This window comes from Urtica dioica, chromosome 7 (genome assembly GCF_054948205.1).
Source record: "Urtica dioica subsp. dioica isolate 48M chromosome 7, U.dioica_male_clone48M_v1_H2, whole genome shotgun sequence".
Lineage (NCBI taxonomy): Eukaryota > Viridiplantae > Streptophyta > Magnoliopsida > Rosales > Urticaceae > Urtica > Urtica dioica.
Window position 1 is genome coordinate 35,050,262 of NC_142762.1, and position 72,089 is coordinate 35,122,350.

General features: G+C 35.9%; 3 protein-coding genes across 3 annotated transcripts; 1 reads left to right on the top strand and 2 right to left on the bottom strand.

The window, feature by feature from the left end:
• Positions 1-3,894: 3,894 nt before the first annotated feature.
• On the top strand, positions 3,895-4,692 carry LOC149391061 (uncharacterized). Its single transcript, XM_089619922.1, has one exon. It carries the CDS (start codon positions 3,895-3,897, stop codon positions 4,690-4,692), a length of 798 nt encoding a protein of 265 aa, XP_089476048.1.
• Positions 4,693-31,207: 26,515 nt separating this feature from the next.
• LOC149391062 (phosphatidylinositol 4-phosphate 5-kinase 1-like) lies at positions 31,208-35,591 on the bottom strand. The gene is made up of 8 exons (XM_089618709.1): positions 34,051-35,591; positions 33,808-33,972; positions 33,520-33,685; positions 33,246-33,356; positions 32,966-33,159; positions 32,750-32,880; positions 32,569-32,662; positions 31,208-32,113 (listed from the first exon to the last, which is right to left on the bottom strand). Exons 1-8 carry the CDS (start codon positions 35,097-35,099, stop codon positions 31,804-31,806), a joined length of 2,220 nt encoding a protein of 739 aa, XP_089474835.1. The 5' UTR covers positions 35,100-35,591; the 3' UTR covers positions 31,208-31,803.
• Positions 35,592-62,542: 26,951 nt separating this feature from the next.
• Positions 62,543-69,128, bottom strand: LOC149391063 (Pleckstrin homology (PH) domain superfamily protein). Its single transcript, XM_089618866.1, has 11 exons — positions 68,150-69,128; positions 67,696-68,052; positions 66,423-66,525; positions 65,500-65,948; positions 65,153-65,308; positions 64,807-64,974; positions 64,550-64,690; positions 63,984-64,214; positions 63,741-63,854; positions 63,107-63,291; positions 62,543-62,873 (listed from the first exon to the last, which is right to left on the bottom strand). The coding sequence occupies exons 1-10, from the start codon at positions 68,726-68,728 to the stop codon at positions 63,118-63,120; spliced, it is 2,472 nt and encodes an 823-aa protein (XP_089474992.1). The 5' UTR covers positions 68,729-69,128; the 3' UTR covers positions 62,543-62,873; positions 63,107-63,117.
• Positions 69,129-72,089: the final 2,961 nt, after the last annotated feature.

Here is a 72,089-nt window from a genome sequence, read left to right on the forward strand (position 1 = left end):
ATACTCATATCCATAGCTGCAGCTCTCGACTATGAGATCTGGCAAATGGATGTCAAGACAGCCTTTCTGAATGGCAATCTTGACGAGCGCATTTACATGGCTCAACCAGACGGTTTCGTGGATAAAGGTCAAGAGACCAAGGTTTGTGAGTTGCTTAAATCCATTTATGGACTAAAGCAAGCATCTAGGTCATGGAATATTAGATTCGATGAAACTGTAAAGAGCTTCGGCTTTGAACAGTCAATAGATGAGCCTTGTGTTTACAAGTTAATACACGAAGGCAAAGTTGTGTTTCTGGTACTATATGTCGATGATATACTACTCATTGGTAATGACGTGGGTAAGTTATCTGAGGTTAAGGTCTGGCTAGCAAAGCAATTCGATATGAAGGATCTAGGAGAAGCCGCGTACATTCTGGGAATCCAAATCTTTCGAGATAGGAAAAACCGGACCCTGTCGCTCTCTCAAGCATCTTATATTGATAAGGTGATGGATCGCTTCTCGATGCAAGACTGCAAGAGGGGTCAAACACCCTTTAGGCATGGAGTTTCACTCTCTAAGGACCAGTCTCCCAAGACTGCACAAGAGATTGAAGACATGAGGAAGATTCCTTACGCCTCTGCCGTAGGAAGCCTCATGTATGCTATGCTTTGCACTAGACCTGATATATGTTTCGCCGTTGGCGTAGTTAGTCGTTTCCAATCCAACCCTGGACCCGAGCACTGGATTGCTGTTAAGCATGTTCTTAAGTATCTTCGAAGAACTAGGAGCTTGATGCTTACATACTCAGGTACTGACCTGACTATGACGGGATATACCGACTCCGATTTTCAAGCGGATAAGGATTCCAGGAAATCCACATCAGGATCTGTGTTCATCCTTAATGGTGGAGCTGTTGTGTGGAGAAGTATTAAGCAATCTTGCATTGCTGACTCCACAATGGAAGCAGAATATGTGGCTGCTTGTGAAGCATCCAAAGAGGCTGTATGGCTTAGAAAATTCCTTAAGTATTTGGAAGTTGTTCCAAAACGTCGACGAGCCCATGACCCTTTATTGCGATAATAGTGGGGCTGTCGCTAACTCAAAGGAACCTAGAAGCCATAAGCGCTCTAAGCATATTGAGAGGAAATACCATTTGATTCGAGAGATCGTGCAGCGCGGAGACGTGGAAGTGAAGAAGATCTCAACGGTGGACAACCTAGCAGATCCATTCACCAAGGCCCTAGCGAACAAGGTCTTCGACCAACATCGTGAGGGATTAGGCATGAAAGACTACACACATCTTCTTTGAGTCAAGTGGGAGTTTGTTGTCAATGGTGCCCACAATAATAGTTGTAATCTTTATTTTGAACATTTGATGTAATAAAGTCTCATGAAGACTCTTGCTTGTAATTGCCTATTCATTCATTAATAAAGTTGAAACGTTCATTCAATCTTCCTTGTCTGAAGCTTTATGATAAAACCATAGTCTTTTAGTCCATAAACAAACTAAACAACTTACGAAGAGACAAATGTAGATTTGCATGAACAAACTCTTCGTAGTTTGCTTAAAACGATATATTCGCAATCTTAGGGTCAAAGGACTATTGACCTCAGTATGATTGTTAGAAGAATCTATGATGTCTGGTTATGAGGCATTGAGAGTTGGGGACTCTATAGTTCTTGTAGGTATCTTCCGAAGGTACTGAATTGACCAGTGCACTTCTAGAGACAATATAAGAACAAACCATTTAACCTCTTATGTCTCGAAGTCACTATGTATGAATTGCGTCATGCTTACCTTAATCCTGAAATGAGACATGGCATTTCACACCTTAGTATTCTCATTTGAGAAAGTCAAGGTTCGGACTCACTATGTGATTCCGAACAAGGCCTATTGGTGAAGTATTAAGTTGTGAGTCTGTCATGAGTAACTTTGTGAAGTTCTCATAGATATGGAATTCATGTACAAGATTGCTGAAATGCAATGTATGTCACCTCATGCTTTGTTCCTTGGAGTGTGAATAAATGAACTGGCCAGTGTCCAAATTGAGTCCTGACTCTTTTGGATGAAACAATGTGACTTGTTAGCTCCTCGTCAATACATTGTTTCTAACTTATTCACAAGCGACAAAGGAGTTGAGGAAATAACAGCTAGAAGGGTAAAATGGTAATTTAGTAAATCCCGACTAACTGATGACATTCATGAAGGGTAAACATAGATAATATTCAGTGGATCCGCTCATCATAATTAGGTCGAATTCTTGAGTAGAAAATAAATTCATTTGAACCGAGAGATTTTCAGTGTCAGCTCTTTAGTGGAGTCAGTTGGCATTAAGCTAAACTTGGAAAAGGTTTGTGAACTTTTGAGTCCAAGTGTTTAGCTCAAGCTTTGTTCATTTGGGTCCATGAGGTCACTGTCACGAATCACATCGATAGGAATAGTTAAACTGGAAGCTAAGTCAAAACAAGAACGAAAATAGTTAAAAGGGTATTTTTGTCTTTTGAGACAAAGGATGAAATGAATGTCAATAAATTTTTGACAAGGTCATTTTATGACATGTTTCACTCGGCCATGACTTGATCATTGGGCCTTGTGAATTAATTTCATTTCATAAGAATTTTATTGAAAATTCTTAATGGGCTTTTCTTATGTTGTTATGAACAAATGAAGAAAAATCTAGAAGGCTTCTAGAAAGTCTTACACGCCCAAACCCAAGAGAAGAGAGACCAATTTTGTGCATTAATGTATCAAGATACATGCCAAAAGAAAAAGAGGAAATGAATTTCCTATGTTGGGTAAGAGGGAATTCGGCCAAGAGAGTACCAAGCAAGGAATGGAACAAAAAGGGAAACAAATCCAAGGGCTTCTAGAAGCCTATTTGGCCGAGTGACTCTAAGGGAAGGAGAGCAATATTTGCTCATGAATATGTGATATTTAATGAAAGAGAAAACTACCTTATTGAAGGTAAAACCTCCTCTATAAATAGAGGCCTCATTCCCTTCATTCCATTCATTCAACATAAGTTAGAGATTGAGAGACTCTCTCTCTAGACATTGTTGGCCGAACTCCTCTCTCTCTCTCTCTAGTTTATTTTCAATTTTTTTCTTGTCTTGGCACCTAGGTCCTCACTCGACCTAGTGTTTAGCTCTGCGATTTCGAGACTTGTTCTTAAGTCGTAGCGTTTAAAAGTGCCCACTCACTGATTCATTCTTTTCGAGTGATTTAGTGATAGAAACTTTCGTGGTTGCTCGAGGTGCCGAGGAAAGAAAGAGAGACGTGCTGCGAGGGGAGACGAGCGTTGCAAACTTTCCACAAGCTTCTTCAAAGTTCAAGCTCCAAGAAAGGTTAGTAAACTTCTAGCTCATATTGGTTTTTAATTACATGTACTTGCACTTGTCTAGGTTAGTAAAAACTGTTTTACTTGTAAAAGAAAATTTTTAAAATTCCGCCGCTTACCGAAGCGTTAATTATTTTCTCAAACCCTAGATCGATTCCAACATGGGCAGGATCCGCAGGTTAAGAAACCTCGGAAACACGCTAAGGATCGGTATGAGAGGATAGAAGATGACTTTGAGTCCGAAAAGGAGCATTCCAGCCAGGAAAAGATTCCTGATCGGTACCAGCCTTCGATGGACAAAAGTCGTTCAAATACTGTCAGAAATAACACAGGAGGCTCGGAAACTGAAGACAGTGTGAGCACCAACGAAACGAATTTCAAAAGGTTGGAGCGTCGAATTGAAGAAGTGGCTCTTGGCCAGAAGGAGTCTATCCCAAAGGTCGGAGAGGCTATCTCCCCCTTCACGGCAAGAGTGTTAGAACATCCGTTACCTGATCGCTTCAGGATGCCAAGCATTCCTGTTTACGATGGGAAGACCGACCCAGGAGACCATCTAGACACTTTATCGTCTTAGATGCTGTTGCAAGTAGTAGGACCAGAGGTTATGTGCAGGGCATTCTCTATCACCTTAACAGGCTCAGCCAAAAGGTGGTACAGGAAACTTAAGCCAAACTCTGTAGGATCCTGGAAGCAGTTATCCAGAAAGTTCATGGAACAGTTTGTCGGCTCCAGCTCGGGAAAAACTCCCAAAGAAAAGCTGTTAGCGGTAAGACAGGCCCATAATGAGTCATTAAAAGACTTTATTAATCGCTACTCAAAGCAAGCTCTGCAGGTTGATGATCTGAATGAAGACTTTAAGCTCTTCGGGATTTCCTCCGGCGTCCGAATTGAATCAGAGTTCTGGTGGTCACTTCATAAAACTAGTCCAAAAGACTACAACGATTTCCTGAAGAGAGCTCAGAAATATATCAACGCGGAGGAGGCGAGATTGGCAGCAAGAAAAGTGAAGCCGCCAAAAAGTTACCGAGACGAGCACAGGGAACGGCAGTCTGAGGATAACCGCCCACCCAAGAAAGGCCGGTCTGGAGCAGGACCCCTGAAACCCTTTTCCAGTAAGTTCGACAAATATCTTAAACTCAATGCCCCAATAGAGGAGATATTTAGTCTTACTCAAGATAAAGAAGATTTCCCTAAACCAAGACCAATTAAGAAAGATATCTCAAAAAGAGATAAAACAAAATACTGTGCCTTCCATGCGGATATTGGTTACCGCACTACTGACTGTTTCAACCGCAAAGAAGCCATAGAAGCTTTGATCCGAAGAGGAGCGTTGAAGAAGTTCAAGGCCGAGCAAGGAGATCAAGAGGATTAAAAAGGTGAGGCATATGCAGAAATCTCACTTATAGTCGGAGGACCTCATGTGGGGGAAATTCAAGAAGTGCTCAAAAAAACTATGTAATAGAGGCCTACGCGGGACCCCGACAAATCTTGTTTACAGCCGAACAAAGGCCAAACAAGATAGCCAAACCTAACACAGAGCCAATCACCTTCATGGCAGAAGATGCTCGGTGGGTAATGTTTCCTCACAACGATCCGCTAGTCATATCAGCTCTTATTGGAAACAGGAATGTACACCGAATACTGGTGGATACCGGGAGTGCTGTTGATGTGCTCTACGAAGACACATTCAATAAAATGGGTCTTAAGCAAGACTCATTAGCTCCTTCTCCTGAAAATCTCTATGGTTTCACAGGGGACTCAATCCAGCCCAATGGGATAATCTCAATCCCGATAACTGTGGGAGAAAACCCAAGAAGTAAAACCACAAACACCCCATGGGTAGTGGTTCCAGGAAAATCCTCTTTCAACGCAATCATTGGCCGGCCAACTTTGCAGTACCTCGGAGCCATCACTTCAGTGGCATATTTGAAGATGAAGTTCCCTACCGAGCACGGAGTAGGTGAAGCAGTAGGAACTCAGGCTCTCGCGAGAAGCTGTTATGCAAATTATCTCAAAGAAAGTCAGGACAAAGATGTTCGCAAAGTCATGGTGATCGACTCGGATTTCGACCCACGCCTTCCGGGCCGAGAAGAAATTGGCCTAGGAGATGAGGTTGATGAGGTCACCCCGGATCCGAAGCAACCTGAGAAGAAGCTCAAGATTGGAAAATATCTTGAATCAGGTACCAAAAATAATTTAATTTCTCTTTTGCCTAATAGCTTAGACATATTCGCCTGGTCGCAGTCCGACATGACAGGGATAGATCCTCAGGTAGCATGTCATAGGTTGAATATAGACCCTAAGGAAAAACCTATTAAGCAAAATAGAAGAGCTTTAAACTCCGAAAGGTATATAGCCTTAAAGGAAGAAGTAGACAAACTAATCTCTAACAGGTCGATAAAAGAAACTAAATATCCGAAATGGGTAGCAAATCCCGTCCTGGTCAAGAAACCTAACGGAAAATGGAGAACTTGTGTAGATTTTACAGATCTAAACAAAGCTTGCCCAAAGGATAGTTTCCCAATGCCGAGAATAGATCAATTAGTAGACGCCACGGCAGGTAACGAGCTTTTAAGCTTCATGGATGCCTATTCTGGATATAATCAAATCTCCATGTACGGTCCCGACCAGGATCACACAGCATTTATAACCGACCGAGGGCTATACTGTTACACAGTAATGCCTTTCGGATTAAAAAATGCGGGGGCAACATACCAGAGATTAGTAAATCGCATGTTCGCTGAATTACTCGGAGTCACAATGGAAGCATACATTGATGACTTACTAGTTAAAAGCCGAAAGATAAGTGAACATACAGATAATCTTAAAAGATCATTCGAAATTTTGAGACAATATCACATGAAACTTAACCCTCTAAAATGTAGTTTTGGTGTTTCTGCAGGAAAATTCTTAGGTTTCATCGTTCACGAACGAGACATAGAGGTAAATCCAGAGAAGATCACCGCTTTATTGAACATGACACCGCCGCGAAACATAAAAGAAGTACAGAAGCTGACAGGGTGCATAACTGCACTAAGCCGTTTTATTTCAACATCTACCGATCGGAGCATTCACTTCTTTAATGCCCTCAGAGGCTCCAAAGAATTTGAGTAGACTGAGCAATGTAACGAGAGCTTCGAGTCCCTGAAGGAGCACTTAGCATGGCCTCCGACTTTAAGAAAAGTGCAAGAAGGAGAGCCTCTGGAAATTTACTTAGCAGTATCGGAGCACGCAGTCAGCTCAGCATTAATAAAAAATGAGGGAAAAAACCAAGTCCCGGTTTATTACTCTTCGCGACGTCTCAACGAGGCGAAATGGAGATACCCGGAACTAGAGAAGCTAGCCTTCGCCTCATCACCGCGTCTCGGAAGCTGAAGCACTATTTCCTCGCACATCCGATCACAGTCCTAACCAATTTTCCACTCCGCCAAGTGCTGCAGAAACCCGATGTGTCCAGAAGATTAATGAAATGGTCGATCGAGCTGACACAATACGATATACATTTCAGCCCCCGACCAGCAATTAAAGGACAAGCAGTAGCTGATTTCATCACGAAATTCACATACAGACCGGTAGATTTCCCAATTTGGGAAATGCACGTAGATGGAGCAGCGAACGAAAAGGGATCCGGAGTCGGGATCGCACTGACCAGTCCAGAAGGAGATAAGGTAAAATTTGCTCTAAAATTCGATTTCAACGCATCAAATAATGAAGCCGAGTACGAAGCCATGATACATGGACTTCAGATAGCAAAAGATTTAGAAATCAAAAAACTCAAAGTATACTCGGATTCTCAGTTAATTGTTAATTTCAGGCAAAAGGCGAAAAAATGTCGCTATATGCCGAGAAGGCCAGAAGCTTGGAAAATGAGTTCGAGCTCTGCGAAATCACTCAAATCTCCAGGGCTATGAATGAAAAGGCTGATGCTTTAGCAAAATTGGCCACCCAATGATCCGACTCGGAGTCAATCCCGGTGACCAAAGTTGGGCAGTCTAGCATCGAACAGACCCCTTTTGTGCTTCAGATCAACCATCGAGAGTCGTGGCAAACTCCGATTAAGGAGTACTTGAAGCATGGAGCTTTGCCCAGGGATAAGAATGAGGCCAGAAGTTTGAAATTCAGAGCTGCTCGGTATTTCTTAGAAGGTCAAAATCTCTACAAAAGAGGATTTTCCCAGGCCCTCCTCAAATGTCTGGACGAAGATGAAGCCGAGTACGCTCTCAAAGAAATCCATGAGGGGATATGCAGAAGCCACATCGGATGTGAGGCACTAGCACAGAAGATTATCCGGCAAGGACTCTACTGGCCAACATTGAAAGCCGATGCTCGATGCATGACACAAATATGCGTCAAGTGCCAAAAATTCTCTAACATCCCAAGGCTCCCTCCTAATCCTCTCATCACCCTCTCGTGCCCGATTCCATTCGCAGAATGGGGAATAGACCTAGTCGAAGCATTGCCAACAGGCCGGGGTGGATGCAGGTACGCAATAGTAGCTATCGACTATTTTTCAAAATGGGTTGAAGCTGAACCCTTAAAAAAAATAACTGCTCATGCTATTGAAAAATTTGTATGGAAAAACATCATTACTCGATTTGGGATTCCAGTCAAAATTGTATCCGACCACGGAACTCAGTTTGACTGTGACTCATTCAAAAATTTTTGTAAAAAATATGGCATTAACAAAGTTTTTTCTACTCCAATCCGACCTCAATCCAACGGATTGGTGGAAGCCGTCAACAAGACCATAAAACATGGTCTAAAGACAAATCTGGACGAGCAGAAATCAGAATGGGTAGATATGCTCCAAGAGGTTCTTTGGTCATACAGAACCACCGAGCACTCCGCAACTGGCGAAACGCCTTTCTCTCTCACATACGGTTCCGACGCGAGTATTCCGACCGATATTATGATACCAACAGTGAGAAGAGAAAACTACTCCACGGAGGTAAATAATGAAATCTTAAAAATTAACCTAGACTTACTTGAAGAAAAAAGAGAAAAAGCTAGATTAAGAAATCTTGCTAACCAACAGAAAGTTACTCGGAATTTCAACAGGAAAGTCCAACCAAGATCGTTCAAGATCGGCGACAAAGTCCTCAGAAGGGTTTTTCTTCACACCAAAATCCAACAAGACGGAGCCTTTGGCGTAAATTGGGAAGGACCCTACATCATCCGACAAGATTTCGGAAACGGGGCATACCGATTACAATGATTGAGTGGTGAAATGGAGAAAAATCCTTGGAATGCCGAGCATCTTCGCCTTTTCTTTGCCTAAACACTTCCGTTTTTAATTCACAAAGCGGCTTGGTCGCATGCATTGTACTTTCAAATTTAAAAAGCGGCTTGGTCGCATGCATTGCACTTTCAAATTTAAAAAAGCGGATTGGTCGCATACACTTTTGATTTTCAACAGTACGTATCCCTTTTTTATTCATGTTGTTTTACTCGGTACCCAGAAATAAGTCTTTTAAACTAATTCAACAAAATAAACTTCAAGGCAGGAAGGCTACGCACACAAAAATTCCATCAATTTTAGATATCTTTAAATTTTTCAAAATTTTCTTTTAGAACAGAAAACTTAAGTTTATTAACTACATTGTTATGTTCAGTACTTAGCTCTTGTTACTTAGTCTTTATCTTGCTGAATTCGCGAACATAATAAAAACATAAATAAAATGAGCTCCGACCACGAAGAAATTATCTCAAAACCCAAGAGGGTAAAAATTACATAATAAAAGGATCTGACCACGGATCAATTGTTCAAGACCCAAACGGGTTAGCCAAAAAAAAAAGAAAAGAAGAAAAATAAAACTCCTAGTCCTAGTCGCCTCCTCCCTCCAGGTCGTCGCTAGCTCTTGGCTCGGGCTCTTCTTCCACCGACTCCGAATCCTCATCAAGATCCGTAGTATCCAAAGTAGGATTCTTCGGGCCGAGGATCCGAACAGCTTCGTTTATCCCAGCGGTATAAAGGTCATCGCGCATGTTGCGATAGTCCTCAGAAGCTTTGTACTCTTCCACCGCCGCTAAGCGAGCAGCCTCGAGATCTGCTTGGAATTTCTGCGCAAACTCTGACCGAACCTTCGCCACTTCGTCCCTAGCCGCGTTCCTCTCCTTAAGAAAGCGATCGTTCCGTTGCCTCAAAGATGTGAGCTCGGAACCTAGTAATCTGACGAGGCCGACCACACCAACAAAGCTCTGCGGTGATCAAAAGGGTCAGCTCCAAAAAATAATACAAGGAAAGGAAAGAGATACCGACTAGATAAATATAAAAACATACCGAAACCACGGAGTCGGTGACTTGGTTAAGCCTCTCTAAAGGCTCAGACTCCATGACCGCCTGGACCTTCTCGGGAGGGAGATGCTCGTGAAGGAAGGAGACGATCGGAGTCAGGTAGTCGGAGGCGGAAGAAGGCTCAATCAGGCTTTTCCCCGAAGAAGAGCTCGGACGTTCCAAGACTTTCGAAGAAGATGGAGTCACCCGCTTACTCGCAGCTGAAGTCTTAGAGGCCTTAGTACGTTTCGGGTTCGGAGGGACTTGGTCGGGAGCGGCTCTTTTCTTCGCCATCTGTGCAATCTCTGTTAAGAGAACCAGAAAAGGTTAGAACATATTTGATTTGATAAGAAATAAATAAAATGCTTACTTGAATATGGATAATAATAATACTGGTCGAGTAAGTCCGGGTCCGACAACACAAAAGTCGACCGATCAGCCTCCGAAATATCAAAGATCTCGGAATGAAGTGGTCGCTCGTCCTCGGAATGTTGCGGAAGAGAACCTGGAACCAAACATAGAAAATATAAGGAAACCAGATAAGAAATCTGATCATACTTATCAAACAAGAAATTTGAACCAGAGTCACACCCAGTTCCGAGAACGAGGCGCTTATTGGGTATCTCTCGTAGAAACGTTCCCCTCAATCCAAAAGAAGTAATCCTTCCAATTTTTTCTGGCTGGAAGGAAGACGAGTGACGACTCTAGATTGATCATCATGGGCCCGAGCATAGTAATAACCGTGCTGCCCCGGAGCCGACTTAAGTGAGTAATACTGAGAAAAATCCTCTAGAGTGACGGGGCGATTATAAACTTTTGCACACAATACAGCCATCCCGACAAAAATCTTATACACATTGGGGACGAGCTGAGTATGAGAACATCCCAGGTCGGAGACAAATTGAGATATAAGGGGTGCATTGGCAATCCTCCGATCACGTTCAAGATAGCCTTATTAAATGCTATCTTCCCAGCAGGAGGCTGATCGGCCCTATCATCCTCTGAAGGATCCGAGATGATGATCCCCTCTGCGATCTCAAATTCCTCCCTCAAATCTTTTATATATTTCTCGGTAACCCGAGAAGTCCAAATTTTGGCCGAGAACTGGCCTTCCTTCCGTTCAAAAACCAGGGCTTCATCTTCATCCTCCGGAAGATCTACCCCCAAAGTCCTCCTGCTCGGACCTGGAGCACCTTGAGGATCTTCCTCTTCTCGGACCGGCGAAAGATAGGGGATCATCGTGTCACGAGACTTCGACTCGCTTCCCTTCGAAGAAGCAGACGAGGACGATATCTCCAGAACCATGGTCTCCCTACACGACAGGGAAGACGAGTCAAAAATCCTTTCTTCGTTATCAACCTCATCGGACTCGAGACCGGGGTATACGCATGATTCATCATAAGCAAGAACGGGATGGTCCCATCCGATCTCCGGGACATGATACCAAACGCGACTCCTGAGGAAAGGAAATTTAGACCCATCCGACAGGATAACATAGTCGGGGTCAGGCTCCGATCGCCGAACGACACGAGGGTCGTAACTCAGGTCAGGACGTGCAAGTCCTCCCATGTCCCTAAGGAAGTTGAGAAACTATGATCCCCAAAGTCCGGAGGGTCCGAATACGAGAAATAATATGAAGTACAGACCACAGAGCAACAACCATAGACAGAGAAAATATCTGATTAAAATCAAAGAAATCTTACCCAAATGGCTGATGGTTGGAAAATTCGGATAACAGACGAGGAAGCTGGAGCACAGTCCGAATAGGCAGATCAAGCCGAGAACGTGCCAAGAGTAAAATTTAGGAGAAATGTGAAATGAATCCAAAAACTCGGGAAAGCCTTATATAAAGACAGTGCGAACGGCTCAGATTAAGCGTGCCCAAGAAGCCACTCAGATCTGACCGTCGAAGCAAAGCGACGCAACGATTCAGTACGACCTGAGTCAAACGGCGTCGTATGACACCTCGAACAAAAGAATAGTGTAGGGCTCTACTCGGAACACACCAAGACAAGCAGAAAAGGAAAGATGAACACGGTCATTTATTCCACCGAAATACTTCCTTACCATTTTTGCTAAAAATACTAAGAAACTGAAAGGCTGTTGTTACGGGATAATTTGGTCAAGAACCGAGTATAGTAGTCGGAATCCCAAGCAGTAGATAAATCCAGCACCGAGCTCAGGTAAAATAGACCCAAGAGCTAACCATTGAAAAAGAACAATCCGTTCATAAGGTAAGAACGAAACCCACCGATCAGAACTTCGGAGAGAAGAGAAGATCGTGGGTCAAAGACTAGTCAAACCGAAAGAAAACATGTTTCAACTTCCAAGAACGTACACGTCAGCGTAGTAACCGCCCACCTCTGTAAAAAGAAGATGGCAGTTACCAAAAAACTACTGAGAACGTGGGACTGATCACCCCACGTTTACAAGAATAACCGTCTAAACCCACGACCACATGGTGAAGAGAGTTACCCCAGATGGGTATAAATATGAGATTCAAAGACAAAGAGAGGCACGAAAAATTTTACGCCCTTTTCTTTTGTGTTCTTCTACTTAGAACCCCTTGTAAACATTGCTTTCTTGTATTAGATTCGTCAATATTAAGAGAAAGTCTTGCCTAAATCATATCAGTACTCGGAGTCCTCGTACTCGGAGCCTGTGTATTTTCGTGAGATATTGTTGTACTAATTTTACAGATCAACAATTAGTATATTGTATTGTTGAATTTGAGCTTAGACTATTTACCCAATTAAACTCATAGTTTTAAAAGAGAGACCTAATTTAACCTACATACCTAAACCGCCAAAAAAAAAAAAAAACTTTCTGTAAATTCTCTCTTCAGATAAATATGTATTGGTGGTGTTTGAGTCTACGTGGGGTTATAAGAGTCATAAGCGTCTTTTTCGGCACCAAACAAATAAATGTTAAATAATTATATCAAAACTATTACCTCATAAAGGAAGTTTAGTAAGGAGTCGTCGATAATTCGGATCACGTGTGAACCATTCGATTGTGTCTCTAGTTGAGTACATTACATTAACAAAAACGGTAGCTCATTACATCGAAGAAAAAAAAAAAAAAAGAAAAAAAAAAAAAAAAAGAAAAAAAAAAAAAGAAGAAGATAAATAACAATAATGTAGATACTCAATATACTTAAATAGAAACTTAAATAATAACGTGAAATAATTATTTAAATTTGTTTAATTTGGAGTGATTATAGTAAATATAAACAATATTATGCAACGAGGAAAAATAGATATACCAATATGGACAAGTAAATTAAAAATAAATTGGAAAGATAAGAGTATACTTATCTCACTTCAAGTGGTCATGCATACAAGGTTTATCTATAGAAAATCGTATGTATAAAAAGTTTACCGAGAATTATTTATGGTAGTTATATTACAGAAAATATTGTGTTGAAATAATAAGAAAACTAATAATAACAATATGAAAATAAAAAACAAGAATATTAAAATAAAACCGGTATAGACCTCAACCGGTAAGAATAAGCACATAATGAAACAAAATAGAAGCGTCGAGGTCCATTGGACGGTTTCTTGAAACTTTTTATCGCTCTCCCACGAGTACCGGATTACTTGAGCGAAAGTCTCCCAAGATACAACGACGAAATAAGACGAGCTATGCACCACAAGACTCGACTTCAGCGAGCTAGAACCAAAGGGCCAGAAAATATCATCGGATTACAAAAGAAAATAAAAAATTTCGGAGGGAGAGAAGAGAGCTTAGAAACTTTGTTCGTTTCGGTGTCAGTCTGTTATGAATAAGAGCATAAGGCCTCTTTTTATGGGCAGCACCATAAACAATACCGTTCAGAAATAATCACGGCCATAAAGGCACGATTACAACGTCATTAGTGCACCCATAATGCTCACAAACCGTTTTAAAATGCTCAGCCTTAATGGCTTGGTTTATTGATTTGGAATACGTTCACACTAATGCATGAACATTACTGCTCGTTCAAGCAATTAAAATTGTAGCCTCTAACACAGTTTAATAAAAGAATTATATTTCATTTTAATAAAATAAAATTTGAAGGAAAAATTTAAGAATTAGGTCCAAGCCCAACGCAACCCAGCTCGGCACGACACGACCAGAGGGCGGCACACACACATGTCTAAGTTCTTAGCCCTCAGGTCACCCGTGAGAATCCAAACTTTTAGCTATATACGTTCACACATTTGTCCATTAACATTTCATGTGTAACTCTTATAAGAGTACTCTCTCAACTACAATATTTTCATATTTTATTCACAATTATTGGTATTCTCCAACCAATTTTGAGCAACAATTTCTCATTCAACTTAGCTCTGATTTTGGTAAATAAAGATTTGATCTTATACCCGACGTCGCAACGAAGATTACAAATACGCTGGAATTATCTAATTTCGCTGAGTGGACCCCATTCAAATTTTAATCACTAATCATTTTATCAATTGTAAATAAATACTCTTTATTACGATATTTTCAACCATTTATCAAACCCCTAATTAATAACATATGAACTTGCTCACACAACAAATAAAAAGGAGAGTAACTTACTAGTTATAGTTTCGTTACGTGTTTGATCATTCCATACCATTAAAACAAAATTCCGGAGAATATATAACCATGACAACTTCATAATGTACTACCACAAGAAAACGACAATTACATGGCTATGACACTACAAGATGATATGAATTCAGTTTCTTGTTTGTATTATTGATATAGGTCTAGCTAGTTCACCCGACCAATTTTGTTAGCACGCTACTTTTACCTTACACATAAATCAACTTCAAAACATGAAGCAAATTAAAGAGGAAAAAAAATTTAAATATAAATAAATTGGAGCACAATAATAAAAGATTTAAAAAAAAAAAAAAAAAAAAAAAAAAAAAAAAAACTTAAAAGACTTTAAAACAAATATTGATTTGTCGAGAAAAAAAAAAACTATTCTTCACTTGAACCATGTTGGGAGATCTCCTGATTAAGAAATATATGCATTAAAAAAAATTCTCTCTTGCACTAGTTATTTAAAAATAAAATAAAAACCTTTTTCATTGCTTACTAAAATTATAGTGTCTTTAATTGGTATTATAACAGTTTCTGGTTGCCCTTTGATGTGGTGTTTGATTTCTAAATGGGACCCTTTCTAAATTCTCCTCATGGATCTAGCTCAAAATTTATATAACAGGAGTTAATTCACTCTGAAGACATTGTTGGTGTAATAATGATTTTTATTCAACTTGATGTCCAAGAAGTAGATTATTGTCTCTCAAATGTATTCATTACTTGAGAGAAAAGCGCACACACACACTTTTTTGCTAAAATAATAGAAGACAACATAAGTATACAAATATAGGTCATGAATATAGATTGCGTAAGGTTTGAGTTACCGTTTATCGCTACCACGTCGGAATTCATATTTTACGAATATATATATTTTCGCAGGGGTTTATCGTGGATATCCCGAGAGAAAAAGGGTAACCCATCCCGCATGAGTATACAAAATTATATATACATAATATTCTATTTTAGTTATATTATTTCATATATAAAAAAAAAAGGATAAATAGTTATATAATATACAAAATAGCAATTAATTATGGAAAATTATACAGAATTGGACAGATAAAATAAAGCTCTGACTATATAGAAAAGAAAAAAGAATAATGAATTAAAATAAGGGCAGTGTAGCAAAATAGCCAAAATGAAACTATGAAATTTGTTTTTAGTCTACGTTTCCCAACTTTTAAGGAAATAGCCAACAGGTTTATGTAACAATAATTAAGGTCTGATTTACCCTTATTTATTAACAAATTCGTCATTTTCTCTCTCCTATTTTTTTCCTACACTTTTTTTACGTAAAAACTTCAAAAAAACCATATCTATCTCATATGAACTCGAAATTGAGTGATTCCAAATCCTACGGATTCGTGACACCGAGATCTTCAAAAATAAATCCATTGTGTTTGATGAAAAATAATGTTTAATACCATAGATGTAGAAAAATCACGTTACTACCTTAAATATGGAAATAACTGAATTTTTTCGAAATTATCGACATTTTCATCAAATACAATGGGTCTATTTTGAAGATCTCGATGCCACGAATTTGTAGGATCTGAAATCACTCAATTTCGAGTTCGTATGAGAAATATACGAATTTTTTATACAAAAAAAATTATTTGAAAAGAAAATAGGAAAGAGAAAGTGACGAATTTGTTAATAAATAAGGGCAAATCATGTCTTAATTATTGCCACATAAGACATCTGATTATATCTTTAAAAATTGTCAAACATAAGCTAGATCCAAAGTCACATGGTTAAAGTGGTTTAGTTACAAATCTCTTAAAATATTTAAATGTTGGTTATATAGAAAAAGAAAAACGTTAATAAAAGAAAGAAAAAAAAAAGCAAAAAAGAAGACGTTGGTTATTATTGTTAATAAATTAACATATACTATTTTTTTTCAGAAAAAAACAATATTCTGCTAATTTATTAGTGTAACTCTCATGTGGACGTGGATCTCTATCTCTCTCTCTCCACTTCGTGTATCGCTCGGTGATATTCTGTGAAATTTGCACTATTTCACTTCGAGATTTTAAATCTGAGTTTTCGAACCTCTTTTAAAAAATTAAGCCGAGATTCGCTTAAATATCTCGATTTTGTGTGAGTCTCAGACTATTTTAAATCGGATCTTGGTTCACGGGAACCGAACCACTTCCCGAACAGGTAATCTCAGTTTTCACGGAAGTTCTCCAATTTCGTTCAGATCGTTACCGAGAGTCACCGATTCGCGACTTCCCATGTGGGAACTGATCGGTAATTCCCGTGACTCAAACCCTCAGGGCTTATACAAAGCAACACCAAACATTAACAAAATAATGAATTATACGTAACATTAACAAAAGGGACAGAAAAAATGAATTATACGTTGCAGCTTTCCCACGCACACATTATATATACATAGATATATATTGTATGTATACATATATTCGTACGCTTGTAATTATGGCCTGAAATGTATGAATTGCATCTCTTTGAGCCATGCAAACTTTGACACTGTTATCATTGCTGTGTATTTATTAATCAATGTTGCTTCCTTGGAACAACCTGTTATTACTATTTTGGACTGATCAGAACCTCATAATGTCAACCTCCTATTTGAGTATACTTACAGTAGCAACAGAGTCGATATTTTAGATACTTTTTCACACATGCATCCAAAGATATTGAAAACACAATTATTTATATATATATATATTTTTTTTTGAAGAAACAACACAATTATTTATATTAGAATATGGAAATAAATACCTGTATGTTTCTTTCTGTATATACTAATAATAATTCGTAAAATATCAACATACCTTATAACATGTTTAATTAAAGAATAAAAGATATATTTACCCCCTGAATTACGGCGGTAACGATAATACACTCCTCGTACTATAAAATTGACGGATTTGGTCATCAATATCAGTTTTTGTAGCGTTTTGGTCCTTCTATGTATTTTGAATCTAAAATGTCCGTTAAATATGCATGTATTTATCATGTGATGCGTAAAGTAAAGGAATTTTCGTATATGCCCTTAACATAAAATCTAATGATATAAAATATGAACGAAAAAAAAAATGAATTAGAAAAAGAATCTGAACTTTCTCTCCTCTGAATCTCATAAGCTTCTCTCTCTCTTTCTCTATACTCGCCCATCACTTCAACGTGAACCACCAGAAGCTCGCCGGACCCATTCTCCTCCAGATCTGCAGTTGGATCCCCTTCAAATCCTCAGTCCCTCTCTTTAAATCCTTGAAGCAAAACTCTTTCGACAGACCAGGAAGTCTCTTCAGAGCCCCGACCACGTTGGACTCCTCGTCCCAATCCCTCTTGCTCTTCCCGGCGTAGATACACCAAAACCTCGCTGCCACCACCGTCGCGACCAGAGCCAGAACCAAAACCGCCGACAAACTCCGACAGCCACGACGGTCCTGGACCTGTGCTCACCGTCGGACAAGGACTCAATCTGAAGCTCCCACTCGAGAATGCAGTTGTACTAGATCGCGGTGTCTCCGGTTGAACCTAAGAATCCTAATATGATCTCGGTTGAGATTCGCCGCGATAACTTGGGTCGCTGGGCTTGGCGTCGATCCGGTTCGCGATGTAGACCTCGATGACCTTGAGCTAACCGTTGTACCCAATCCAGACCCGGTAGTCCGTACCGTTTTGCGGCACAAATTCTGGCAATTGCAACACAATTCTTATTTCCTATTTATACTTGAGGAGTACCAACTGCTTTAAGAAATTGGCTAATCTTATCTATTATACTGCGACTCACTTTTTTAAATCGGAAGGAAAGTCAAGATCCCCAAAAAAAAACTTAGAGACAGAGTTAAAGATTTGAGAAAAGTGGACATAAGTTTTAAAAATTAAAATAGATGGTCTGAGGGTTTTCTCGCCCTGTCTCCACCTAGACCAATTGAAAGCCTCATCGGCGTAAGCGACTCACATCCACTCACGACAACGAGTTGGAGGCTTTATTAATTCGTTGTATTATTCATGCCGATGAGCCCAACATTAGAGAGAGAGAGAGAGAGAGAGAGAGAGAGAGAGAGAGAGAGAGACGGGATGTATTAATTCTTTATTTTAATTTATTTATTTAATATTATTTTATTAATCTTAATCAGATAAAAAATGGAATTACCTATAATACCCTTATTTTGAGTGACACATGAGATCCACATACTTATTTAACTGATGATTTAACAAAATTTTAGACGGAAGGAAAACATTGAAATTAATAAAAAGATTAAGGGGAAAATATCGGCTTTTTAAAGTATAGGGGATGCACTCTTATAGACGCCATAGTTCAGGGGGCAAATATATTTTTTATTCTTAATTAAAATGCGAGATTCTTCCACTCAATTTTCAGAAATATCATATATCTCCACTAAGTTTATTAATATAAATGATACATATCTCCCTTAAAAATATATTATATATCAAATACTACATTTTCGTTTATTTAAAAAAAATTAAACTTTCCAAAAACGCCCTTTATGAAATAACTCTTTATTTTTTATTTTATATATAAAAAAATTAAATCAAATTTTTTTTTATAAAAAGTTAAGGATTTTTGTTTAAAGAGAAGTTTTGATTTTTTTTAAATAGTAAATAAATATTTATGTTGTTGGAAATTTTGGAGAGTTCAAATTTTAATTTTTTAAAAAAAATAAACGAAAAACTGGTATTTGCAGTATACATATTTTTATGTGAGATATTTTTCATTTATATTAAATGAAAGAAAATGTCTGGTATTTCTGATAACTAAGAGAATAAATTGCGCATTTAGGAGTCACGTTTTATTTTCCCGTCAACACACGTAAAAAAAAAACAAAACAAAACAAAAACAAACAAACAAACATGGCTTTACATATAAACTTATATTGGACGACTCTAGAAGACCTAAATTTTGGTTAGCCGCTACTTTTGAAACATAGTTATGCATATATAATAAATTTTCAACTCCTAAGCACAATAATGTAGCTAGATACAAACAAGAGTTAGTCTATTTAACCTTTCTCATGCATGTTGTCGATGAATAACCAGAACTAAAAGACGAGCGTGAGAAAACTCGATCGTGTGCTACTAAAAGTCAAATGATTACAGAAAAAAAATCTTAATCGAATTTTGTTAGAATCAATAACAAAATTTACGACAAATCGAGAAATTAAATTCGATCGTATTTCTAAAAATTTCAAACTAAAAATATATTATTTTGTAGTTCGATTCACGAAGGAATGCACACGTAATCCAGTGACTGAGTTGTCTTGAATAAATATAGCTACATAGCATCTTGAAAAACATACAATTTTTTCTAAACAAACAAAATCTTATAGCGATGGAATCAATAATGTTCACATTGGTGGAGACATTCATCTAAGTACTAATTATATACTCGCGACAAGGTATTACTAACACAATAGCTCATTTTATTCCAAAAAAAAAAAAAATTGTGAAAACTAACTATTGATTTAATTTGTAGATTTCAATGGATTGAACCGGCTTCATTTGTGGATAATGAGTAAAATTAACACAATACATTTTAAATGATAGTATTGTGTTAATATATGGATCGATGGATTTAAATAAGTTCATTTTTTTTAATATCACAAAAAGATTAATTTTATAATTTAAATGGATTACATGACCATAAATTAAGTCAATCTGTGGAAATAAAAGATGATTAAAATAAATCCATTTTCATAAAAATGTACATAAAATTTGTTTTTTTAAGGTTCTCCGACACTTATAGACATTCTATTGTCTTCTTTAAAAGCCGTTGGGAGGCCCTGAAAACCATTCAAAAATACACAGAAAAAATGCAAAATATAATTTTGAAAGTGTTTAAAAGTTCGTATTTTTTTTAGTTAGAAAACTTATTTTAAATATGACTATTGGAAATCAAATTGAGACAAAATTAAAGAGATGGTCTAATTGGTAATTTTACACTAGCTCTAAAGTGGGTCGTGTGTTCAATCCCCACTAGTATCAAATATGCCTTAAAAAAATGTGATGAAAAGTGAGAGAGAGAGAGAGAGAGATTAAATGTTATGGGTATTTTTTCGAAATGAAAAAATATGTATAATTTTATCATTTTAACAATACATATAACTTTATTAATTTCAAGTGCTAATGTGTATATATTCAGGAATCCTAGTCCAGACTTATAACAAGTATTTATAAAGGTTCAAGTACTCGAGTCTTGATTTTTAAGAGAGATAAATTAATTTTGAGATTCCGTAAGAAACATTTGTACCAAGACCAACAAATATCCACATTGACAGTTTCTAAACGTTAATAAAATTAAACCCCACAAAATGAGAAGTATAGTTAATGCGATAAATACAGATATGGCGATAAAAGAAAGCGGTGTAGTAAGTGAATAAACATGGGGTGTGGTGGTGATGAGTGTGTCTGAATACGACACAGCAGATCAATTCGTAATCTAGTCTCGTAGTCGTACCATTTCATGTTTTCAACTTCTATTTTACAATCAATAATTACCTAATTTCTTTTTCCCTCGAATAATTTTGGTACCTTTCTGTTTTTCTATGTCCCAAACATATGCCCAAAATGATGGACCAAACCTCTCTCTCTCTCTCTCTCTCTCGTATTCGTATATTGAAACAGTTTCGTACAATATAGGCTTGTCACGCCTCTAATAATTCTCGTATACATATCTACCCACTCTAGTCCCTCTTTGATAAGAGAGAACTTAATTCCTGCCCTACATTCTTCTGCATTACACAGCTTGGATGTATTCTTAGTTTTATTTCTTTCTTATTTTATTTTGGAATTGAAAACAAGAAAGAAAACTAATATGGGATTTATTTTTTAGTAATATAACGAATAAGTAGTTTGCTGATAAAAGTGGAATATTTAGGCACAATCACCCGAAAATGAGGTGTACGTAACGACTCTTGTAACGAATATTAGACATCGCATTATGGGAGATTAATAAATGTCTTGGCTGTTAGCCCAAAAAACTTGGGTAGAAAAGTCAAACATAGTATTCGACTTGTTTTTCTTTGTTGGAGAGAGTTTTGTATTTATTTATGTTGGTCCATACTCCATACTCCATAGTAGCGTGGTAGACTGGTAGTGGTAGGTACTAGAAAATCAAATATTTTTTTTATACACGACTATAATCTGTTCACACATATTTAAATAATTTTACAGAATTTATAACTATTAGCCCAATTGAAATACTTTTTTTGTTCAATTAGGCAATATTTAGTTGATATTTAGCTATTGATCATAAACTTTTATAAACATGGAAATGCAATAATACATTTTATTAATCCAACAATTACCAAAAATAAAACATAATTACAAAAATTTCTAAAAATTGTCCTCATAATGTATCATCAATTTGAACTTCTAAGATTTTCGTTATTCTCAAAATTAAAAATTCTAAAAAAAACCTCAATTTAAAAATTCTTTGGATCCAAAGTTTTAAAAACTTAAAAAATAAATTTATAGTCGTTAATTATATCTAAATATCATACACACACAAAAAAAATAGTTTATATTGACATGTACATAACCAGATACTTGATGTGTCCAAAGAAAACGAAGATTTTGTCATGACGATTCTGCAATCGCGAAAATTGTAAAAATTATCATGTGAATTCGAAAATGAACAAAAACAATAAGGGTTCTAAATAACTGGAGTTCATAAGCGAGATATAATTATCAAATTGAAAAAATAAAAATAAAACTCAATGTGAAACTTCTCATAATGTTGGGTCAAATAAATGTCTTAAATCAAATAACAAAAAAATATATATTAAATTTTGAGCTGTTATTGATGACTCAGTTTTATGGTAGAAAAGATAAAATTAAAGAACAGCTTTATACGTATATAAGTCACTTAAACTATAACAATTGTTTAATAGTCGAGGTTTAAGATTTTCATAGTCACATAAAAATAAAATGATGAAAAAATAACAAATTAAAATTGCCAAAAATGTTAATTATGACTTTTTCAGTAAAAAAAAAAAACTAACATTTGGTAATATACAATTAGCCTAGTGGGATGTGGCATATTATGTGTAATTTCTATTTTCTACTAATATGGTTCACTTTTAACTTCTGTTTGGCACAAAGTACAACAAAAATATATTAACAAACGTTCCTAAATGCAACAATAATGCAGCTTTTTTTCTCTCGTTGATACATGTTTAAAGCTGCCATCTTTAAAAAAAAAAAAAATATATATATATATATATATATATATATATTTCGCTATCTTTGTTGAATAAATAAATTAAACAAGTGCAAACTTCAATGTTAGATTATTTGCAGAAGAATAATTTAAAAAATTATGTATACTGACAATATTATTCGTATTTCCTCTTGGCTTTCAATGACAATACTAATTAAAGCTCATCAAATCGCTCTCCAATTACCACATCCACATAGTTCATATAGTTAGTTATACAAATAGTTGTGCGAGTTCCTATATTGTTAAAAGTTTGGACTTTGGATAGGTAAATAAAAAATTATTAAACCCATCAACTAATCGGTATTAGTAATCTTTGATTTTTTTTTAATATTTGGCTTTGACAAAATGCCATTGCCACCAAGTTTGTTGCTTTTCATGGGGATACGCAAATGATGATTTTCTTTACCAATATATATTCACTGAATAAATACAACAGTTCATCTTTGCCGAATATAATTGTAGAGTAGTTATTTTCCTTCGTTTTTTTTATTCCCTCTCGCAAATTGTAGTAGTACCATAGTCAAGTCAACCAAGAGTTTATTTAAATTAAATTCCAGTCATAAAGTGCCAATAGTAAACGAGGAACAGCTGACTTTAGCACCAAGCTGTGTTATTTTGTGAATTTTTATTTTATTTAGGGAAGGAAAAAAATTATCGGTTTAATAAATAAAATATATTCCTTTTAAAAAAAATTAATATTTAAATTTCAAAGAGAGACTACATTTTTTTAGACCCAACAATTAGTCAAATATCAAAATTGGTCTTATCATCTAAACTTTATATGAAACTAAACATTTGACTCATTTTCGAAAAAAAAATACCACAAATTACTGCACCATCACAAATAATCTCAAAGAATCAAAAGTCATTGAAATTAATGGCAAAAACGACTATTTTCATAGGCGATGTTGACCAAAACCATTAAAACGATTTAAACCATTTAAATCTTTGATGACTCATAGCAGACCATAGCAAACTGCCGCAAATAATCACATAAACTTCTTTTATGGTCGTTGTTGCCAAAGAAGGTGCAGTTGTTCTTCAATTTTTGCGATGGTTTGAAATTATTCGCAATGTTTTGTGATTATTTCACATGGTTTTGTGATGAAAATTAGTATTTTCTCAAATTAGAGTAGAAAATGGAAAGGAAAAAAAACATATTTTCCGGAGATCGTCAAAGATCATAAAAAATCATCAAAAATCGTTAGAATATCGTTGTTGGTCCTCGGAAAAAAATATTTTGAGTGATATTTTTGTCCAAAAATAAAAAATTATAATTTATATATTTTTCAAATAACAAGCTCAATTATGATATTTTGCTAGTTTTTATATCTACAAAATGAAATTTCTCATTTCAAAACTAACAATATTCAGTACAGAGCATTTTGGGCTTCAATAACATCAAAATGAAACGAATTTTTTTCAGTAAATTACTAGTTTTTTTTCCTCTTTTTTTTCAATAGAAAAGGTTCAGTATCAATTGAAATATTTAATTTTGCATGTATTTAGAAATGAAACTGATTTTTCAAAACTTTATTAACTTAAAATACTCGGTTACCTAATTTTGGTTTGATTAATAAAAATTTGTAGAGAGACTCTCGTCTTAAGTAGCCGGTTTATTTATTTTCTCGTGAACTACACTCTAAGCTCCCCATGTATCCGAAATCTCACCACTTCCACATAATCTTCTCCCGAAAATCCTTCAGCCATAAACAATACACACCAAGAATCTTATGCCAGCGCGGTATATGTAAATATTAAAATTTCCTCTAGAGTACAATGACCAACACAATTGAACAAATTGTTAAAATCTGTGTGAATGATAAATTTTGATTTCTACAAGTATTTAAAAAAAAATTAAATAGAAAGTCTTTTATCGAATAACGTGATACTGATAAATAAAAAAAATCTAATCAGTAATTTTCCAATAAAACTCAAACTAAAGTCTTAGACATAAAAATTATATGCAGAAGATAATATGTTCTTGAGGATTCCATAAGCATGCTTGAACATGTAGAATAACTTCTTGAATAAATTAGAAGGCTAATATGTAAAATAATAATTCAAGAGGGCTAATTTGTTTAATTTTTAAGGTAAGAAAAATTAAAATAGCAAAAATATATGAACCGGTGTTATCTGATGAACAAACCGAGACACAATATAACTAAGGGTTCATTAGGTAAATATTCATATTTACAGTTTGATATTGTTAAATAGCCAACGTTTCGTAAATCTTAGCTAAATAGTCACTTTCATATATTTACAGATGTAAATGTTAGGTAAATAGTTATCTTCATTCATTAGACCACGTTATCTTTATAACTATTTATCTAAGACCACGTCAATTTCAAACGTTTTAGTTTGCTATTTGTCTAATTTTTTGTGTAGCTAATTACTAATATTTTTTTTTATCAAATTAATTATTTTAAAGATAAATGAAATGTAATTCTACTTCGTCTAACTGACTACGCTTTCAAATAGCTCAAGGCTATTACACTGGTGCAATCATTAAATATATGGAAAAATAATATTTTTGGCCCCTCAACTTTGTTATCAGTAACAAGTTGGTCCCTGAACAAAAAAATCTGCAGTTTTACACCTTCGTCATTGTAATTGTATCATATTTGGTCCTTATGCTACTTATATCGCCAAAATAAACGAGATTCGGTCGTGTGTTTATCATGTGTTGAAAAACAATGTTATATTGGTTATAACAGGAGAGATTAATTCGAAAGAGACTAATCTCGAGAGAGATTAATTACTTACGGATGATGGCGACAACGACTTCATGAAAACCAAACTGCCTCAGAAACACTGCCTAATGGATTCGAATGTTGCAAATTCATGTTATTACCAATATATTTTTTTTTATTTTTTCCAACACATGATTGACACACGATCGAATTTCGTTTATTTTCGCGATATAAGTAACATACTGACCAAATATGATATAATTACAGTGACGAATGGTAAAACTACAGATTTTTTTGTTCACTGACCAGCTTGTTATTGGTGACAAAGTTGAGGGGCCAAAAATATCATTTTTGGTGTTCTATAATTGTGAGTACATTACCGTTATCTAATGAAAGCATTGTGTTATCATAAAAAAAAAAAAAAAAAAAAAAAAACATTTAAGAATAAAAATATCTATTTAACTTCTTAAGTTTATTGAAGTTCAGTTCAACTACATTTCGAATTGATGCTATTATCTGTAAATATTTTTTAATTATTGACTTAATTGAAGTGGTATTGAAAAAATTAATTTGAATCATGAACAAAACTTCAAACAGTTACAAACATATCGATTAAACTTAGATGAATTAAAAAATGTACTATTAATTCAATATTATTAATTAATTAGATTATAATAATGCTTAAACATTTGGTGTAATCTTAACACCAAATGAATTACATTAAATTTGGTGTAACACTATTCATTCGGTGTCAAGATTACACAAAATATATAGTTTTAGAGTTTTAGTGGTTTAACCATTGGAGAACTCTAACTCTATTTATAGAGTTTTAGAGTTCTCCATTGGTGATGCTTTAAGTACCGTTGGAGAACCATCTTCCTGATAATGCTAAATGTTAACTACTAATTTACATATTTAATGACCAATGTGAACGTAGATTTGTTGCAACTAGTCAATCACCTACCTTATTTTAACGATCTAGTCAAAGTTTCATTTTATTAGAGAAATAACTTATCAGGTCGAAATTAAATAAATTAATTATTCAATTAATTAAATTAACTGAATTCAGCCTAGTGAACCTAGTGAACTATTTTCTTAATAAAATGAAATTTTGGTTATTTTTAAAAGGATAGAGACTATTGAGCTACTGGCCTAATCGCAACCAATATGAATTCGTCCATTAATCTACCTGCATGGACAAATGTAATAATAAAGGGAAAATGATACATATATACTATGTTTTTAGTGAAATGTTATGTTTAACCTTGGGTTTCAAAAATGGCGTCATTGTACCATCTGTTTAAATAAAATGGTAAAATGATACCCTGGAATAGATAACAGCACCACGAATATTCCTTTGATTGATTTTTCAGATGTTGACCCTGGTGTAAGAAACTGAATCAAACCCAAAACAGTACCCTTACTCTAAATTTCAAATTTTGAAATAAAAAATCGTTCTAAATCGAAACAAACTATTAAAATTCATATCTCCCAAGAGACGGCTTTCTTTTGTGTTCACATTGCAACTTTTTGAGTCTTGAATTTCACGCTCGAATCGATAATTTTGATGACTATCGACTGTCGACTTTTATCACTTTCCTCTGTATGTATTCTCCATAGATTGTTGTTTGTTTACATAAATAGTATAGTCAACATCAATAAAAAAAAAGTCAGTATAAGAAAGATTTGTGGCATTGTTATTTATTATAAGGTATAAATTCTTCATTTTAATTAAACACGAGGTACAAACTCGATATTTATAAAAATCGAAAGTTTTTTTTTTTTTTGAGGAAACGTGGTCAGAGCCACGGAATATCATAAAAGCCCTCACGTATGGCGGAGGAATACCGTGGTTACAAAGATAGGAGTGAAACAGAAACCGACGGTAAAGAAACAAAAATAAACTCAAACAAGCAGGGCCCTAGGGGACCGCGCGGGACCTCAACTCGCGATCATCGGCCTTAATGGCCTCTTCCGAACAAGGCGGGACTAAACCCAGCCAGGTCGAAGACGAGTGATGGTTAACCGCGTAGCGAGCTAGATTATGCGCAGCGACATTACAAAGACGAGAAATATGCATAATGCGAAAAACCTCAAGCTCCCTCACCTCTCTGGAAATGCGGTGCAGGATCGTCCCAAGCTCTGTCGCAGGCATCATGCCCTCATCGATCATCCTCACCACCCCCAAGCAGTCAGACTGGATCTCAGCTTTCCTGCCACCGACGCTGCGAACAAGCTCTATGCCCTGGAGGACAGCATACGCTTCCGCAAGCTGGGGGGAGAATCCCCTAGCCAGGAAAAGCGTCTGCGAGGCGATCACCTCTCCGGCGTGGTTTCGGACAACACAACCGACACCGAAGCCTCCACGGTCGCGAGCGAGTGCCGCGTCGACGTTAATCGAGAGGGTCCCGTCACTAGGGGGGTCCATCTGGGGGTCTTAGTCACCCTCGTGATCGTCGGAGACTCCCCAACCGAAGCCGCTCTGTACTCCTCGAGAAAGCTCACCGTCCACTGGACTAGCTGAGGCTGGCTCCAAGCTGCTCTTCCGGCCAAGACATTGTTCCTGTGGTTCCAAAGTTCCCAAATAATGGTAATGAAAAGCTCATGGAAACGAACCTCAAGGGTCTCTGTCGCTCTGAGGATAACGTCGAAGGCATCGCCGTCTCTGAAAGGCGGAAGAATGTGGTCGAAGCCCGCCTCTTTCCAGACTCTCCTGCTCCACCTGCAACCCCAAAAGGAGTGGAAAACCGTCTCTCTCGCCTCCTGACAGACAGGGCAGCTGTCGTCAGAGGTGATCTTCTTCTTGGCTAAGACTGCTCTGGCCGGGATCTGGCCTAAACAGGCTCGCCAACAGAAGAGTTTCACCTTAGGAGGAACTCTCAGCTGCCAGAACTTCGTCCACCACCTCTCCATAACCGTCGGGTCTGAAGAGCTGGCGGTCGGAGTTCTGGCTCTCTCCATCGCGACACGGAAGCCACTCTTGACGGAGTACTCTCCGTTCTCAGTGAAATGCCAGCGGCGCACGTCAGGGGTGCCCTCGCCTCCACACGGAATGCTCAGGATCGCCGCAGCGTCCTCCTCCCCGAACATCGCTGTGATAAGATCCACATCCCAGCTACCGTCCAGTCTCATAAGCTCAGCTACCCGCATGTCGGGGGGAATCCAATGGGGGTCAATCCAGGTGGCCGGTCTGTCCCTAGGAACCCAACTGTCACCCATGACCAAAGCAGACTCCCCGTCCCCAATACGCCATCTCGAACCGGACTGGATGATCTCGCGACCCCAAAGAAGGCTGCGCCAAATGGAAGAGCTACACGAACCAGGGAGAGCCGTCATAATATCACCGTCGGGGAAGTAGCTCTGTCTATAGACTCGTCCTACCAGACTATCCGGTCTCCTGAGAAGCCTCCAGACACTCTTAGCCAGGAGGGCCTGGTTGGACTTCCCCAGATCTCTGAAGCCCATCCCGCCCTCTGACTTGTGACGCGTGAGATCCTCCCACTTACACCAGTGGATCTTCTTCGTCGCCGTTCCACCCCCCACCAGAATCTGGCGATCGCCGAGTGGATGTCTCTAATCAAACGCAGCGGGATCTTGTGGCACGAGGCCACGTAACTGGGGATCGCCTGAATGACAGATTTAATGAGGACCTCTCTGCCAGCCTGCGAGAGGGAGAGGCCATTCCAGCTCTTAATCTTATCCCAGACACGGTCTCTTACAAACCCAAAAAGATCCGACTTCCTCCGACCAGTGAACGCGGGAAGACCCAGATAACGCTTATGGCAGTCCGTCTTCTTAACTCCTAGGATCTGGGCCAGGACCTCGCCTTCCTCTTCGCTAACCTCCGAGCCAAAACAGGCATCGGACTTATGAAAGTTCACCATCTGGCCCGAGGCCTCAGAGTAAGTCCGTAAAACGTCTGTGACCCTTTTACACTCGTCAGGAGTCGCTCGGCAAAAAACCAGGCTATCATCTGCGAAGAGAAGGTGAGACACATGAAGATCTCTGAACCGGACTCCAGAAATCGCTCCCGAATCCTCGCTCGCTCGAAAGATCGAAAGTAAAATTCGATGTTTTATTAAAATACAAGATATATGTATATATATGTATCATTTTCTAAAAAAAAACAATTAAACAAAAGTATTTATTCGGAATCTTCTTCATATTGATCCAATGAACAAGAAGATGTACCGTGGACGAAAGTGAGTCAATTCAAAATTACAATTTATGACGGTAAATTAAAAGTTGAAGCTATTGATTAGCCACATTTATAGATATAAAATATAGTACAAAAAGATATGCATTAGCATGATTTTTGGGCGTGGGAGATTTTATACCTCTCTATATAAGATGGGTCAGACAACTGATGTGAGATTTGAGCCAAAAAAAAACAAAGGAAAAAAAAAGAAAACTGATGTGAGATATTTATCTTTCTTCTCTATCTCTTTCTAATTGTGACGACCATTTCTTTTTACCATGTGGATTTGCACGATCTACAACGTACAAATATTATCTTCAATATCTAAGTTTACTCATAATAATCTATAGACTGCCAAGCAAATAGTTGTTTCAATTGGCTAGTCTGTAGGCTGCCAATAAAAGTTCTATTAATATCTGATGGGAAAATATAAACAATATTAAAAATCATAATTGTTTCTCACACAATTCCTATCCTATAGTTCATTATACTGTTATAGCATTAGCATGTACCCACAAATGTGTAGGATGCTAAACCAGAGTAATCGAAAAAGATACTGATTTACGTTTTAAGATATTTTAAAAATAATATAACAGGGCTAACCTCGATTAAACAAACTTACCGGCAAGTAGAGACTTACTAATTTTTTTAAAATAAAACAATAAATATTCATTGCACGTTTTTAATATTTTTATGAGAGAAATCAAATTAATATTACATAATTATAATATAAGATTCCCATGGTATAACTTTCTAGAATGACTACTATAAGTCTAAGGTGCGAAAATATGCACATGCAAATGCGAACTGAAATTGACCCTAATATTTGAGTTGTCAATTAGAAAATGCGACGAATTGCATTGTGTGGACACGTGGATCACATAAGTGGCACTCACGTTTAATTATTTATATTCCGAAATATAAGTTAGATGTCACAGAAGAGCCTTATTTACGTGCGGAATTATCCGAGCACAACCATGCAAAAAAAGAGATTTGAAAAATGAAGTTGAGAATCAACCAATATTGAAGAGGACGAGAATAATATTGAGCATGGACCAATAAATAAAAATGAGCACAGTGAGTCACGATGGATGAGCACACACAGACCCGTGCTTTAAGTCTCTCTGTACAGAGACTACACAATAAACTCCGATAAAAAAGAGCAAAAGGTCAAAAAAATATATATAAATCAAAAGATAATAAAAAATAAAGGAAGAGCAATTCGTTGTGTAATACGGTTCGAGTTCGACCCTTGCCTTACACTTCTGAGTCTGACCCAAAACATCGATTTCTTCGGTTTAAAAAAAAATGAAAATAAAAGCACGAGACCCTAGAAACTAAATGAATGCATAACCTTTTATAACTTAAAATACCAATTTGCCCTCCCAAATCCCTAGGAATAACAGCTTGATTCTTTGCTTTTGTGTGGATTGGAGGACCAGATAGAGAGATCTTGAGTCAATGGTCAATTAATTGTTGTTCCCTGAGAGTTGCTTTTTTGGTGGGCATTTCTTTTCTTTATTAGTCTCATCTGCTTCCTTGAATTTTTTCTTCTTGCTTTAAAAATAAACATAATTTATTAATGGAGAGAGAGAGAGAGAGAGAGAGGAAAAGGAAAAAATTGAATTGGAGAGAAGTACACTGAGAGAGAATAGAGAGAACAAAGCCAGCAAAAACAAAGAAACGCCAGCCCATGTTTCTCACTAGCTTTCTCTACTTTTCATGTATTTTTCGCTCTTCTTAACTCTCTCACAATGCCTCTCTTTCACTGCAAAAAGCAACGCCAATTAACCCAATTTTTTATTTTATACCGAAGATTTTTTAATTATTTAAAAAAGACAGCGCGATTCCATGGGCCTCAATGTTTCTCGGGTAGAGTGTGCAATTCAAAACAAGTTTCTCCTTGATTCAACCAAAACAAAGAAATAAATAAGTAAAATAAAAAGAGTAAATAATCATCCAACAATTTTTTTTTGTTTTTCTTTCACTGACTTTTGCTATAAGGCTGTACACTTATTATTCATAGCTTTTTTTTTCCTCATCCTCCTCTCTTCACCCTCTCAGCGGAAACACAAAGCTTCAGTTTCCCTGTACCTTACTCCTATCTTCTTCACAACTTCCTTGACCACCACAAAAATATTCACCCCAAATAAACAAAATAAAATAAAAACTAAAAAAAAAATCAGAATCCAACTTTTCCGTGCCCTCCAGTTGTTGAATGTACAAGTAAAAACCCCACTCCGCTTCCAATACCAAAGCAGCCATGGCTGTATCTTCAAAACTCAGCCCTAGCAAAGAAAGCAGAGAACCCTCCAAAAAACACCAATCCTCCGATGAATTCTTCTCCGCTGCCACTTGCGACGTGGCACACCTTGTCACAGATCGTCTCATTATTTCTTTCCGTTAATTATTTCCACATCAAGAGCTTCTGTTTACGCCATTTCCATCAGGGTCCGAAAAGGGGATTCTTACCCGGGTCGAAGAACGAATGTCACGTATATGAACTATCTCGTAGCGCTGGGCTACCTATCCTCTACGAATATCCGGCCAATGAAATCGCGGAAGCGCCTTGAGTAGAGCTTGGGATCAACGGCTGAGATCGAAGTAGGGTCGGCTTGGAAAGACTTGTAGGCGTGCTCTAACTTCTTTGTGATGTCGTAGTCCTGTAAGATGTCGATGATCCCGAAATAAAGAACCACTTCGTAAACTTCGCCGTTCCGCGAAGGTGTTGAGTGGCTGATTCCACCCGAGGTGTATCGGTCAAAGTCACTCTTCCTTGCCATTCGCTCCGCTCGGGCTGGCATGTTGGCTCCTAAGCAGATCAGTGGTTTCCTGATACAAGAGAATAATATTGGTTTTAATTAAACATGTTCAAGATTTAATACAGTGAAATGTGTTTTTGACTCGAGGGCATGCAATTAATGGGTGGGGTTTTAATAGTGCCAAATGAGAAACACAATTTAACTTTGTTTCGTTGCCGTTGGAGTTGCTAATGAAGGTCTTTCTGCAATCGACAGCTATTCCTATTTATCAGTTGGGAGAATTAAATTATTTTTAGGGCCACATATTAGAGACCATGCACGTGGGTTGAAACAGCTTTTGGCAAACACCAAGTCACCAACCAAGCTGACTTTCAATTATTTGAAGAGCAATCAAAGATTTAGAGGCTGAAATTATAGGCCAACAAAGTTTATAGGTAGTTTAGCGGCGAATATGTATCCTTATTTACTCGTTGACAGTTGTTTATAAGCAATGAAGAAGATAGAATTTATGAAGCTAGAACTTACTGGCCAGATAAAACTCGATCCATGTCTTGCAATTCTGCCTCGAGAAATCGACAGCCTCGCATGTACTTCTCGTTTTGGTACGAGTCATTTTGGCCTGAAAGGAGTTTCCGAAATCCGATTCAATATTCTAATTCATTTAATAATTGCACATGCTGGAATAACTTATTCATAGAGTACTTACCAGTTCGCAAAACAAACGGCGACAATCCAATCTTGTCGTATCTGTTATCATCACGGAAGTGAAGTCCAACGAGCAGACTGTAATCCATGATCCTCTCGGCTTCCAGAAATTCACAATCCCTTTCAATTTGCCTGAAGTGTAAAAAATAAAACACATTTAGTACCCCAAAACAAAACAAAAAATCGAGAGAAACGCAGTACACGTGAACCAACTCACTTCATCAACTCTTGATACCAATTTTGCTGGACCCGAAAAACAAAATTGAGGTCAAGATCCTTGAGGGTTGTCGTTTCGTCTATCTCCACCTCCGACTTGTCAGTCGTCCGTCCATGGGAAGAACCTTTCAGATCAAATCGTCTATGGATCCGATACTCGGAACAGAACAGATTGCCCATCACAATAAACCGTGTCTGAAAATGAATAATATAAAACACATTACTAACAATTTTTTTTCAATGATACTATGAATTTTGGTTTTGGGCAGCCAAAGGCATACCTTCTGGCCACCAACAGGCTTCACACAGTGCACGCCGAAGAACTTTGTCACGAGTGAGTTTTCATACTTAGACACATGTTTGTAGTAGCTTGGGAGCATTCTAATTAGCACCTGAAAAAAAGGATTTTCATGCTTTGAGAAAGCTGTTGAAACAAGAAAACTGAGCAAGGAAACAGAAAATCCACAGCCGCTACTTTTGCCACATAAGTGGTGTACGAGTCACCAAGACTTTGAAAATGAGTGAGATGAAAGTCAAAAGAATTAGGCAACAAACCTTGACTTCTGATTTCTTCACCGTCTTGATCATAAATCGATCATCCTGGGTAAGGTAAAAGAAACTTCCACTCTTTCCCGGAGAAGAAAGCTCTCGGAGGGCATCGTTTCCGCAGATGGCCATCATGTAATCTGCTGGATCCACTCGGAACAGCTCTCTCAGATGCCTGAAATACTCACGGAAAAAACACTCAGTAACTTGAGAGAATGTTTGGCAATGAAGCAAGAGAATAATACATTTAATCACAGTCGACCAGGCGAGATGACAAAATCTGTCACGAATAGCTACCTGAAGACCATGGGACAGTAATCTTTCCAGCGGAAATCGATCGACAAATGCGGCGGAGTCTTGCTCGAGCCCTCCGGCGGAAACCTCGTCCAGAACTTCTTCCTCGGCTCGAAATCACTCGTCATCAGGTCTCTCGTAATCTGGGCATGTTTCCCGACCGTATACCTGCCAAAACACCAAAACCCATTCATCAGACTAAATACTCAAAACACATACAATTAAAAAAAAATCATTATGAATTACCTAATCCCAAGCTGAAGATTAAGCATGAGGTCGTAATTCTTGTGGCCCTTGGAGATAGTCAAGCCCGGCTTCTTCGCCTCGCCGCCGCTGAGGCAGAGAGGGTTCCTCCTGAACTTGGCGAAATCGCAATCAAACCCGGCTGAGCCGCCTCGGTAGATCATCGACGCCTCGACATTATCCAGAATATCACACGTGATATCCCCAGCCTCGCCGTCGCTCTCCCAGATGCAAATCCTCGGAAACATCCCGGGGGCTCCAACTCCGGTGACATTCCCGGCGTCAACCGAGGAGCGCTTCCGCATCGTGATTGTGAGATTGTCGCAATCGGATTTCTTACCGGCACCCGGGTAGAAAGTGCCGTTTCCGACGTAGACGCTTCCGTCGGGCCACGAGAACACGCCGTTCTCCTTCGGGACGCCGTTCTCCCAATTTCCGTCGTAACGGTTGCCGTTGGACCAGATCAGGACGCCTCGGCCGCTGATGACGCCGTTCTTCCATTCGCCGACGTACTCGTTGCCGTTCTTCCAGACGTAGCGGCCATGGCCGTCCTGGAAGTTCTTCCGCCACGATCCCTCGTAGAAGTCGCCGTTCGCGTAGCGCTTCTGGCCGTGGCCGTGCTTCCGGTCGGAGCTCCACGAGCCGCGGTAGGTGTCTCCGTCGGAGCCGATGAAGGTTCCGAAACCCTCCATTCTTCCGGATTTGAACTCACCCTCGTAGGTCGCTCCGCTTGGCCAGGAAAACCTTCCCTTGCCGGAGGCTTTTCCCCGGCGCCACTCTCCCTCGTACATGCAACCGTCGGTCCAGAGGTACTTCCCCGATCCGCTCGGCACTGTGCCGGAGAAGCTTCCGATGTACAGATCGCCGTTCGGGAGCGATTTCTCCACTCCGCCGGAGATCTGATCCTCCGTCGCCGGAGTCGTCGCCGGCGTGACTCTCCTGGTGCTCCCGGACTGCGACCGGCTCCTCGGCGGCGCGACCGGAGGAAGAAGGCTCACCACGTCGCTCGTCGAATCGCAGAGCAGTGATTCGCGCATTTCCGATTCATACATAAAACCTCCCAAACCCTAACCCTAGTCCTCTCTTCACTTCGCTCTCTGTTTATCTCTCTCTCTCTCTCTCTAAGCCTCAACGCCGTCGCAGCATTCACTCGCCGGGACAAAGCGGCGACGTTTCAGGCATTACCACCACCACCACCACCACAATCACAAACACTTTATCTTCTTCTTCTTCTTCTTCGTCTTGGTTTAGTCTGTGGCTTTGGGTTTTGTCTCTCTCTCGTCTCTCTTTCTCTTTTTTCTTTTTTGTTTGTAAGTTTCTTCTTCTGTCTTTTGAGTGCTTTGTGTTTTGAGGGAAATGAGTGGGAAATGGAATCCTACAAAACAACACAGTGCCCAAAAAGAGACGAGAAAGAGAGATAAAGGGAAATTAAATAAGAAAAATTAAAAATAAATAAAGGGTATGGTTTGGTTTGGACTTTGGACTAGACTACACACACCAGCAGAGACGGAGGGAGTAAAAGAGCTCTCTCTCTCTCTCCCTATGAACTTCTTCAATACCCAATAACCCCCAAACACGCACATATTATAATCCATTATTATTTATTAAATTAATTAATTTGGTGTTGTGTTGTTGTATAATTGAAAGGTAATTAATGAGCCGGCTTTTTCTTTTTCGTTGGGAACGTTGCTAACTACGCTTCTTCTGGTTATTAACCAGCTCGCCCAAAAATATTTACTCTCATTCACTGTTCTCTATGTACACTAAATTATACCCTTTTCTTTTCGGCTTTTTTTTATATTATTTAAGAGATTTCTATTTTATTTTCGTCGTGTTTATTTTGAACTGGACTGTCAAAGTATTATAACCGAACGTTGATATGATAAGTTAATAAATGTATTTAACAAAATTCTGCGACAAAAGAAAAACAAAGAAAAGATATGTCACATGTGTTTTCAACCAATTTTTTTTCTTTCGTTTTCACATTTCAGCAAATATATGCGTAGATTTTATTATTTATATATAATTCATTTAGCAATCGATTGGTCCCCAATTGTAGTTCTTTATCTGGCTTTCGTCCTGACGTGACGGAATCGACTAGGATGAGAAAAAGGGCATTACTATGTATGTTTGTATATAACATCTTTTGTTGGTCCTTTTTACCCTTGCTTTTCATTAAAATTACGTAAAACCGAATTTCTTATTTATTTTTCTTTATTCAGTTTATTATTTCTAAGCAAATAAATCGGGATTTGCTTGTGGGCCCAGAGAACTCTGCTCCGGTGACCTATCCAATGTGTCTTTATTTTCTCTTTTTTATTTTTTCCCACGATTTTCACTGTTTATTGTATTTTATTACTGTATATACACAACAGACGGAGATTAGATCGCTTTTTCTTCACCTTTTTTTTTTGCATTTAATATTTAGTTCTGCATTCTTTATTAGCAACAATTAGATGTAATGTTTGGTTGGTATGTATGTTCTACAATTAGAGTTGAGTTTTCAAAATAAATTTAAGTTTAATAATCCAAATCTGATCTCTCAGAAGCCTCTTTGTTTGTTTGTTAGTTTTGTTGATGATGAGAGGCATGCACGTTTAGCGTCACCCATTATCTCTCCATTAAACATATCTTTAAAGATATACTAATCATTTTATTTCTCTTCTAACCTATTTCATTAAACTTCATTATTAACTCAGAGAAAGTATCCACGCAATTTATTCCAATCTTCGTTGATCCCTCAACAAACTATAAATAATAATTTTTAATCTAAATTTCAGTCGACTTTTTGTTAGACCCAACTCCCAATATCACGTTAATTCACATACTCTTATCCATAATAATAATTATTATTTAATATAGTTTAATTGGTAATTTCACGTCACTTCCAAAATAGAGGTCGTGAGTTCAATTTCTACATACAGCAAAATTTCCTAAATCAAATTTAAACAGTAATGTTGAAAACAAAGCAAATTAATATATTTGAAAAAACTGTGTAATATATTGCATAACATCTCTTATATTCATTCTATTTCCTCAAAGTTTTTTACCATGGATGTTTTTGTGTTTTTTTTAATAAACATAATACTTTTGAAATGTTATAAAAAAAAATTAAGTGTAAGTATTTTTTCATGTTTAAACTAAAATTCTAAAAAGGCACTATGTCATGCTATGCTATGTTGCTGGCTATGAAACAACCGACTTATGAGTAATTATGTATGTAAACAACTAAACATTTATTCAAGGCAAAGGACAATTGTGAGCAAAAACGTGTTGCTAAAATGCAATATGTTTATTTACTCGAATAGATCCCTAACCATGAATACTAGCAAAATATGGTAACCTAAATTTGACAAAACGACCGACCCCTCAAAAACGGAATCTTCCATCGCTTTTAATTTTTAATTTATTTTATATAGTTTGAGGCTGATAAACGACTATATTCAAATGTCAACCGAGATATCTATTCTCTTACTCTATAAACTTGATTACGATTTTCCTCTTTGTTAAGAACATCATGTAATGGTGGAGAAAATGAGAGGGCATGGGAAGAAATATTGGTGCAAAACGAGTCATTAAAATTTTGTGGACCTGAAATTAAGAAGCGTTTGGCCCATTGGGAAAGGAATGGGTTAATCCGAGTAAGTGGCTAAGAGCAAAGAATTTATATATTTAAATAATAATAGAAAATAGGAATCCTATAGATCTATTAATTTATTGACCTAAATTTAGGACTCTCTCGATAAAAGGTTGGCAAATTTGAAAACATCATTTTCAAGCGTTATTGGTAATATTATTGTTGACGCAAGGACAGTTGGGAATCTCTTTTTCCTTGGTCTCTCTCTCCAACTATCTGGTGTCTCTTAAGAGCCCTACGAGCTCTTATACTATCTAATTTTTATATATTAAGAAAGAAGAAAAATATGGTAATATTGTCACATTTGGTTATTTAATTATTACAAATCATCAAATCTAGTGAGTTTATTTCCTTCCATAATAACGCGTCCTATTATTACAAATGTTACTGCACAGTGCAAATGTGCAATGAAGGACGTGTGATACAAATGTAGGGTTTAAATTGTTTTTTCAATATAAATTACACACACAACCACGTTGAAAAGACAATAATACCCTTAAAACGTTGAAAAGACTATACAAACTAACTAAGAGAATTTTTAGGTCACGGATTACTCATTTTATTGCTAATTAATTTTTAGATGAGTTATTTTCTAAACATAAAAATGAGATGCACGATTTTAAACATAAAATCATATTAAATCTCAACACGAAATGAGTACTCACTAGAATCTTTTGAATTTGGCCCAAAATTATATGATATTTGTTTAAGAACATTCATCTTTACATTAAAAATCTCATATTCAAAATAGAATGAGAATTAACAAGGTGTTAATATCGAAAAATAGTTCAACACTTAGAGCCCGTCTGATCGAGGATCGGACCCTATGATCGCACGAATGCCAAATAATGGTGAAATCTCTAGCTTGCCACATTTATCTCACTTGAAAGAAGTTTATGGCCACTTGTCACATGAGAAAAGAGAGATAAGTGAGTTAGAGGGACGATACAGGTTTTTCTCCAACACAAGATATGACGCTTAACATTAGTCTGATTGCTATGTGGGGTGAGTGACATTTCTCTATCCTATGTGAGTTATAGAGAAATAAGGTGTGAGGTGAGAGAGACAAAGAGAGGGATTGATCAAATTTTGTTAAGTTGAGAGGAACTTAACTCAGCCTTGTGTACAATGAAGAATTTATAGTGAATCATTGAGGTTGAGAGAATGATCGGGGTAGTTCCATCATTTTATTGTTGTCAGGGTATCCGCTTGACTATTTTCATGAAGGTTTAGCTTTGACCATTTTTATGAAGGTTCGGTCCTTGATCATTTATACGAGGGTCTGGCCCTTGACCCTTTTGTTAAGGTCCGTCTCTTGATCATTGCTTAAGTACTCCCAAACTCTTTATTGGGATGGCCTGACGAGTCATTTTTCATTTGTTTTGGGTTGGCCCGTCATGTTTTTTGGAGAAGAAAAACGACCTCATAACACAAGATTTGTAATTACTTAGTATCATAAAATAAACTTTTAATTAGCAGTTTATTATATATATATATATATATATATATATATATATATATATATATATAAAGATAATCAGTTGATTTTGGGATATAAACTTAAGGTACTTTAACATATACACTGGAATACCAAGGTCTTCAGATATTGCATAGATTTTATGTAACTACTATAATAATACATAAATACTCCAATAGTACATATTAGAGTATAAAAATATATTCTGTTGTACTTGTGAGAAAAAAAAAATTATGTTGAACATATTATTTCGCCGGACTAAGTAAACAAATCGACATAACTAACGCAACAAATAATACATGAATATATTCTGTTGTACAAATTATTTCGCCGGAATATGCACGTAAACAAACACACATAATTAGCGCATCAATATTTGTTCATGCATGTTATGCAATTTTGTCGCCAATCACGGCTATATACATATATATAATATATAGGCACAACTACTATTATACGTGCACGCGTTTTTAGTTATTAAAAAAAAAAAAAACCCGAGTCGTTCATTACAATTTTTTGTTTTTTAGAATTTCGTTATTCAAAAGTATATTAAATTTTTAAAAAAAATCTTAATTATGGTATCAGTTATTTATCGTGGGAAACGAGTATACGACTCTTTGTTCATATTTTCTTCAGGCGTATTATGCTTTTGGCTGAATCACGCAAATTGTTCCACGTCTCAAAGAAGAGATTATTCGAGTGGTTTTCGATTCGTCTCTACTGGCTGAAAACTAGAACCGACTTTAAACAAATAAAAAGAGTAGATTCAAATCTCGACATTATATGTCAAAAGTAATATATATCGTATTCAGATTCAACGTCCAACGACAAATTCACATGTGCACATAGAATATTAGCACTCGCGTCAATTTAAGCTTGAAATAATTACACATAACAGTTCCTGATATATTGTGTTTATTTTAGCCTCGTGTTGAAATTTAGACTTTTTAAAGTTGTGAAGTCCCTACTCAAACGCCTTTCAATTATATCAAAGTTGTAAAGTCACGAGAAATAATGCTGTGGTCAGTAATTGTATCAGAGTATTGTTGATATAGTGTACTTCTACCGAGATTCTCATTTGCTACACAAGATAAAAATTTCACAAACCAGTGTGTTGCTTCTTTGACACAAAGCAGTGTATCGCTTGTTTGCACACCCAATATGTTGAATTCTTCAATATATGATCTATAATCAAACACAAAGATTATTCAAGTTTATGAATATTTTGGATATATGAGTGCAAGCGTGAAGTGATGAACGTCGATAAATTGTAATATGATCTATTATGATTCGAAATCGGATGCGAGAAGATATTCACTATCTTCTAGTGTAGTATATTCGGTGTTATAACAGAATCTTATATTAAAAGTAAATGAGATTAACTTACAAAGATTTATAAGTTCCAAAGTTACTCTTGTTAATTGATTTTGAAATGAATCACCGCGATAATTCACATTCGAAATTATTGTTGTCTTAATTATTAAGATATTAAATTAATTAGAATACCAATAAAACTCTAAAGGTCTAATAAAACATACAATTCTACTATAACTCACTTAATATTCTATTAGGCTTCTAAATTAGATAACTACCATTAATTAAACCCCTAAAATAAACAATATTATAATGTACCAATTATATGAAGTCCGTAATTGAATTATTAGAAATAATATTGTTCTGTTTGGTTGTTAACTCGAATAATTTTTTTTTTACAATTTTTTTATAATTGTTGTGAAAAACATTTTTGTAATTGCTTTTAAAAAGCTATTTGATTCTCCTTCTCTGGGCGTTCGACTCCAATCTCAAATCTAAAGTCCATCTCGGCGTTCGACTCTCAGCACAGCCTCATTAGGCTGGGGAGCTCGTCGTGTCGAAACTCTGGCGAGCCGGGGAGGCTCGGGAAATGGAGGAGCCGTGGTGGAGGGCCCGGGGAGGTGAGTCGAAGGCGGAGCCAGCCGTCGGAGAAGATGGCGACGAGGAAGGCGCTGGTGGATGAGACGGCTCGGACGCCGAATTCGGCGTAGAGATCGGAGACCCAGCCGAGGAAGAGGTCGAAGACGATTGCGGAGGGAGGGTTTGGGTGGGATCGGAACCAGAGGGCAATGGGTTGTGAGAGGGCTTTGAGGGCGTTGATGGTTGGGATGTTGCCGAGGTGGATGAGATTCTCGACTCCGGCGGGGATGGCGGGGTGGGCCGGGATTGGGAGGACTAATGTGGTCACGGCTGTGGAGTGGGCGGAGAGGATTTGGGTCAGGGATGGCGAGTTGGAGAGAGAGAGAGAGAGAGAGATGTGAGTGAAAAAAAAGCATAACACATAAAAGCTGTATTTGAAAATCCTTCACAAAAATAAAATACAACTTGAAAAATTTTCAAATAAATTTTTTCAGTTGTAAAACAAACACTTTTTACTTTATTGTAAAACAAAAGGCAAATTCAAAAAGTAAAAAACACTTCCCCGATGACGTACCAAACTAAACATATGTACTTATATTTCTATCACATAGATAATAAAGATGAACTTCACTCCCCCTTTCATCTTGGGGCCGCCACATGGCGGTTTTTTTTTTTGCCTTTTTTTTCCTTTGCCTTTTTGGGGGTTTTTTTTTTCTTTGCCTTTTCCTTTCGATTGGTTTTTTTTTTTAATCTATTTTGTAAAATAAAAAATTATGTATATTGTTTTTTTTCTTCCTCTCTCGTCAATATATTTTGAATAATTTTTTTATTTATTTTATAATCAAAATTACTGATACTATATTATACTATATCAATAACATACATTATTTTGAGTGTATGTTAGTTTTATATTTTCTTTATTAGATTCTCTTTCTTTTTCTCTTTGATATTTATTTCCCTTCACCTTATATGTGTCTCCATATTTCATTGGTTCTTTTTTTTTTAAGTTTTTTTCCAATCTATTTTGTAAATTTTTCTTTATATATATTGTTTTTTTCCTCCCTCTCTCATCAAATATATTTTGTATAATTTTTTTATGTATTTTATAATCATAATTACTGATGCTATATTATACTATGGTCCCGTTTGACATATCTTTGTTTTTTAAAAAAGTGTTTTTTTTTTATCAAAAACTGTTTTTTTCAAAAAATGACAAAGTGTTTGGTAAACTGATTATAAAACAGTTGTTGCTGGTAACAAAAACTGATTTAGCGTTTGGTAAAATAAATATATTATAATAAAAAGACTAAAATAGACATGTTCTTAATAATTAAATAATAATTCATATTTATATACATATATATAAATAATATTTTGTACGATGATATTACAGTAATTTATATAGCAAACTTAAAAACACTTTTTCTAAAAGCTAAGAATCCTAGTTTTTCCATCTCATGTACAAAATCTAAAAACGTTTTTGAAATTTTTTGTAAAAACAGCTTTGCCAATCACCGGATAACCAGTTTAATTTTTTCTAAAAACAAAAACAAGGATTTTTAATCCCAACCAAACGTAGCCTATATCAATAACATACATTATTTTGAGTGTATGTTAGTTTTATATTTTCTTGATTAAATTCTCTTTCTTTTTCTCTTTGATATTTATTTTCTTTCGCCTTATATGTGTCTCCATATTTCATTGGAAAGCGAACACAAGTCTTATTTACCCATGAAAGTCTAATCAATGTACAAAATAAATTTTTTACATTTTATTATTCATTCATGATTTTTAAGGGTTTTTTCTTAATTGTCGGTTTCTTTGGTGCCCATTGTTTACAAATCTTGATAACACAAATTAACCTATACAAATTTTACTTGCTATTATCATTTATAAAATGCTAAAATCATTCGGGCGTAGGGCGATGCTAAAACTAGTCTAAAGAATATATACTCGTGAGATTGTTCCCACATTAGAGTTGTGGAAAGAGAAATAATGTTTTGAGTGAAACACTCGGGTTTGTTATAAATCGGGTCAAAACTAAATAGCCATCATTTGGAATTTTATGTGCTTGCTGTATTTTGTTTGAGTATGAAATCTTATACTAACTAGTTTTTTAGCATCGCGCTACGCGCAAATGATTTCAGCATATTATAAATGATAATAACAAGTAAAATTTGTAGAGGTTAATTTGTGTTATCAAGATTTTTAAACAATGGACACCAAAGAAACCGGCAATTAAGAAAAAACCCTTAAAAATCATAAACGAATAATAAAATGTAAAAAAATTATTTTGTACATTGATTAGACTTTCATGGGTAAATAAGACTTGCGTTCGCTTTCCAATAAAATATGGAGACACATATAAGGTGAAGGAAAATAAATATCATATAGAAACTAATAAAGAAAATATAAAACTAACACACACTCAAAATAATGTATGTTATTAATATAGGCTACGTTTGGTTGGGATTAAAAAGCCTTGTTTTTGTTTTTAGAAAAAACAAAACTGTTTATCCGGTGATTGGCAAAACTGTTTTTACAAAAAAATTTCAAAAACGTTTTTAGATTTTGTACATGAGATAGAAAAGCTAGGATTCTTAACTTTTAGAAAAAATGTTTTTAAGTTTGCTATATAAATTACTATAATATCATCGTAAAAAATATTATTTATATATATGTATATAAATAAGCATATCAATAATTATTATTTAATTATTAAGAACATGGCTATTTTAGGTTTTTTACTATAATATATTTATTTTACCAAACGTTAAATCAGTTTTTATTACCAGAAACAACTGTTTTATAAACAGTTTACCAAACACTTTGTCATTTTTTTGAAAAAAAAAGTTTTTTATGAAAGACCTTTTTTTAAAAACAAAACTATGTCAAACGGGGCCATAGTATAATATAGCATTAGTAATTATGATTATAAAATACATAAAAAAAAATTACACAAAATATATTGATGAGAGAGAGAGGAAAAAAAACAATATATATAAAAAAAATTACAAAATAGATTGGAAAAAAAAAACGAACCAATGAAATATGGAGACACATATAAGGTGAAGGGAAATAAATATCAAAGAGAAAAAGAAAGATAATCTAATAAAGAAAATATAAAACTAATATACACTCAAAATAATGTATGTTATTGATATATTATAATATAGCATCAGTAATTATGATTATAAAATAAAAAAAATTATACGAAATATATTGATTAGAGAGGGAGAAAAAAGAAAAGAAAAAAAAAAACCTAAAAGGCAGGGCAAAAAAAAAAAAAAAACTGCCACGTGGCAACGTGATGATGAAAGTTGAGGGAGAGGTTGCATTTATTATCTATGTTATAGATTAGTAGACCGATTTTGAAAATCATACTAGTTTGATCAATATTAGGAAAACACTATTTTATTTTTACCCATGAAAGAGATAAAATACCTCTATGAAATTGTTGAGAGTGTTTTTGCTAAGTTTTTATACTCATTTTTAACTCTTGACTATTTATTTTAAATTTTGTTAATAACATAGTTAAATTTATCTGTTCAATACAAAGTAAGCAACGAGAGACGAAAGCCCTTTGTAGACAAATTAATTTAGAATTAGTCCAGACAAAGAAATAAAAAAAATATAGAAAAAATAGATAAACAAAGCCACATCACACTTAATGAAAATAAAATAAAAATAAAAACTTTTTTTTGGACAGCACACTCAAAGACTAAGCCCAGGAATGAGAGGCAATATGAAACTCAAAGCCATTGATCTCTGGGAGGGGTAACCTTTTTATTTATTTATTTTTATACATTTTAGCCATTTAATGTAGTAAAATTAACATCTGGTCCCTTTATTTTATATGTTTTAATAAGTTTAAATTTATGTTATCAATCTAATGTAATTAGAATATCAGCCCCACCCAATACCTTTATAACTAGAATAGAGAAAGAATTGGGAGAGGCTTAAAATCATGAGTATTAATAATATAATAAATAAAAAATTGCATATATGTTATATTTTCCAACTAATTGAGTATATGACAAGGTGAGCTAGTTTAAATCAATCAATACACCTAAATTCGAATCACTACGAAAGCAACCATCCTAAAAAAAAGATAATAAAACAAAAAAAACCTAATTTATCGTATTAGAAAATTTACACGTACACACCCACGCATGAATCGAAGTACTTACAATATTAGGTATTAAAGCACAGAAACCTTCTCTCGAACTGACATGAGTGACTTCATCATCATGTACATCCAAAAGTTAATGCTATTCTTAATGAATGGATTTATCCTGATTACAATCAAGTCCTTCTGTTTACTGGACAAACAAGCAAAGTTGAACTTATATGAGAATTCTCAATTAATGTGTTTACGTAAGCCGATCGAACTTATATATAAGCATTAGCCTACCTTCGAAAATGAAACATTGAGGAAACCTTCATAGATCATCAAATACTTTTTAACGTTATCACTATAAAGTATAAAATACCATGACGATTTCGTGTCTCTCAATTATATGTATAATAGTCAGTTTATACGGGCGTGCCAACGTGCGTACATGTGTACCGGTAGCGGTAGTATATATATACAAACGTCTTACACATGCAAACAATGGTCTACGTAAGTACAATTAATTAAACATAATAAAGTATTACAGAGCTAAACATTTGGAGTAATATTCATTGGTCAATTCAATTAAATGCAACAGTATATATGCATATGTATAAATACAGTGAATTATATATCTTCATTTTAGGTCATCACACTATTTGAACTGATTTGCTTTGCTGGCTTGATTAACTTCGCTTTAGTTAGTCAGTCAACTGATATATAATATTCATTCGCAGCTAACCTTTCAGCATTTTCTGATTATTCTCTCGTTAGAAATAAAGAAATTACAAGTTCTAAAAATATCTCTCAGTGAGGCCACATGTATAGTAGATTCAATCTGTCATAATCTGAAAGGGATCCAATGAACATGTGCGACATAATTTAATACCAATATGTTATGTTCTCATTGGATATACACGATTGAGCTCTTCGTATATAGTAACGTGAAATTCTACTTCATAAATAATTTCAGCGATATAATTATAAACCAATGAGTAAAAGTATTCAGGAGCACCTTTTAAAAAAAGTATATATTATCAGGAGCAAATAATTTTGTATTTACATCAGTAACATCACATCTTACATTTTATAAAGTTTTAATGGACTTGGATTGATCAGGCAGTAGCGAAATCGAAGGGAGAATTATATGCAAATAATTTTGGTTATCCAACTGAATTTTAGAGTTGAAATTTTAAATTAATAATTTTAGCATAGTTTTTGGACGCATATATGTGTTAGATTTTCACTTATCTAATAATTCAACTAAATATGTACGTTATGTCATATTATGTGAGAATTGGACTATATACGAACGAGCTAGATATACAACTTAGGGGGCTAGATGAAATTTCTTATTTTCAGAAGGACCTAATAATATGAAATTATTCAATATAAATTATAAACTGATAAAACAAATTAAATAATAATAATAAAAGATTGAAATTTGTGGGGGCTTAAGCCCTCCCTAGGCCCAAGCTAGTTTAAATATTTGAATAATAAAAAAAAAAGTCTTTAATTGAGGCTAATTTAATTTTTTTTTATATTATTTTAACCATTAAGTAAACCTAAGATAATGAGATGAAACAAGCTCAAAATTTCGCCCATTCAGACACTATTTATGGAATCGAAAATTTTGTTCTGGTGCAATTCACCAAACCGAAAATTTCGATGATGTACATGTTCGTCGAATTTATTTTTATTTATTTTTTTATTTTTCGGATAATATGACATATTTTAGACTTACATTTTATTTTTTATTTCGTGAATAGTACCAAAACATATAATAAAAAAAAATCGGTGTAGTTCAACTAGAATTTCGATAATATTGGGAGTGAAACATTATATTCTAATCACTCCATGATTTTGGTTTGGTCAGAATGGAATTTGTATTTCGTCATTAGTCGAAGTTTATCCTTAAGACGTGAAAAAAAAAAAAAACCGTTATATTACATAATAGAGAAGGTCCATGAATGACACAATGATAGGTGTCGTCTCGTCAACCGAATGAAAAAAAAAAGGTATTGTATCGGGGCGGCTAAGTTGGGACCATCAAAACCATGTCGTTTCCCAACTAATCTTAAGCCAAAGCCATACAAATTACAATGCCACCCATGCCAGCCACGTGTCTCCCACGTACTCAGCCATTCTCCTGGCCACGTCACCTTTCCGTCTGAGACACGCCTTCCCCACACTCCTCAATCACCTTTTGTAGTGGACAAATCCTTTTTTATTTTGTATTTATGCTTATAACTAGAAGGGGAACAATGCTTAATTCATCGAAATAATTTGAAGTATATGAGATATAATGTCTAGTAACATCACATGGACATGCTCATAGTTCTTTTTTTTTTTTTTCGTTTGGTTAGATCTTCGGTTATTATTATGATTACGATTCCTTTTAGAGACTCAAATTAGTTATATTAGACAATTAAAAAAAATAATGAGTCAATAATAATAAAAAAATATAATTATTATTATTAAATCTAAAATTTAAATTACAACTCACGAGTCCTATCTTGTCTGCGACTGCAATATACGTAATGTTCATGAACATAATTAATTCATTCAAACAAGAAACTTAAAATCCTAAAATACTTGTACAAATATTTTTTGTTGTTGATATTTTCATCACTAATTTATGTGATGTTGTCTTAAAATATTCAAACTTATGGCGTAATTATCATAAACTATTAGGATGTTTTCGTAAATACTTATAAAAATATCTCAAATAAAAATCAACGTGATTTTTTTTTTTTTTTTTTTCACATATGCACTAAATTTGCAGGAAAATATAAGCATAGATGAAAGTGAAAAAAATTAATAATCGAGTATATCACATCAAATAGTACATGGTGTCTTTCAACTTATTTTACTGAAAATAAAAGTGAGTGGGTTAATCGGTGCAAGGATATTCACACGCATGGGTTGAATTCCTGTCCAATAGAGAATAGTGATATAACGTGATTGGCAATTTGAATTAGAAATAAAATCTTACTTGTTGCTTCACATATCGCAATATAAATTCATTTATGGACAACTTTTTTGAGTTTTTAGAATTGTGCAACAATATAAAAGATAGTTGCATCTAAAGATGTAAATTCGGTTAAACTAATCTTTTTGATTTATTTTTTAACCTAAATTAACCGGTTAAAATTAACCGAAAGGTTAATTTTAACAGCGATTTCGGTTAAAATTAACCGTTCGGTTAATTTTAACCGGTTAATTTTCGGTTAACCTAGGTTAACCTAGATTATAAGACTTATTAAATAAAAAAAATAAAATATATTATTTTTCAAATTAAATTAATTAATTAAACTTTAATTATAATTAATAATATCTATTAACAAAATTTAATTTAGTTAAACTGAAATTTATTAAAATTTATATACGAATTTATAATAATTTTTAAAAAATTAATTATATCAATTTACTAATTAATTTAATTATAATGAAATTAAAGGCATTAATTTCTTAAATAAATTTAAATATTAAATAAAATATATTAAAACAATTCGGTTAATTCGGTTAATTTCGGTTAACCTAATTAAAAAAAATCGGTTAAACGGTTAACCTTTAACCTAAATTTTCGGTTAAAGGTTAACCTAAGTTAATTGAATCTCTTCTTTTAGTTGCATCCAATAAGTCTATTGAAGCTCTCCTCGCACACGCGCGCAGAAAACATGTACATAAAATATTTTTATACGTGGACATATCTGATCTTGATGATCAGAAGGCTCAAAGGTACAAAGCACATAGAGGCTCGAGGACCAAAGATCCGAGAAGAACACCCAGCCAAAAATGAAGACAAGCTAGTGAGAGTACCGTAAGACTAATCAAATTAGAAAAAGAATGTAATCACAAACTAATAACTGTTCAAATTCTCACGCACAGCTGAGACTGAGAGGAGAACACATATGCTCGACAATTACCACAAAAATCATGGTGAAATTGTAGTTTTGAAACTCGCAAACAAAGGAAAACGTCGACTACAAAAGGCAAGGATGGAGAACCATATAGACCTTTCCCTTCCATACATTGTATCAACATTTTACTCTCTTTTAATGTATTCGTTTCTAATTAGAGACCCCTTTTAAACTTTCGCTATATATGTTCGACACAATATTGTTGTGTACATCCGGCTATTCGTGTGACAATCATTATAACATTTATGTTTATCGATATAAATACATATATATATATATATATATATATTTATGTATATATATAATTTCATCTTTTAACATTTTATCTAAATATAAAAATAATATCAGCACACTGACAACACTGATATACTCACATCAGGTAGCGCTCATATGTCAGGTAGGACCTGAACCTGTTATATGTATATTGTATTATTTATATATGATAAGATTTTATTTCTTATTATTTCATTTTCTCACTTAAACTTTCACTATGTTCGACACATTTCTGATGTGTATAGCAGGCTCCTTGTATAACAATCAATGTAACATTTTTGTATATATATATATATATATATATATATATATATATATAGTTTCCTTTTTTTAAGATTTGATATAAATACAAAATGATATATACTGCGCTGAACACTGATATACTCGCGTCAGGTGGGGCTCACATATCAGGAGAGGCCCACACCTATGAGTGCGCTGATACATATCACATATCAATACTTGAATAACTTATATATGTGTCATCCTGGGCAATGGTAGCTATTGGAAGTACCGGTACCATTAGTGTGTCTTCTGAAACATAACGGTACCGTAAATTTCTGATAAGCTTTCAACCGGATACCGAGCTTATTGGAAGCGCAGTTTCTGATAGTCTTATTGAAAATTCTACATCTGATGACTTCCGATTTATATAAAATAAAATCGTTCTCGGAGAGAGGTTTGGGCTCGGGCGAGGGATCCAGTCTAGTTGGCAGGCAGACACTTCCTTCCGCCGGTGGGCTTTGGCGGGAGCTCTTCCTTGGCGGGCGAGCGCCGACATGGGTCGAGATGGAGTCTTTGTTAATCGTGTTTTTTTATCAGCATTTAGAACCGTCTGTGGCTCGATCTAGGGTCAGATCCTATGACCGCACGTAGTTCATGTGTGGTGAAGTTTTTCTCTTCTCGCCGTTTTTGTCTTGTCGACGAGTCTCCTTTGTATCTCTCGTATTTTTCCCACTTGTCACGGATCTTCGAGTCTTTGGGTCTTCGGACTTTTGGATCTTCAAGTCTTCGAGTCTTTGCGTTCTTCGAGTTATAGGATTTTCGCTTCTTCGAGTGTTAGACCCTTAGGATTTATCTTCGACACCTTGCCTTCAACCTGTTCCACTAGTACAAAAAAGATCATTGGGTGCGACCTTTTTCGCACCCAAAAGTCAATTTCCGCACCCAAAGATACCTTTGGGTGCGACTTTTCCGCACCCGAAAGTCCGCACCTAAAGGCCTTGGGTGCGAAAAGTCGCACCCAAAAGTCATGACTTTCGGGTGCGACATTTAGGTGCGACTTTTCGCACCTAAAATCTCACAAAAATCCATGGAAATGGCGGGTAAAAGAGCATTGACTGCGACTTTTCGCACCCGATAGTCAGTTTTGGGAAAAAATAGTACTTCAGACGTCGCTCTATTATAAAGTGACTTTAAATCTTTGAAAAAGTTAACTGTAATTTAGTTGTCATCTGATTTAAAAGTGACTTTGATTCTTAATTTATTTATAAAATAAAAAGCAATTAAATGACATTACTTGATTTAATTGAATGAAACCTGTTATAAGCAATTAAGCAATTAAAAATAAAAAGCTGAATGAAACTTGTTATACTGAATTGCTTAATTGAAAAATGAAAATTATACCTAAATATGGTAAAAAATACACAGAATAAAAAAAATTGTTATAGCAATTCACAAGTTCAAGCGATTGGTCTCGTTGATAAGAATCATTGCAGCCAAGCCACATAATGTGTACCTGAAACATAATGTTCAAATCTAAGCGATTGGTCTCGTTGATAAGAATCTTTCACAAGGTAATTGCTTGAACATAATGTATATTGACCATGAAAAATCAAAACGATCTTAGAAAATCCAAAACAATAAAGTAGTTGCAGAATGAATCACATATTTTATAAATTGTAGTCATATGTGTGTATATATATATATATATATATAAATATATAAATATATATATATATAAATATATATATATATAAATATATATATATATATATATATATATATATATACACCGAAGCACGAAAACCATTTTTCTCAATTTGTGAACATTTTCATGAAAAAACAGCCGGAGTCATTAGCGAAAAGATATATTTGAAAAACAAGGAAAAAAGGGACAAATGGCAATCCCACTTAAGCTCATCAGTAACAGTTAACAATGAGGCATTCTTGCTCTATAACTGCAAGTAAGCACAACACCTAAAGACTTACAGAAATGGCAGTATAGCAAGCCCGAAGTCAATGTATTTAAAACAAAATGTTCCTTTCGGCTTCAATTCAAAATACAAATGCCAACACAGTGGCCAAATATCTATAAGGAGAACAAAAACTATTTCTTTCCTCGTGACAACACATTACATAATGAAAATGAGAATGAAACAAATATGCTATCCAAAACATAATTGTTGAGTATGTAAAACAAAGAGAAAGTAATATTAATACTGACCTCCAAGTACACACGGGGTCTCGAACTTGATCTTCGGAGGCTTGAACGGATAGTCGTTGGAGAATGAGAGAGACAGTCTTTACTAAGTCCCTTCATACACCGTCCTTTTGCTTCCCGTGATCATGCCTTTTCAACACATTATGTTGTCTTCCTCTTGAAATCCTGATATCCCTGAATCCCCATAGATTTTTGAACTGATGATATAACATTTACAATCTTGCAAAACCAGACAGAAACTTTGAAAATCTTACCATCAAGACCATAAGTTCTGATTGCAACCTGTTCGTAATACAAAAGAAACAAAAAGGAAATTAATCACCAATCAAATCCAACGAAATCCCCCAAGAGTTCATTTAATAAATCTGTTTAACGACTTATATTTTATCAAAGACATCTAAAAATATGATTTCTATCATAATAATATGACAGATTTCTACCAATGAACTGAGTTCTACGAATGAACATATTAAACAAATAAGGCCGTCCTAAAATCAAACAATAAACAAACAAACCAATTGATAATAAAAACAAACAGTATAAAACTAATCCTAAAACTTCAAAGATCGTTCGAAAAAAAATTAATCACCTGAGAGAAGTATAGTGAAGCTATGAAGACTGAGTAGAACTCTGGCTACAGGTGGAATCCTCGTCACAATCTTAACAGCCAAAAACAAAGTTCAACCGAGATTTGAGAAAAATAAAATAAAAATCGAATAAAGATTGAAACCCATGAACCAACCCAAATCCGAGGACGAGCGAGGAAGTGGTGAAACTTGCGAGATTCACACGCCACAATCTTGACATACAAAAATAAATTTCAGTCGATAAAAGCAAAACAAAAACAAAATCGGAAAAAGTAAGACCCAAATTCGAGGGAGACCAACCTGCAGAGCGGATGTAGCGACGGAGGGATCGGCGACTGTCTTTGAAGGTAGAGATGCGACGGAGGGATCTGTCGGACCGGGGCAGAGCTGAGGTGACGAGTTAATGGGCTTTGAAGCTCCGACCGGTGAGCTCAGGCGGCGATGAGGAGCAGATGAAAGATAGTGAGCTGGAGAGAGAGAGAATGTGTGAGAGAGAGATAGAGAATGATAGAAGACTTACCGGTCGGAGTGGCTGTCGGACCGGGGCGGAGCGCAGGTAGATGCGGCTTTGAAGCTCCGATGAGCTCAGGCGATGAGGAGCAGAGAGGGACATAGAAGAGGGTTTTAGTTTCTTGTTTCTGCAAGTTTTTTTATATGAAGGCCAAGAATTTGCTTTTGGGTGCAACAATGCTTTTGACCGGTCAAATTTAAACAAAAGGAGAAAATGGGGGGGGGGGGGGGGGGGGGGGGGGGGGAAGAAGATCGCTTAAAATATTTGGACTTTTGGGTGCTACTTTTCGCATCCAAATTTAAAAAAATTAGCGAAATTTTTTAGTTACTTCAATGACTTTTGGGTGCGACTTTTCGCACCCGAAAGTGTTTTTTTGTGCGACTTTTAGGTACGAAAAGTCGTACCCAAAAGTCATCCGCACCGAAAAACTGTATTTGCAGTAGTGTGTGAAACCTTTTTCTCTTCTCGTTGGTTCTTGTCGCCTCGTCAATGAATCTCATTCGTGCTTCTTGCTTTCGCCTTGCTTGCCATTCTCGTCATGTTCTTTGTGTTCTTCGAATATTTGATTATTTGGGTCTTGGGATCTTCCGCATACTTCGTGTTCTTTGTCGAGTTCTTGAGTCTTTGCTTCTTTAAGTCTCCAACAGTTTGAATCTCTGTAAAGTATGAACTTTTGTAAACGGTCGATTCGTGAATTTGAATAGAATAAGCTAGTTTTATTTTGAATCAAATTCTTGTTGCATATGAGACGTCCTTAAATTTTAAATATCTTGAAAAAAAGAGATGATATTTAAGGTTGACGAAATTTCGGAATAAGAATATTCGAGTAAACTCGATAATATTCTTATTTTACCGAATAAAATTATTCGATACATACTCGAAGATTTAAAAATCTCGAGAGTAAAATAAATCCCGAAATCTCTTAAATATATTCAAGGTAACGAGAATTAATGAGAATTTTTCTCAGTTTATTTTTCAAGAATATTTTTAATTAATTAAGGACAAAGTTCTGAAGTTCTATTTTGGAAGGACTTATGTGCAATAAAAGGAGGGACGAGATTGAAAGAAAAACTTACAGAGGGGTTGTTTGGAGATTGACGTGTCCATCACGTGGTAGGCCACCTGTCCTACATGTGGCCTAAGAGGAAGCTGCCACGTGGCCCTTATTGCTTGAAAACTTAGTTCGGGTACGTCCGTTAGGTTCAAACGCTAACTTGAATCAGCCACGTTTACAATGTGTATTATTAGACTCATCTTCTAACTCTAGTGAATAGATTAGAATAGAGGTGGCGGAAGAGCAATAGACTCTCGAATTCAAATCGAGAGTAGAAGAGTCAAGAATCACGTCCCGAGTCTTCTGCCTAAAATACTTAACGAGCGTAAGAGGGAAACAATAAGTTCTTTTGGGGTTTATCCTGTTATGCTCTTCCGTATATGAGATAAACGTGGCTGCAGAGTACCCAAACTTTAATTAAGCTGATGTTGGTGGTATCCACAAGTCAACGACTTGTGCATAACGGGCCATGCCGGTCCGTGCGCCGAGTACTCAAAGCAATGGGTGAAGGTCGCGCATCGCGAGCTCATTGCTGACTGGGAGACTCGACGGGAGCTGCATTGAGCGCCCCGGGGCACAGTGGGTGAATGTCACAATTTGCGAGCTCACTTTGCCATAGACCAGCGGCGCTGACGTCATGACGAAGAAAGTACCACTAGTGGATCCCAAACAAGTGTTAAAACTTAGATCAGCTGATGACTGCTGCTCAAAGTTTGAAGCTGGTCTCTGGTCGGATCGGAGGTTATAGCAGTGAAAAGTGTATAATCTTACGGAACGGCAAGTGTTATTTCGGATGCGAGCACATTAGTCACTTTTAGGTGATAGCTGCATCCTGCATTCTTGCACGCTTGTTCGTACGTCATATGCTTTGCATTAGACTATTTTTCTTTCCTATGTTAGACTCCCGCTTACTGAGTCATTCGACTCATAGTTCTATGTCCCTTGGTAATGTAGATAAAGACATAACGGCTATGTAAACAGAAGGGAGGTAGAACCGAGATCGGACGAGTATCTCTTGACCTACGGGCTATAGGTTTTGACTTGGGAAGTAATCTACTATGTAATAATATGTATAATGTCAACCCTTCCTAAAACAATGTCTATATATATAAGGGTTGATATACGACTTTAAAGTTTTAAACGAAAAACGAAAAATTTTCCGATATTTTTTATAACCACTTTTATAGTAAACGTTTTCGCACTTTAAATAATGTTGTATATTATTTATTATATGTTTAATAAATTATATATTTGCCTTGAATATTTTATTTTATTATTGCTTATACGATGACATGTTCGCGATACGTTGATGTTGGATTCGATGAGTCGCGGCTTGCGGCGAGTTGACAACGCTCGTGGGTCGTGATAATCTCTCTCCAAAACTTTGCCTTTAACCCGTGAAACCGCTTCTGAATATTCGTCTTCAACCCTTAATCTCTAATGAATCTTCGCCTTTTACCCTTTTATCTCATATTCGAGTCTTCATGTCATTGCGTTCTTTGTATTCTTCGTGTTCCTCGTCATTCTTGGATCTTCAAGTCCTTCGTGTTCATCGTCGGGTCTTCAAATCCTCGCACCGTCACTTAAGCATAAGAAAACGTGAATTCTCGCACCTTCCTCATCGCGCGCTCTGACGCTCAACATTAATCGTGTTGTATTGTGTTCTTGGTGAACGATTTGTGGTCGCCTCTATGTTTTCAAGTGAGAGAGAGAGAGAGAGAGAGTTGTGTTGTGATTTTGGTCGAGGTTTCACAAGTTGTGAGAACTTATCTTGAGAGAGAGCTAAGAGAGGTATTTATAGAGTCATGAGGCTTGTATTGGTTATGAGTTGAAGGAAAGAGAGGTTGGAGGCGAGTTTTTCCTTATGTCAAGTGGAGTTGGCGACAAAGGCTCTCTTGGAGGGGGCCTAGTTGGCGGAAATGATGGTTGGAGGCAAGCCATGGGGTTGACGGCACAAGAAAGCAACAATTAGGTGGAGTTGGTGTCACCAGGTTGGCGCCAACAGGTTGACGGCACCAGATTGGCGACAAGACTTGTTTGGTGGCCAAAATGAGTTAGTGGCAAATCTCATTTGGTGGTCAAAATGGGTTGACGGCAAGACTCATTTTGTGGTTAAAATGGCTTGAAGGCAAAACTCATTTTGTGGCTAATATGAGTTGAAGGCAAAGCTTATTTTGTGGCTAAAATGGGTTGAAGACAAAGCTTATTTTGTGGCTAAAATAGGTTGAAGGTAAATCTTATTTTGTGCCCAAAATGGGTTGGCGACAAGGCAAGTTTAGTGACCAAAATGAATTGGAGGAAAATCTTATTTAGTTGCCGAATTGGGTTGGTGGCAAGACTCATTTGGTGGCCAAAATGAGCTAAAGGCAAGACTCATTTTGTGGCCAAAATGAGTTGAAGAAAAAGCTTGTTTGTGGCCAAAATGAGTTGATGACAAAACTTGTTTGTGGCCAAAATGAATTGAAGCCAAACATCTGGTTGAGGGCATGGTTCGGGTTGAAGGCAAGCGTTAGGTTGGAGGCATGACCCGGTTTGAATGCAAGCGTCAGGTTAAAGGCAACACCCGGGTTGAAGGCAAGAGTTCGGCTGAAGGCAAAACTCGGGGTAAGATTCGAGTGGCAGGCAAGAGTCAGGGTTGACTCGAGGTTTGATCAATTGACTTTACTTGTGGGGTTGGGCTTTATGCATGGTCTTGCCTTGTTGTTTTTTCTCTTAGGATGCATTTTTACCTTGTGAAAATGACGGCATAACAATCATCGCTGTTAGCTTGGGCGGGAGCATTTGGCGAGGAAGAGGCTTCGACTCTGACGATATCCGTAACCTGGGCTAGGGCGGGACTTCGCCTCGCGCTGGCGACCGCCGTTCATAGTTAGAGAAGGCAGGTCGCCGTTGGGGAGGAGTCACCCTTCGGTTGGTCAGTGGCGCCAACATCACAGTTCCGCGGAGGTCCTTGTCATATTCTTCCATCCTTTTTTTCTTCTACTTTTTTTTTTGTCCGCTCGTCCATGGTCGAGAGTTTTTCTCCATCGTGCTAGTCTCTATGTTTGTCCATAAGAAATTATATCTTCTTTTTTATGTGTGTTGTCCCTAATTCGTGGGAGAGAGAGACATGTGAGATAGGTTTAGAGTTTTGTTTTTAAATTTTGTCAATGTCCCATGCAGTGATGGAGCCAGGATTTCAATCAAGGGGGGCAAATTTGAGAAATATTTTTTAGGAGGGGCATTATTGAAAAAAAACTTACAAATTTGGGTCAAAAACATAATTATTAGTAAAATTTAGAGGTAAAATTATAAAAAAGTATAAAAATTTGGGGTTAAAAAAATAATTTTCAAAAATCGAGGGGGGGCATTGGCCCACCCTGACCCCCACCTAGATCCGTCACTGGTCCCATGCTCATTTGCTTTTTGGGCTAGAGAAAATCCGACCTAACACTATAAAACAGAGAAGAACACATAAGAAAAGACTGATCTCATTGACATTTGAGTTCTCTTGGCCATCTCGTGAATAGGTCATGAAATTGCTTGGAAACTTAATATATATTCACTTTGAAGTTGAACTGACTTCAGTTTTTTTTTCTTTGCATTTAATATCTCTATTTTTCCAATTTCCAAATACAGCCACGCCTTTTAGGGGTCCCAAATAAAATGATTAAAGCCATCACCAATCAGTCAATCAATCCCAATTTTTTCTAAATTATTTTTCTTCTCCTTGCAGAAGAAGGAGAGAAAAAAAGTGTAGACTGGAAACGATATGAATTCTCTCTACGACGATACCATAGTAACTGCGGCAGTATAAGTCGATTTCCCGTAATTCAAAATTACATAAACCAATACTGAAAAGGATTTACATCAAACTCATACCTGTAACCTAACCGGATTATATCAAATTTTAAGACATATTATTGTTTTTTTTAAAACACACCCTTTCCTATTAATTTAGGGAAGAAGAAGAAAACTAGATGATGAGCTCTTTTTATTATGACGTCGTCGTAGTTGTCATAATGTGACACCAAACCGTCCAAAATGAGAGTGATAATAAAAGCTAGCCAAACAAGTTAATAATAGCAACCAAAAAAAGGAAAAGAAGCAGAGTAGTAAATTGATACGAGTGACGGATCGAATGATATCTTAAGAGAGCATGTTGATAGGGGCCTATTTTATTGTCTGATAAGATAATGTTTATTATTAAACGGACATGATTTATTAGACAGTTTATATAAGACTTTTGATAGGATTGCGTCTGATATATGATGAAAATAATATATATATATATATATATATATATATATATATATATATATTTATATGTCAAAGCTTAAATATGAGTGATGAATAATTAATAAGAGTCATTGATTGAATGATATTTTTATAGAAAGCGTGTGTTGAAAATTGGAAAATTGGGTTTCCAAAAAGTAGTAAGTTTTAATTTAAAAAATATGTGCAGTTTGACAAAAATGTTCTTAACACACTACAAATCCTTAAAGATGTGGTTTGCGGCATGTGGTCTTATGTTATACCTTGCGGTGATTTGCGGTTTTTTGCTGTCCTGTTGGAATTTCCAAACTTTAAATTTGAAAGTTATGTGTCACGGATATTGTTGTTGGTGGTTTTCGGAAATTATTAAATTCCTTGCGACTTACGAGAAATTCCACGTCAAAGCTCAAATAAAGCCCATCAAGACCCATAAAAGTCAATGCCCACGCAAAGCAGCCCAAAAGTCCAAGCTCAAGTTCACACACGAAGTAGAGGGACCCGACACGCCGCGCCTACCCCTCAACGCGCTGCGCCACCGTGCTATACAAGAGGAGCACCGTGCGCGCCTCAAAAAATAGGCGCGCACAAAACGTGGCGCGCCAGTGCGCCTCCGCGCGCTCGCTCCAAATCCGACTCACGCTCCATGAGGTGTGCCCATCAGTCCTCCTAGGCTTCAAAATCCACTATAAATATCCCTCATATGTCTCCATAAATTAGTTTTATATTATTAAAATCTCAGTTCAAAATGAAGTGAAATGAAAAGTGAAACTCAAAATTTTGAATTTTATTATTCATTAATTCTATAATAGAGTGAGAAATGAAATTGGATTGAAGCAAATCTAACTCTATTTTGTCATATCTCTCTATATATGGAGACGTGTTCATAAATATCTAGATTTGAAAAAAAATGAATTTAAAATTTTTGGAGACATTTTGTTTTCTTTCTGATTAAAAAAAAATTCGGTACGAATGAAAAGTACTTGTGTCTAGGATCCAATCTCTTCTTTTTCTAAAAAAAAATATAAAAAAATTCATTGTTCGTTGACTAATGATTTTATCTCTAAAGATCAAACCTCTACTTTTTATAATAATAATAATAATAATAATAATAATAATAATAATAATATTAATTACTTGCGTTTGTGATATGTCGTTGGTTTTTACTAAGAATACAAGTAATTGATTTGTTGCCATTTAATAAAGGGCGATGCGGCTATTTAACCAATTTAAACTTTGAGTTAAGCAAAATAGCCCAAATTTCTTAAGTCGTGACTAATTAGCTAAAAATATTAAAAACAACTAAAATACCCTTCAATCTCTCTTCTCACTTCGTACGTACATTTAAGCTCAACAATTGCTCTCTCAATCACACTTATACATCCCAAACACACATTCCTCTACACCTAACCCTCTTTGTCTCCCTCGCTATGATCTCTCCATCCTACCTCAAGATGTTAGATTCATTCTCTCGAATCGCTCTCGTCTACACCGCCGATCCCGCTCCTTCGGCGAATGCCATCTCCGTGCTCTTCCGCTAGTTCGACAGCGGAGGATCGTCGTCGTCTCCGGAGAGACGATCTGCCAAGATTTCGGAGGAGCTCTAACGATTCTGCGATGCCAAGCAACGTGCTATTGGATCTGTCATTCTCCGTCAAAATTGGGGATTTTGGCTTAACTAGGTTAAAATTGGATTTAAATAACCAGATTGAGATCGCAGTCGAAGGTAACAACGAGAATGGTGACACTGTGCAGGATCACGGCTCAGTCGTGGAAGAGACCGAGAGCGTCGCAACCGCCATCACTGTCTTTTTTTTTTCCTTTGGTTCATCGAACAGTGGATTAAAAAAATTTGAAAGCAGGTTTAAAATTTTTGACACTTCGTTGATTTCTCGTTGCATATGACTAAATTTTTATTCTTTTGGTTTATCGAATAATGGATTAATTTTTTTAAAGCAGTATTATATTTTTTTTACTTCTTCTTCTTCTTTTTCTTTTTCTGATTTAACGAAGAGTAGATTAAATATGTTGAAATCAAGATTAAAGTTTTTGACATCTTCTTCTTCTTTTTTCTAATTTTTCTTGTTCTGGTTTATCGAAGAGTGGATTAATACAGAAAGTGCAGTGGATTAAAATTTTGAAAACTTAGATTAATTGTATTAAAACTTAATAAAGATATATTAGTATTTTTATATTATAAGTGGCTAAAATGAATCAACTTGTGAAATCATGACCATTTTGTTAAACACTAAGTTTGAAATGGTTAGTTCATACAAAAATCCTTTAATAAATTGTTTCTGCGAAGGCAAATTGCAAAATTAGAGGTGAATCCCATATTGCAAAAAAGAGTTATATATAGCTTATTATTGATAGTAATAAAAAAAATTAATAATTTAATATATCAATTAATATGTATGTAATATAAAAAAAAATTAAACCGAAGCAATTATATATATATATATATATATATATATATATATATATATATATATATATATATATATATATATAATTTTAACTTACGCGAAAGTTGGAAATAACTTTATTTGTCAACAATTATCTATGGAAGTAGTTTGGAAAATATTCGTCCATAAAAATGATCTCTTTTTTAATGAAATAATGACTGGTGTAGAATATGTTCGACATCGGACAAATATATAAAGAGCTACAAATATATACAATTGATTAATTCTCAATAGAATTGGAAGTTTTATTTTTTAATCTATTGAATTAAGGTTGAAGATCTATTTTTTCTTTTTATTTCTTAAAAGAAGCTACATCATTTACTTTTATTATAAGTTATGTGTTATGATACGATGAGTATAACACTGACAATATAGAATAGTTGCATACCGATTGGATAAAAGTTTTAGTTTCTTAAAAAAAAAAAAAAGAGATGTTAAACGGTGATTCGGTGAATATAAATTACAAGTGTACTTTTAATATTGAAAGGTTAATCTATAATTTGTTATAGTTTTGATTTAAGACATGTATATAGTATATACTGAGTAAGAAAACAAAATTCATGCAATATCATTGAAGGGTATGAGGAGAAAGAAAAGGCAATATATATTTATATATTGCGAGTCATAACCGCATATTCTGTTAGGTTCCTAATAATGATTAGTCGTAATTTTCTACCGCTTCTAGAGTGAAGTCGTGGGGTTCAAATCTACCGAGTTGCATATACCTGTTAAAGAGAAAAAAAGTGGCTATACAAAGAATGAAATGTTCAAAATCAATTCATACCATTCTCAACCTTTGTGCTAATCTATATTCTAAACCTTGCGAAAGAAAATTTTCATTTAAACAACAAAACCCAAAACACCAACAAAAAAAACTTATATTTTAATAGTAAATTGAATTTACTAATTTTAAGAACATGAAAACCTTGAACTTTTTCTAATGAAATTCAGGGACTAGAAGAAAATGTTATTACAGAAAGAGAAACGAAATCTTTAATAAAATAGATGTATAAGAATTTAATAAATAAAAAATTGTATGAGTTTTTTCTAATCCAATAATCAACTATATAAAATAGAGGAGAAAAACAAAAAAAAAAAATTATTCGAATGGTAAATTTTAATTTAATATTCTGGTGATTTTAATTTACCAAAAACTGAATTTTTTTCAAATTAAACTATGAGGATTGGAACATGAATTCGTGAGGATCCATAGAATGATTCGAAAGGATCATGGAAAGAAGCTGCAAAAGATAGATTTCATTTAAACAATGTAAATTAAAAGAATATAGGATTTTGGTTTCAAAACAAAACAAAAAAACGATAAGAAAAAAACAGGAATTTAAAAACGACAGCGACAGTGATACAATAACCAGAGAAGAATCGTAATTCACCAGAAAACAAAAAAAAAAAAAAAATATCGTGATCAACTCATCCTTGTAACTCCTTCGTGATAGAAGAAGAAAAAAAAAAGTGAGAACAAAATAGTCTATTTAGAGCATACGAGGGTGTAATGGTACCTATATAATAAGATATTTGTATAATTAAATAGAACTGAACTAATATCTTAAAAGGAGATTAACTAGTAGCAATAGATCCTTTTGTATTTTGTCTTAAAAAACGAGTATTACGTTGAAGATAAAACAATATTTGATTTGATGATAATTGCATTTTAAAGGCTAATACTTGCTTGAAATGTAGTCTTGTATATAAAGAAACTATATTTTATCTAGCCTTTAAATATTTTAGTTGAACGATAGAATGAAAGGCTAGGTTCACAAATATCTCGGCTAATTTGCAAGTCCATTGATTTCGATTGACTATTTAGGTACAACACCGGTACAAAAAGAAAAAGAAAAAAAAACAGAGAAAATATGAGCACGACATTCATTGTGATTCCATTATGTCCAATGGGTTAAAAGTAAAACACACGAAAAAAAAGGATTGCAAATTTGGTTAGTGTTAAGAGAGCCCAGGTGGCAGTTTGGAAAGAGTGAGTTCCTCAAACTAGAAGAGGGCATTTTCTTTTATGCTCCAAATCTTTGAACATCTTCTGGTTATGACCACAAAAGAATCATGAATATCATCAAAATACTCCTTTGAGCACTACAATAACTCATCTAATTTACACTTCTGGGCCTTTGCTGTAATGCTAATAAGAAGAAACCTGACTCTTCATCTCTCCAGGAACTTCGGCTCTAGCACTAAAATCGTATCCGCGTTGCGTATTAATAAATAGCCAGAACGTAACAAAAAGAAAAAATGGGGGTGATTTTATTGCCTACTAAAACCTAAGATCTAATTTTTTTTCCTTTCAAATTCTTTTGTTACTTACACATTCAATTCCTTGAGAAAAAGCACACACTGCTGAGAGCTACTGGGAATTAATAAAAAAAAAAATGCAAAAGAATCGACAGACTGTTAACGCAGCAATGACCTTTTTATCGCCTAGTCAAGTAGCTGATCCTGGTCGGAATGAAATTGGCCAAAGATATCAGGACATGAATCCCAATTTCCTCTTTCTCTCGACTCCCAATATCCACCCACGTATCGGTAAGTTTCACTACCTTTTTCCTTCGCAAACCATCGTGGTTGCCAACCACTCTCTTGCATCTTCCGAGCCTGTGAATATCAATTGACCATCAATAAAACACAACAAAAGGTTAACTCAATCTTAATCTTTGCTGATCGAAGTCTGTGTAGCAGAATTCTATAGCCCCATTTATTTATGTACAAGTTCATGGCATTGAAACTGACTGCTATACACTACCGACCTAAATATTTGCTACTCAAAATCAGTACAGCTTAATCCTATACACTACCGATTTGTTTGAGTAAAAGCTTTATGGAGTTTAAATTGAATCATTATTCACTCACTACCGATCTCGATGTTTGCTTTGCTCATCAAATCTTTGCACCCAAATTGTGTATTATATATATATATATATATATATATATATATATATATATATATATAATATCCTACCCTATTTGTTTTTAGTGCACAGTTCTGGTGAATCAATTGAAAGTGAAGCATATTGTACTTAAACTAGACAAAGCTTGTAACTTACTTGGCGTTGCCTCTGTTCCAGCCGAAGCTTCTCAGAATTAGCCATTTCATATTCCCCATTTTCGAGATATCTTTGATCAGGCCGAAGTCTTGAATCCGTCGGGGGCAATGCTTCCTGCAAGTTAAATTGATATATCAAGTTCTGATCCACACACAATACAGTCGTGACACTAAGTTATTTAATAATATTTGCATATTTCAAGTTTACAGAAGTCTTGCCAAGGATGGTATATTGTGAATCTACCTTCATTCCAGGTGTCAGCTCATTCAGGGTTATGGCGAAACGTGTCAAGTTGTATCGTGTCGGACACTTTGGCAGTTTGCTACGCTTCCAAAGGAGATGGGTCTCGGATGAGGAATCAAGTCCTTTACCTCTCCCGGAACAGTCTCCATGCACGTAATGCATGCTCTCATCCCATTTTCCAAACAATGTTGCCACAATCTTCCCGTTCTTGTCTTGGACGACACCTTGCACCTAAATATTACATGAAAAAATATTGAGATACGAGAATAAAAAAGAACAATCAACGCCAACCATAAATCAACTCATTTTCGGCCCCCAGAATTTGGACTTGTGACATCTACCTCAATCAGAATCAGGGATACTCATTCTTATTGCTAAACCAAAGCCCTGGGGGGTGAATTATTACTATAATAATTTGTCAAAGAAAGGCTAGTAATCTCCGTCATCTTAATCATAATCAAATGCTGGGTTCAGCTACATTTTTAATGAGGTAGTTTAACAAGACTACAGGGAGACTCGAAAATATGTTTAAATCGAAAACATGTTTCAAAAAGTTGAGAATGTACCTGATGAGGATTTCGATCAATGATGGATTGCTCCTTGAACTTTAGCTTGCATGAGTAACCATCGCTCCCTTGTATGCGCATTGTACCATAATGATCCAAATACAACTTCCCTAGGATGAGATTATATATCGATGTTGTAACCTGTAACAGAGATTCCATTACAAAGATGATCTTCTTTCATAAGCATTTAACAGAACTAAACAATATGTAAGGATATTGTGAGACGCAAAGAAAATAATATAGTGCTAGTGCCACACCTTACTCCACTCATACACTTCGCCATCATCAAATCCCAAGCTTAAAGCACCTACAGGGTCAAGCTGAATTGAGCGACCCCAAAATTTGCTTTTCAAATTGCTATCCGCCCAAAACTTCCAACCTGTACCCTCACAATGACAAGCAACAACCATTGGATGATGACTGACCTGACACCCAAAACAATAGATGCTTATTAATTCACTTTGTCACATAAAATATGTCCCAAGAAAAATAGAACAAATATTCACAAGACAGTGACATTACTACATCTGCTGTAAACATGACTATGCTCACTAGATATTTCAAAATTACAGCTCATATGTATAAGGAAGGAAACAAGATAACCTTCTCCGAGAAAAATCTAAGGCCTTTGTCTGGATAATCAGCCTCATATGTCTCCCCCAATAGTGGATTAAAAGGTTTACACATTCTTCCTTCAGTTGACGCATAACCAGATACAGCAAAAGCAGCAACATTTAGGATCCGCATAAGACTGTTGCCCTGTAAAATAAATAAAATTAATAAGCTAATGTACGAAGGAACTCGACAAGTACCAGAAAAAAAAAATGAAGACCAACTGCATTTAATAGCTGCTGAGGGACATGCATCATGATTCAGGAGAACTAATTGTACATTATAAGAGGGAAAAGTAGAAACACATATAAAGGAAAAAACTGAGTTCAGATACTTACTCTTTTTCCCCATTCATTTGCTCGGTCAATGAGATATGAGTATTCAAAATCTTCAAAACACTTTTGAAGAGAAGAGAGTGGTTCGTTGAAGTAAACAGGAAGGCAAATTTTAGTGAGGTCCTTTCCAATGTTATCCTTAATCATTGACCAAAGACTAACACCTTTTTCCTTTTCAATAGGGTCAGGCAACTTCTTTCTGCGCTTAACATATGGATACGTAACTCTAGCAGCCTTGATAGATGGATCAATGTCATCTTCAGATTCTATAGCATACACATCATCATCATCCGAGGAAAAGGATGATATCCGATAGTCAGATGCATTGCTTTTAAAAGAACTCGATGACAAAAAGTCACGGGTATCAAAAAAGGTGTTATCTTCATCATCAGTTTCTTCGTCTGCAGCATCAACTCTTTCATTATCGTCCTCAGACTCGGTTCCACTTCCTTCTGAAAATAAATTATCACACCGCATCATTAGATTCCAAAAGCAAGCTCATTGTAACAAGAAGCTTACTATAATCATACATAATACAAGAAGCCCGCTGGGATTCGAGTTTCAAAATTCAACTCTCCCATTGAAACAAGCTCGTTGAAGAGAAATCTAACAAAATCTATCATCATACAGAAGACAAAACATATTTACGAACTTCACCATTTTACAATTTAACACTTTGACATGAGAAAACACAAGAATCGGACTAGGGATTTTAATATTCACCAGTTAGCAATATTTACTACCAACAGAATTGCTAATGGGTTCTTAACTAACTTGAATAAATCAATGAAAAATACTTGACTCAGCTTCATATCAGACATTTTTTAAAGCCAAATGGCAACAGAGTATATGAGCAAAATATATATAATTTAAAAAAAAAAAAAAAAAAAAAAAAACTTCACCAATGAGTTTGGCGGAAGACTTACCACTAAATTTATCGTTCTTTGATCTGAATGAAGAAACCTCACAATCCTTCAACTGTCTTTGACTCTCATCAACAACTGTGTTCTCTAAATCAACCTTTTCTGTCTACACAATTCAATGGAATAGCAGTTTATGATCATAACAAATAAACAAAATTTGCATGGAATGAATAAATAACTACAAATTCTGCTGCAGCATTTGTAAATCCGTAAATGATCATAAGCATTTTAACCTTAGATGATGTAAGCTTATCTTTATTTAATGCATGATTACCCAAAAAAACCAACTAGAGACAATTATCAAAGTAACTAACACAATTGAAGAGCTGAATTTCTAGTCATCAAAGGTCTTTCTCAAACCTGGTTTTGGATGAAACTTTAGAAAACTTCTTTCACTAACAGCATAAACAGCGAACATTTATGTAAACGCTACTTCGTTAGAATTAGTAAGCTATTTGCAGAATCCCATTCTATATATGAAAGCAATACGATCAGCAACATTTCATGGAACGAATAACTCGTGATTACAATTAGATGGGTTAATCCATACATTAAGGCAATGCATACTATGCCTATGCTTACTGATCATAATCAGTGTGAAAATAGAATTAAAATCATGCACAGCATGGTATAGAAGAGAAACAAATCAATCCTCTGCCAGTACAGAATCTGGCCACTAGAATGCCTGTGCATAAATGTTCAAATTTTGAGTAAATGGGATCTAATGAGTCTAATTCTTTAGATTCTGAAGTGAAAGTTGGACACCATCCTATACAATATTGACACCATCCTATACAATATTCCCACTTCCAATCACCACCATCTCTACATTAAATTACATAAACAGCCACACCAATTATCATGTACACTGTCATACATGACGAAATACTTTAAGATGAGGTAGATACACAAGAATTTATATTCATCCTATGATCAAACACTTTCAATAGTTCAGCTCATAAATCAAGCCACCAAGTCACAATCAGCTAAACGCACAGTCATGATACATATTGAAAAGTTTGCAAATGGAAACAATTAAACATAAAACACATTTTTAATATTCTCCAATTGATAATATCATACAAAAAAATCAGGGTAAATTACAGCAATGATTCCTTCAAAAAAAAAAAAAAAAAAAAAAAAAAAAAGAGGACACAACAACTCATACAAGAAAACAATCTCCATAGCCTCCAAGAAATCATATGTTTTTTCCCTTCTTTTTTTGGGAGTAGTTGTACTAAACGGAATGGCGAGGGTAGTTAGTTTTTTTCCGTACCTCGAGCTGCCTGAGGGTGTCGATGAGGAGCCACTGCTTCTGCTTGAGGAGAGTGAGCTGAGTCTGAAGGCCGGCAAACTCGGTCCTCATGATCTGCTCGCTCTCCTGGATCGCCTCCTCTGTCAGTCCCTCCTCCACCAGCCGCTGCCGGAGCCTCTCCGTCGACACCGCCGCGCCGTCGACCGGAGCCATGAGCTCGCTGTTCGACATCCTCGGAAACATGTCCTTCACCGCCTGAAGAGCCTCCACCCACGCCACGCGGTCCTCCCGGCTCTCCGCCCTCAAATGCAGCCTCTTCGTCCCCGTGAATATCGAGAACCTCTTGTCGTCCGATCTGCTCTCCCTCACGCTAGACACCTAACGATCCAAGGCCGTCTCTTCATTCAGATCTTTTTTCCGAGCCGGAGAAAAACACAAATTGGAAACGGATTCAGAACCAGAATTAGAAACGGACCTTGAGGTGAACCTCGCCAAAAGGCTTCCGGCGGAGGATGTGCTGTGGAGACTGATGGTGGTTGTTGGTTGTGGCGGTGGAGGTGGATTTGTTGTTGCGGGAGATTCGTCTCATGGATTCGTCGCCGATGACCTTCGATCCTTTCTCGGTCTCGGCGCTGACGACGATCCGATCAGGACCGTGAATCTTGAAATAGGAAAGAACTCCGTCTTGGAGGACGAACCACCGCGGTCGCCATCCCTTGCCGTAGTTCACCCACTTATAGAGGATTCCGGACACTCCGTTTCCGACGAGATCGTTGATCTTCACGTCCACCGGCTGTTCGCGCATCGACGGAGGCCGAGAGAGAGACTCCGCCGCCGAAACGGCCGAGGTTACGGACGCCGATCGCTGGCTTATCCGGCCGTGATCTCCGCCGCCGTTATTGTTGATGCTCGCGGCGGAGACGTGGCCGGGCATTCTGCCGGAGGTGGAGGAGTTGGATCTGGAGGAGAGCATCGCGAGCTCCGACACCTTATGCGGTGGAGGCTTCGCAGGAGAATGATCGGAGACGGTCGAGATGCAACAGAATGGATGCATGTAGAGAGTCAAACCGAATCAAATCAGATCATCAGAGAGAAAAACTCATCGGAATCGGAATTCAATCGCGAGCCGCTCGTAAACGCCCTCCGCGGAAGCGGAGTAGTCGAAATGCCCGTCGATTGCGACGACGGTTCTCATTTCCCGGCGAGCAATAACGATGAATTCCAGGGACCGATATGATATCTCGCGATATTAACGCGGAGGCTTCGTTTGATGTTTTCCCGGCGAGGAAAACGAGTATCTACGACGTCGTTTTAAAATAGCTAGATTTCGGGGGTTGAAATGAAATATTACACGCAAACAACGAGAAGAGCAAGGAAGAGAAGGAAGGGAAATAGAGAGAGAGAGAGAGAGAGAGAGAGGAAAACCCGAAAGGTAAACCGGTTTGAGTGCTAATAAAGCCGAAGAGTTTTTCTTTTTTTCCTTTTAAATTTAATACGAGACGGTTGGTTAGAAGAGAGTGTTGTGTAAAAGACGAAGAAGTTGCAAAAAAAATTTATTTTCCTTTTTTTTTCCTCATCCGATAGTGGTTAAAATTGTGTGCGGTGAGGGTGCATGGGATGGAAAGTTTAGATGGCTCTGTCACTGTAGACACGTGGCAGAGAAGGTAGTGACTAAGTGGCGGGGCTGTCTGAAGACTGAACCCATCTGACCGACGGAAGTTTCGCTTCGGTGTATTGACTGACCGGTATTTATTATGCAAAGCTTCTATTTTTAAGTTCGTCTTTTATTTTTTCTTGCAAAAAAAAAAAAACATACTAATGTGTAGTGGTAATTAATTAAATATAATGTTCACGATTCTTAATTATTAGCATCTCCCAATAGGAATTCAGATTTGTTGTAACTTGTAACAAAATGTTGCTGTAAAGTTAGTTTTCAATATAAAATAGATACGTGGGGTTTTTTTTTTTTTTTTTTTTTTTTTTTAAGTTTGTAAAATAACCATACAGAAAGACTTATAACTTCCGTAAGGTATAATTTACTTATGTAATTTATAAAATATTTAAACTTTACTAGTCTAGTAGGTGGGAATAATTTTAATATGGGGAATCCCGTCAATCAAGAAAGAAGATAATGAATTCATTTTTATTTTATTTTATGCTGATTCTTAGGAATAGCTTTTGTTAGTTTTTATATCGTTAATCTATTTATTGTAAAAAAAAGGAGATAAAATAGAGATTTTTTTTTTGTTGTTGACAAAATGATAAAATGGAGATTTTGATTTTATTGTTTGATTGTGATGGTATAGTGCAGTAATATTTGGAATCCTTATACTATGGTGAAAAATGACTTAAAAAAAGAAAGTGAAAATTTGAAGAGAAGTGCGAAAATAAATAGAGACATGTATGCCCTACACGTTTAAATTTGCTTGGAATTTCATTTTCCATTCATTTTCTAAAAGGAAACAAAATCTCAATCTTTATTTTACAATTTTCTTCAAATTTAGTTGTCATGAATTTTTCTCAATCCAAAAACACAAAGATAATACAATCATCAAATTTTACATGTTCCAAACATACCCGAATCAAAGGTGGCATTGGTTCACCACAATTATGTGCTCAAATAATTACTTGGGTAAGTAAGGACTACCTTCAATCGGTGGTGTTTGTGCCATGCAACTTTGCCGTTATTTTGTAATTCTAGGTACTGAAAAATGATGATGAATAGTCATGACTCGATATAATTTTATTGAGTTAGATCTAAGTAGATTCAATATATTTTTTTTTAGCTATTTCGATATTGGTTCACCGAGTTCTCCATCACTTGTGGAGGTTAGTCATATAGTCAATAATGAATTTGATGATAAGTTTGTTCTAATATTACTCAACGAGAATCATTCATAATTGCGGACCTAAATTATATTGATGGTATGATAATACCCAAAATTAAATGCAGTTTTTATACTAAGAATTTCAATAATGCTCAACTTCGAACCTCCATTGGACCTCAACACGACCCACGAAACTTGTGGTTCCGATGCACATTATGTAACAATAGCTACGTCACGGATTCACGACCGATAACTTTACAAAGAGATTGAGAAGCACTTTACAAAGAGTATATATGGATGGTCGGTCGACTATTTTATTATGAACTAAATGCTATGAATGTAATATAAGATCTAATTATTAGTTATGAGAAGAAAGAAGTTAACGATAGTACATCACAATTTAACGTGGTCATATAACTTCGAATTATTTTACTTCGAAGAGATTGAGCTCAAGAAACAGAACTCCATGATTATGCATTTGAGGAATGAGAAGTTTGGGGATAGAAGATTTAAACACAATTATGGAAGAATGTGCGTAGAGAGCTAATCACTCTAATTCTCATCAATCAAACAATATTGTATACACAACTAGCTGTGCAACTTGATTGGTCAAAGTGGGGAAAGAATCGAGCAATCTCCCTCGGTTTAATATTGTAAAAAATTAAGTAGTTATAGGACTCTTTAGCTCCTCGAACGTCCCCGATCTTCATGAAATAAATTGCTCTCATTATGGTAGTAATCGAACCGGCCAAACCATTAGAATACATGCGAGGATTTCAACACCTTATCTATATAAGGTCATAACAAGGTAAGTGAAGGACATGTTGAAGCTCCATGAGTGGAATCTTTGATCTCACAACTCTCATAAGCTTTTCCTTTCAACTTCTCAAATACGTAGAGTGAGAAATCGGGACTTACCCTCGATTTTGTAGGTTAAACACTGCATGAATCCACATAGCTCAGGAAAATCACTTATTGTCAAATATTCAGAGACAACATGAGCTTAACTTTTTACTAATAATTAAACCCCGGCATTATTTTTTTATTTTTTTTATTTTTATTTCTAATGCATAGATACCCTTATAGCTTACCTAAGAAAAGAAACATAACATCATCATCAACCTCATGCAGAAGGATATTGGCTTTAATTAGTAATTTATTTTTCTTTTTGTTTTTCTTTTAAGATTTCTTCCATGGTGCATGCCAAATATTAATTTCTTCCATATCATTTCACGAAATCGGAGGCCGAGCATAGAAAAGTTATAACGACCACCGATCATGCATGAAGTTAAAAATAAATTATAGAATAAAAAAAGTCTCCATTTGAAAAGTTCTTTGAATTGAATAGAAATAATATTCGAACGGGATCATCAAAAGGATCATTTAAATAAAATATTTGAATTGGTATTTGGAAGTTTTAGGTTAATGGTTTTCTAAATAGTTTTATTGGAGAAGTTAGCCTTTAGTGAACTTTTAAAAAACTTCTATTTATTTGTTGCTATAAATAAAAACAGAGTTTTCCTAAGGTTTTTCATAAACAATAATATAAATACCTATACACGGCTAAATATCATCAAAATAAGAAGT

What these genes read in the sequence shown, in the direction of transcription:
- LOC149391062 (XM_089618709.1), bottom strand. Translation starts at nt 35,099, where the DNA reads ATGTATGAATCGGAAATGCGCGAATCACTGCTCTGCGATTCGACGAGC. An exon ending in AATCTTCAGCTTGGGATTAG is followed by an intron (nt 33,973 to 34,050) that starts GTAATTCATAAT and finishes GTGTTTTGGCAG; the next exon opens with GTATACGGTCGGGAAACATG. An exon ending in TGGTATCAAGAGTTGATGAA is followed by an intron (nt 32,881 to 32,965) that starts GTGAGTTGGTTC and finishes TTTACACTTCAG; the next exon opens with GCAAATTGAAAGGGATTGTG.
- LOC149391061 (XM_089619922.1), top strand. Translation starts at nt 3,895, where the DNA reads ATGCTGTTGCAAGTAGTAGGACCAGAGGTTATGTGCAGGGCATTCTCT.
- LOC149391063 (XM_089618866.1), bottom strand. Translation starts at nt 68,728, where the DNA reads ATGCATCCATTCTGTTGCATCTCGACCGTCTCCGATCATTCTCCTGCG. An exon ending in TTGATCGAAATCCTCATCAG is followed by an intron (nt 64,215 to 64,549) that starts GTACATTCTCAA and finishes TGTAATATTTAG; the next exon opens with GTGCAAGGTGTCGTCCAAGA. An exon ending in TGGAACAGAGGCAACGCCAA is followed by an intron (nt 63,292 to 63,740) that starts GTAAGTTACAAG and finishes TGATATTCACAG; the next exon opens with GCTCGGAAGATGCAAGAGAG.